The 72,089-nt window shown below is 36.8% G+C and overlaps 5 protein-coding genes, 1 long non-coding RNA gene, 3 other non-coding genes and 1 pseudogene across 13 annotated transcripts in view; 7 read left to right on the top strand and 3 right to left on the bottom strand.

The window, feature by feature from the left end:
• The window catches only part of LOC115994005, a 14,786-nt gene extending 2,466 nt beyond the window's left edge, over nt 1-12,320 (top strand). The window contains exons 2-3 of the mRNA XM_031118015.1: nt 3,997-4,304; nt 11,811-12,320. Coding sequence (XP_030973875.1) covers nt 3,997-4,304; nt 11,811-12,163 — 661 coding nt within the window. The 3' untranslated portion in view covers nt 12,164-12,320. The remainder of the gene's footprint in view (nt 1-3,996; nt 4,305-11,810) is intronic.
• Nucleotides 12,321-19,214: 6,894 nt separating this feature from the next.
• Nucleotides 19,215-23,740, top strand: LOC115994169 (FRIGIDA-like protein 4a). Its single transcript, XM_031118229.1, has 3 exons — nt 19,215-20,283; nt 21,971-22,146; nt 22,860-23,740. Exons 1-3 carry the CDS (start codon nt 19,383-19,385, stop codon nt 23,373-23,375), a joined length of 1,593 nt encoding a protein of 530 aa, XP_030974089.1. The 5' UTR covers nt 19,215-19,382; the 3' UTR covers nt 23,376-23,740.
• Nucleotides 23,741-28,289: 4,549 nt separating this feature from the next.
• On the bottom strand, nt 28,290-30,430 carry LOC115993545. Of its 2 annotated transcripts, XR_004093012.1 has the most exons (3): nt 30,340-30,430; nt 30,153-30,246; nt 28,290-28,711 (listed from the first exon to the last, which is right to left on the bottom strand). It is a non-coding gene; the product is annotated as an uncharacterized LOC115993545 (long non-coding RNA). The 2 variants fall into 2 exon arrangements; XR_004093011.1 differs by having other exon boundaries at nt 30,153-30,384.
• A 1,340-nt stretch (nt 30,431-31,770) lies between these two features.
• Nucleotides 31,771-33,859, top strand: LOC115993585. Its single transcript, XM_031117524.1, has one exon. It carries the CDS (start codon nt 32,119-32,121, stop codon nt 33,151-33,153), a length of 1,035 nt encoding a protein of 344 aa, XP_030973384.1. The 5' UTR covers nt 31,771-32,118; the 3' UTR covers nt 33,154-33,859.
• A 91-nt stretch (nt 33,860-33,950) lies between these two features.
• On the bottom strand, nt 33,951-34,610 carry LOC115993586 (ferredoxin C 1, chloroplastic). The gene has a single exon (XM_031117525.1). The coding sequence runs from the start codon at nt 34,535-34,537 to the stop codon at nt 34,097-34,099; it is 441 nt and encodes a 146-aa protein (XP_030973385.1). The 5' UTR covers nt 34,538-34,610; the 3' UTR covers nt 33,951-34,096.
• Nucleotides 34,611-44,898: 10,288 nt separating this feature from the next.
• On the top strand, nt 44,899-45,094 carry LOC115951076. The gene has a single exon (XR_004083212.1). It is a non-coding gene; the product is annotated as a U2 spliceosomal RNA (small nuclear RNA).
• Nucleotides 45,095-47,159: 2,065 nt separating this feature from the next.
• Nucleotides 47,160-47,355, top strand: LOC115951051. The gene has a single exon (XR_004083188.1). It is a non-coding gene; the product is annotated as a U2 spliceosomal RNA (small nuclear RNA).
• Nucleotides 47,356-48,992: 1,637 nt separating this feature from the next.
• Nucleotides 48,993-49,526, bottom strand: LOC115994276 (annotated as a pseudogene).
• Nucleotides 49,527-52,806: 3,280 nt separating this feature from the next.
• LOC115951040 lies at nt 52,807-53,002 on the top strand. Its single transcript, XR_004083178.1, has one exon. It is a non-coding gene; the product is annotated as a U2 spliceosomal RNA (small nuclear RNA).
• Nucleotides 53,003-71,860: 18,858 nt separating this feature from the next.
• LOC115994451 (cysteine synthase-like) overlaps nt 71,861-72,089 on the top strand; it is an 8,834-nt gene continuing 8,605 nt past the window's right edge. The window contains exon 1 of one of the 4 annotated variants that reach the window (XM_031118616.1): nt 71,861-71,988. The gene's annotated coding sequence lies outside the window, so the exon portion shown is untranslated. The other 3 variants (XM_031118615.1, XM_031118617.1, XM_031118618.1) reach the window with 3 other exon arrangements.

Below are 72,089 nucleotides of genomic sequence, written 5' to 3'. Positions count from 1 at the left end.
CTTTTCATGCAATTATTAAGGGCTGTATGTGTTTGTGCGCACTTATAATTCAATAGTTTATAGCACTTTTTTGCTTTTCATGTAGATTGGTCTTGTTTAGTTGCTTTTTTCATGAAGGAACAATCTCTCTCTAATTGCTGAGAGATGCATTTCATCCAATGCTTAAGATGTTTTTGTGTGTGTGGCTGTGTGCGTGTGTGTACTTGCCCACTTAGAATTCAATGGTGTATCTCACTCTTTTGCTTTGATATGAAGACTGGTGTTGCTTTGTCATGAAGGAATTATCTCTAATTACCGAGAGATGCTTTTCATCCAATGCTTAAAATGTGTGTGGGCACTTAGAATTCAATGGTTTATCTCACTTGTTGCCTTTTCATGAAGACTAGTCTCTCTTTCTCTTGGTTGTTTTGTCATAAAGGAAGGGATTTATTTGTATTTCTCAAAGATTAGCTTGTTAAGGTAGCCTTTATTTTCTTATCTCATATTTATCCAAGATCAACTTTGAGGAATTCTTTTATTTCTTATTGGTTGCATCCTGGATATAACTATTAGGTACATTTGAAACTATTGTTTGGTCAATATGAGAGTTGAATATTATTTATCAAAAAAAAAAAAGTGAGAGTTGAATATAGGTGTTACCTATCTTCAACAAGCAGAGCACCATACACCTATACGAGAGTTGAATATAGGTGTATGGTGCTCTGTTTGTTGCTTCAGTGTGTGGACAGCATTTTGTTTTTGTGTGTCAGCTAGTTATAGTGCTTCTGCAAGAAAGTTTCTCATCTCTTGTATCTTGACATGGCCTATGTATGCTATTGAAATATCTAGTTATAGTACCTATTTAATATGTATTATTTCTTTTTTGCGTTGAATTTTTATATTGCTAGTGGTCACCTTCAGTTGTTTGATTAAAAGTTAGGTATTTATTTTTAGGTTTTAATGTAGTTATAGACTAAGTTATCTGGGAGACTTGGGGAAATCTGCTTCAATTATGTTATCTTTACTTATTTTAGATACCTCACATTCTATGTCAAATAGTTCTGGATGTAATGCAAACAGAGAGGAAAACAATAAATTTTGGATTTTATCTAATTTTAAGAAAGTATTGTTGGATTGAAGGAGCAAGAAGCATTATCATATTTCTGTAATGCTAAGATTGATGTAAATATGTTATTGCTTCTTTCATGCGTTCCTATAGTTGTAGGCTGCAAAAGTTTGATATAACTTGTTCAATTTATGTTGTATGTGCTTTTTGCCAGTTGCTGCCCCTTGGAGCGCAGATCTTGCTATTCTAATCTACTTATAGATGGTTAAAATCGTGATGCAGCTGTAACTACTTACTTGTCCAGACATATAGCACTGGCTTAGAGAGTTATAGTCTAGTTTGGATGATGTATTGGCTAGTTACTTCATTGCATGTGCATTACAGTTTCCACGTGTATATGGTATGCACTTTTGTTTTCTTTAGTAATTATTAATTAAGTCATGTCTTTACTCTCTCTATGGGATTTGTTAGGCGTGGTTTTTCCATGCCTTGCCAGAATAGTTCTCTAATGACTATGACTTAATTTTTAGGGCCTAGATTTGATAGAATGTATGAATATGTATATATTAGTGAATGAGGTTTTGTGTTATATTTCAAGTTTGTAATCAGTATAGTGCTAGCCAACTTGTTTTTTTTTTCAACAAAAGTGATGGTCTCTGTTTTTATGCTGCTGTTGTCTTTGGCATCATTTCTTTCACTGCATTATACTTTTTGAAATGTAAGCTTGCCTTTCATCTTTTTGGGAACCTGTGATGTGGGTTAGCATTAAAAGAACCTTGAGTGCTAAAGTTTGGTGCTTTAGTAATGGCAGATTGGGAGAGCTAATATCTTGAAAGTCGCTCTAGTAGCTTAGTTTATTATATTTTATGCTTGGCAGTGCAGGATGAGTCTGTATGCAAATATTATAAATATACGGGTTTTAATCACTGATCGTATCCAATTATCTTCCTCAATTTTTTTTTTTTATTCTCTGATGCATTGTAGTCATGCTGTCTGGATGGCATTATCTTTTACTTCCATTTTAAGATTCTTTGCTGTACTGCATAACTTAGTACACGGGATGGAACTGTGGCTTATCAGTCTTTAATTGCATCCATTTATGTCCTTTCTGATTATTAATTAGTTCCCAAACTACATAGTTGCTACTTTTCTTCTTTGATTTGTAATTTTAACTTTGCATTTATTTTTGGTCTATCTTTTTTCTAACTTTAACAGATTAGATGCATATTTAGGGGCTACCAACTTTATATTCTATTACTAAACATCTCCAATTCATAGCCAGTTGTCTTATTGGTGGAGATTTGTGAAGCAATCCATTTGAATGGTTGGTCTTCATGCTTTTTTTGGTAGTAGCATTATGTGTGTGTTTGTGTGTATATAATTGTTATTATGATCTCTGTGTGAGTGGATGGCTGCCTTAAGCGGCCACTCTTTCCTCCTTGGAGTAATTTCTTAAGTACTTTTTGTTAAATTTGTGGACCCCTGGTACACCACCTGTGTACAAGGGGATCCTGTTTCATTTGATTACTCAATAAAACATTTTATTTACCGATCAATATGTGTGTGTGTGTGTGTGTGTGTGTGTGTGTGTGTGTCTTATATTATGCATTGCTGTTAATGCAGTGTAATTTGGGTGCATGCTGGACGGGCGTAATCAATAAGTTAACTCTTATTGCAATTAGCTTTGGCTCCGTATGTTATGCACTACTCAGTTTCATGTTTCTGGAGTTAAATCATAAATGTGCAAGGTTTCTGTTTCTGTGTGTGTGTTTCTGTGCTTGGATTTTTATTTCCTGGCATTGAAATTGCTTTATTTTAGTCATTTTATGGCATGCTTGTGCTTAAAAGATGAGTGTAATGAGGATGTTAAGATGAACAGGTGGCAACCAAAGTGTATAGAATGAGAAAGAAGCATTTAGGGGAAGTTAGAGGTTGTAATAGTAGATCATAAGATGTGGAATATCATATAAAGATGGTATCAATCCATTAAACGGTCAAATCTGTTTTAATTAAGAAAAAAAGACAGCTTTTAAGATTTTCTTCTTTTAAAGTTTGACTCGTGGGGCTTCTGATTGCTGTCTTGACTAACATAGTTTCAATCACCCTGATTGTCTTATTCTTCTTCTTTTAATTTGCCTGCCATTATGCACTGCTGTTTTAAAGCTGATTGCACTTCTTGTTTAAATTGACAGAAAGAAAGGCCTATATCAGATGAAAAACAGGCCTTATAGTGATTCAATTTTTGAAAAATTATCAACTGTTCCGAATCATTTTCAATTGATTCCTATGATCCGGAACATTTCCATAGAGAACCATCATGCTAATTTCATACATGGTGCTGAGGTACTGATACTCTGTTTTAGTATCAAGGCTAATGTTGCCATGCTTTTAGGTTGAGAGGTCAGTGAAACTTGATTGTTCGTTTTAATTGGAGTGCATTTGGAGGACTCTAGTTTGTAAAAAATTTCATCTTATTTATTTATTTTTATAATTGAAAAAAATTTCATCTTATATTATTATAATAATTTGGAGGTACAATCTCATCATATCAGGCGAGATTCATTCCAGAAAATTGTGTATTGATATCAAAATGATGCTGTTTAATGAAACTTTGGAAATGGATCTTTCCATGTGAGAGAACTAAACTCATTTGAAATGTTCTAGTGGTTAAATAATCTTGTACACGATGGAACCACTTCATTGTTTATATGGTGTTGTAACTTGTAACTGTTGTTCCTGTGATGCAACTGATATATTTCATGCTTGTTACTCAGCTCCATTATATGATATTGTTTAGTCTTAGTACCTTATTATAATGCCTTGAATTTACCCTTAAACTTGCGAATGCATTGCCTTCATTCCCCTTTTAGTTCAAACTTGTAGGCACATACTGATAACTGAAAGGAAAACCTGAATTATATTCTTCAATGCCCTTGATATCCAAATTTCAGGTCTACTAAAGAGTTTCCAGATGTGCATAGTCTCATAATGCACACTTACCACTCAGATCATGGTGACTTGCATGTGGATCACTTGGGCTTACACAAGGCTCTTTGCATTTTAATGGGATGGAACTACTCAAAGCCTCCTGATAACTCAAAGACGTATCAGTTTCTATCGGCTGATGAAGCGGCAATGAACCAGTACGATCTGATTATGTGGCCACCTATGGTGATCATTCATAATACAATTACAGGAAAGGGTAAAGAGGGGCGCATGGAGGGTTTGGGAAACAAAGCAATGGATAGTAAGATTAGAGGTATAATGCGCCTTTTCATTTATTTGTCTTCTTTGTGTTATTTGTATGGAAATTCCCTTAGAAAAGGTTGGCCACTGATCACCTAGATCAGATCATGCACAATGCATATGAGATTTTTGTTGATGAGTTTTATTAGATTATTAGGTATGTCAAATTCTATTACACCAAACCATCCCTTTTGGGTATGTTCTATCCTTTTTTTGAAGTATTCCTTGCTATATTGTCTCAATTAAGGAGCACCATGTTGAAAAATTCACTATAAACCCTTCAGACTGTGCCACCCTTCATAGCCCCTATCCTAATGGTCCCCATCCTACCCATCTCCTCTAAGAAAGGTTTCCATCCTTTCTAAGGATAATTGGAATGTAAAAGGGAGAGTTCTAGGGCACAGTTGCATGCATACCCCCTTCAGTTTAGTTTTTACACCACCCTTCTAATGATACATTGATTTGATTTGAGGGTTTCTTTCATTTTAGAATTGACCTTATATAGAGCTGAATGACAAAATAGAATGTGTGTATTTGACTGTAGGTAGTTAGGATCAAGGCCTTGCCAAATGCTGAGTGTATATATACTTATTTTCCCTTTCAAATTCACTTTTTATTTTCTTGTGCTACGACCACCTCCATCTTAACTTGTTTGTTAGTCTATGATACTTTTTTTTTGCCATCTAATCGATACTCAGTTCTTTCACGTTTATGGTCTATTTGTTTCTCTAAAAGTTTCTTGCCTTATAGTTGTTATTTCCTTTAGACTTATTCATTTACAATAGAGTCCATTTTCTGGCTAAATGGTTTGACTTCTATTTTTTTTTTGGCGGGGTGGGGGAGGGGTGGGGTAGCATTCTTCCATTTGTGATTCTGTTTGTGACATAAAAATGTTTCTTTTATTGGTACTTATTCCTCTTAGTCTTTGATTTTATAATAGGGTAATTATAAAAGCTCAGTTGAGTTGGTAAATTGCAACATTGTTTATTTTGAGCTAAGAGTAAACACCTAGCTTCATTGCAGATGTGCTTGTTTGTGGAACCATTAACCAGGTTTCCTCTCAGATATAATTGTGAATTTAAGTCTTCAGGCAATATTTACAAGGCAGGGTTGAAAAAGAGGGTGATTTGGGGCTTGAGGGGATATAGTATAGAGTACTTGAAACTTATGTTCAAATTTTCTGCTAAAGGACATTGTTAAGATGCAGAAACTCTGCACTAAATCATGGTTTGCTGTTGCAACACATTTTGGTTAAGTTCAATTTAACTCTTATAGGGTTTTTTTTTTTTTTTTTTTTTTTTTTAATTTTTTTTTTAATTTTTAATGGGTGTTTACATTCTTGTTCTATGGTTTTACAAATTAAATGACTCATTGTTTTAGTCATCTGCTTTTGTCTTTTAGTTTTTCTTCCGCTGCTCTAATTTGGACTGTCATCAAAGGTCTTGGCTGGTATTTAGGCTTGATTCTTTGTTAAAAATATGGTTCTCATGATGAATAGCCCTGTGGTGTCTTTTTTGGGCTAGGGGAAGTGAAGCTCGCTCCCATAGGGGGAGCCAGTATGTTGAACTGGAGCTTGTCATGATCCATTAACATCATTGTATTCTTTGTTTATCGAAATTTAACCTTCTCATCCAACCATCTCAATTTCTTTTCTTTTGTTATGCAACTTTTATTACTTTCACATCCTGGTTTACATGCTGGTTGTGGCCTCCTTTTGGCTTTGGCCTTGATAAGGATTTACATACCCTTTCAGAATCTGAATCTTTATTATGCTCACATTATGAACTATACTTGTTTCACACGACTAAGATATTTTTTAAGTGAGGGCTTCTACTTATTTAGGTTGGTTAGTTGGAGGCAATCTGAAGTTTAATTTTAGGGGTTTATTATTCCCACAGTACGAAGTATACTTGTTTTACATGACTATGATCTCTTTTAAGCGAGGGCTTCAACTTGGTCAGGTTGGTTGGTTGAAAGCAATCCTGTAACCCCTACCAACCATATTTTGGCTTTGAGTTATTACAAAAGTTGGTAATGCAATATTAAGCAATGTCTGACTCTCCATTTAAAGTTTCAGTGTTTGGGAACAAGAATCTCTCTCTATTTTTTTTTTTTCGTTAAGAATCTCATTTTTAAAATTAGCAAAGATGTCACAAGGATTCCTTTCTTTGGAAAAGCATCCTGAGGATCATACCCAATTTTTATTGGGTGCTTTGGAAACCATATTAATCTTTTGGAAGGTTCATAGGTTGAGATCCAAGCTAAAAGAAGAGCGATATCAGGATTTCATTCCAATAGATGAATTCACTTGGTGCCACAGTCCAAACACTTTCACTGGTGGAGGGTGGTGTTGGGTGTACAATTCTTTGTAGGAATGTCTAGCGGTGTGATTTAGAAGAAGTGGGTTGGGGCATCATGGTTGGTCACTGAACTAAACAGTTGTTAAGCTATGGTTGGAGGTGATTATGGGTTAGATTTATGCTAACTTCACGTTATGTGAGGCCCCATATTAAAATAGATGGCATAGGCGGACAAGAATTTACTGCTATACAAGAAAGGCTCATTCTTTATTAATGATTTAAGCCTAATAATTGTTGTCAGGGTTAAGATTGTTATTGATAATGTACTTGTGAGTGTTTCCTCTCGTATCATTTCTCTCTCTTATCTGTTCTTGAAGCACTTGGTTATCACCCTACCTATATTTGGACTATGATTTATTTCCGTATTTTCCTGACCTACTTATATCTAAATATGGACGAAAGAGTTAACTGAGTTTTGCATCTATCTTAGAAAGTTGCCAGTTTTAAGCTTGTTGGAATCTAGTGTTCTTAGTCTTTCCCACAGCCCATGTAACTGCTCCTATGCAATATTTTTGATTCATGAGTTTAAATGCACCCAGCGTGTTTTGAAACCATGATGCTATTTTCCACTCTTTCTTATGGGGTAGAGGAGGCGTTGGTTGAGTTAGAGCTCATCAGCTTCTCTTCCTTTGCAATTGAGAGTCTCAGACTAAAAACTGGGATCTAAGCGTCTAGATCATGATTCATGAGTTCATCTCATATAATAGAGGATATTAGAGCAAACAATTGCAGATCCTTTTATGGTTGCTAGTATATTGATTCCTAGTAAGATCAGATGATCTTCCTTACAGGTTCCCCTTGCACCCCTTTACCTCATTTTCTTTTTGTTCCTCAAATTGTATGTAGGAAAATTTAAGCCCAAAAGAAAAGAAAAAAAGAGAGGGGGGGGGGGGGGTGTTCTGTTAGTCCATTGTCTTTTATTTTTATATGTCATGTTTTATCTATTATTATGTCTTGAGTATTTTAACAGGCTGTGTGACTAACATGTGATTTTTGGATGGTTATAATTTAATTGCGAGGATTCTAGGTTTACTAAAGGCTATTATAGTTTGCCCCTTTTCAGTCTTTGTAGGTAGTCTTCAATTTTATGAAATATCATATTTGAGTTTTTCTTCAGATCTTTGTGCCTAGAAATTGATATTTGATTGTTCCAGCTTCAATCCTATTATCTTTTTCTTTACTTCAATCTTGTTTGTTACTATTTTTTTATATTTTATTTTTTGCTGAACTCTTCTTTGCTGCTATTTTTTTTTTTTTTTTTTTTAGGTAAGAAACATATATATTCAAAAAACTGCTAAATGCAAAGAAGCACTAGCATTTCAAATGTACAAGAAAAGAAAGAAAAGTACAAGTATAAAAGAAAAGAACACTAACAATGAAGAAGAAGAGAGCTAAGGAAGAAAAGAAGAGAATCACTAGATGTGAGTCCCCAAGCCCTAGCCCAATCAAAAAGGGAACCAGAAAAGAGAGCGAGCATTTGGTCATCGGATCTATCCAAATCCTCAAATATCCACCAATTGCGTTCCCTCCAAATATACCACATCAAGCACTATGGAACTAAATTCCAAATGTGAGATGAACGCTTCCCCAACCAATTCCACTAACTAAAAAGAAGATCTGACACCGTACTAGAGGGGACCCATGAAATCCCAAAGGTTCTAAAGACAAAGCACCACAGCCGATAAGCCTTTCCACAATATAATTACAAGTAATCCATTCTCCCCACAATAACAACACATAATACACCAATCAACGAAGTCAAAGCCCTTGAGTCTCAGATTATCACCTGTGAGAATCCTATCCCATGCCGCTGTCCAAACAAAGAAAGAGACACGCCGGGGTGCCTTAACCTTCCAAATACCTTTCCATGGGAAGACAATGGAAAAAGAACCATGTAACTTGTGATAATATGAGCGGATGGTAAAATCCTTTCTTTGTCAACTTCCATCTCATACGATCACCCTCAGTCCCAAGAGGTAAATTGGATGCCAAGAATCGGAAGAAAACATCCACCATACCTGCCTCCCAATCATTAGGATCCCAAGTTCTCCTATTCCCGCTCCTTGGCACAACAAAGATGATTCTATGGAAGCTTCTTTGTTCGCAGCAAAAGAGTACAAGATCAAAAAAGCCAAATGGAGAGGAAGATCTCCACACCACCTATCTGTCCAGAATTTCACTCTATCCCCCACCCCAAGCTTAAAGTGGACATTCTTGCGAAACATTTCCCATCCCATCCGAATACTTCTCCACAGACCACACCCATGAACACCCCTTCCCAACTTAGAAGTCCATCCCCCCATTCTTCCCCAAATTTTAAAGCTACCACCCTCCTCCACAACCTATTCTCCTCGATCCCAAAACGCCAAAGCCACTTTCCAAGTGAGGCTTTATTGAAAGTGGTTAACTTCCTAATACCCAAACCGCCATTAGCCATAGGCATGCACACCTTATCCCAACCCAACAAATGTGTCTTAGTGTCACCCCACAAGAAGTCTTTGCTGCTATAATTTCTTCTTAAATCCTTCTTATACATTAGACCTGAGTTCTCCTTACTGCATCATAACAATTGTTGCTTTAATTTCTTCTTAATCCTTCTTCTACGTTTACCTGAGTTCCCTTACTGCATCATAATGATTGTTTATGAATTTTTGTAAAATATTATAGATTATTAAGAGCAAACAATTACAGGCCTCTTTCGAACATGTTTTATATGAATGCGCCATCCAAACATATTCTTGTCCTGTTGTTCAGTAAATGTAGTGGATTCACTTTGCAAACCCCCTAACATGGGGACCAAAATCACTTGTCTTAAGTGGGTTTGGACCAGCATACCTCTATTTTTTTAGCATGTATATCCCACGTGATCTGTTGTCAGGGATGGAACACTTACCTAGACCAAGGCCCTGAATTATTTAGTTCTCTATATATATTTGAAAGTCTGTATCTAAAAATTTATATTTGACCTCCAAAATTCAAAACTAGTCCTCTTAAAATGAATTTTGGTCCAAATAAAATGTTCACATGACTCGTGTTTGGCATGACAATTTACGTGATTGATGCTATGGACACAAAATTACAAGTTTGAATCTTTCGGTTTTGAGTAATGTTGTGTTGTCTGGCTCCACGTGAAGGATTGTTTGAGTGCTTTTTATTTATTTATCTATTTTTTGTTTTTTTGTTTTTTTTGTTTTTTTTTTTTAATTTAATTTTTTACTTGGCTAACACTAATTGGTTTTTTTAGTAAGAATAAATTGCAAATATAATGATATTAAGTATGACTTTCCAGTTTTGCGGTTCACACTATTTCCTTTGTAGAATGGTAGTGCTTGTGCAGTTGTGCTTACTCTTCCAATTTTTCTGCAATTAGAAAGCAAACATTTTTAGTCATGAATTTCATAGCAAAATCACACTATTTCCTTTGTAGAATGGCAGTGCTTGTACTTACTCTTTCAATTTTTACTGCAATTAGAAAGCAAATATATTTAGTCATGAATTTCATAGCAAAATTAAAGATGATTTTCTAATGAATTCTTGGTTCTATACATTTTAAGGGAAATTGTTTCTTAATGTAGTACATAATCAATTACAGATAATTTTTCTGATTTAAAAGACACCAATTTCCATTTTGATTGATAAAAATTGTTTGAGTAGAATTGTATTAAGAAACAATCTTTATATATATATATATATATATATAATTTTAGTTTTAAACTTATAGTATATTTTTTATTCTTTGATGGTCAAAAAAATATTTATTCTTCAAAGGCCCCTCAACTAAAAAATCTCGGTTCCGTTTCAGTCCATCAGTTGTACTTCTATTCTTTAATAGGAATGGTATTAAAATCAGGCTTTGAAGAAGCCATTTGTCTGCCAAGTTGCATGGTTGCTGGATATGGTGAGTCCACCAACTCCACTCTCTCCAGATGTTGCTTAGCATCTACTTGAGTTCATGCTTGGTTTTGATCATTAAATTTTTAGAATGATGCACATTTTACAATTAGCATTTTGCGGCAGATAAGTTGGTTTCACATATACCTTCTTTTTTATTTTTTGGGTGTGGAGATTTAACCCCCAAATGAAAGGGATTAGTATGATTTCACTTGAATTAAAAAAATCCATCACTTGTTCCGATGTTTAGAATTAGTATTCATTTTCTAAATATTTAATTTCTTTCTGAGTAAAAAAAAAGTTGAAAATGCGTTTCTTTCACTGTGTATTTCAAATTTTCAAATTCTTTTTTTTAGAATGAATTTCCTCTGTATCAGTTTAATCGCATTTTTAAAAGAGTACAGCTTAAGCTGTATTTAGTATTGAAAGAAATTTAAATTTGGTATATAGGTTATTGGGTGTAAGTTTTAGGTGGTGAATAAAGGGTGTTAAGGGAATGATGCATTCTATTAGGGCAGGACATTCATATTGGAAGAGTTATTGTGCTAGGCCACATATCTAGAGGAGTTACATGGGATTTTAGGTATCTACATTTGCATGTGTTTGTATTTGTGATTGTGATTGCATGAGGACGTGTGCGCATATAGACCACTGTAGAGTCGTTGGGGTTTTATATGTAATTAATGTCATTCTGTAAGTGCTGCTTATGCTTTTTGACAACTGTGATTCCATGTGTTGATGTAGGCAGGGATGTATCGGATTACGTACTGGTTCTTATATATTGTTGATATTTATGTGAAATATGACTTTTTTTTTCCTTCTCCTTGAAATATGATTTGGATAGAATAGAATGATGCAAAAAAATACTCGTTGCCAACATTAACTACTCTGGTGGGGGATTCATAGACGACCCCCAAAAATGTTGGGACCAAGGTTTAGTGGTGGTTGTTGGAGATAGGATCCGAAGAAGACAGGTGCTTTTAGGTTTTTCACTTGTAAATGTTGTGTTTTTGTTACTCACCTTGAAATATCGTCTGGTGGTTTGAACCTGTTTTTTTGTTTTTTTCTTATAATTTTTTTATTTGCCAGCTACCATCAATTATGGATTTTAGTTATTTTGGACCCATTATCATTAAATTTAAAGTTGGAAAATTGAAGTTAATTTAACTCTTTCTGCAAATTATCCGTGAGGCATTGTTGCACACTCAACTTATAGACTGTAAAGTCCTTATTTTATTTATCTTTTCTCCTTGATGTTCATGTTTCAGAACTTGGATTTGGAGGTGGTAAGTCACGGTCTTTGTATGGGAGAGAGGGTCATTTGGGTACGACACTGGTTAAGTTTTCTGGTGATCAATCAGGCCTTAAGGAGGCCCTGCAGATGGCCGAATTCTTTGAGAAAGAAAATCATGGACGCAAGGCTTGGGCGCGAGTACAGCCCTCACATTTTGGCAGGGATGATGAGAAGAACCCAAACCTTGTAAAGGTGGATGAGAATACAGGAGAGAAAAAGAGGATCTTTTATGGTTATCTTGGGACTGCTTCTGATATGGAGAAATTTGATTTTGACACAAAGAAGAAGGTTACCATTGAGAGCCTGAGAGAATACTTTTCCAAGTAGATTCTTGGTGTCCATGCATGGTATTGTTGTGTATTCTTATTTATACTCGGTTATTACTGTAAGAATATCTGAGCCTTAGGTCTCATTTGATGACCTAGGTCTCATTTGATGATGAAAGATTTAATGTGATATGCCAACAATTTCTGATGTTATATTTCGTGCAGCCTCTTTGAATACAGGTGCTTATTCTAGTTGATGATATATTTATTGGGTATTAGAGCACTCTTATGGATGCTTGTATAATAGAAAAAGGGTCATGCTAAGGGCACTCATTAACAATCTATTTAAAAAAAATTTTGATATCACTTTTATAGGAAATAAAAAATGCTGTCAAAACATTAATTGTTTTTTTTTTTTTTTTTTTCTCATAAAAACTTTCTTTAACTGGATTCTTAACCAGTGCCCTAAGGGTACTCGTTAGCACTTTCCATAGAAAAATGACCATATTTTAGTCAACTAAACCCAGAATTCACCCACATCAAGCCACGTAAAGCTGTTTAAAAATACATAGTTGCTACAGAAAGTAAGATAATATTATTGCTGGTTATGAGTGTTTAGAATTCAGCTAGTAACTTGCTTTAAGCATTTCCACACGTGAGGACCATTTTGTACCGAAAATGAGAAGTTAGCTCGAAAAGGTAAGGACAGATATTGATTAGTATGAAGTATTAGTTCAGAAAAGGTTTCAAACTCGTTAATGGCAATATGTTGGCTGAGAGGTTCTCAACCATGAGGATTTTGTTAGTTTGGGAATAGTTTATTTAGCTTTTTCCTGAAATATTTTTACTAAAAATATGCTAAAGTACAGTATACTTGCACTTTTAAGAATTTGAAAAAAAAAAAGTTTTAAAAAACTGTACATGAAAATTAAAAGCTAAAAGCTGAAACTCCCCGTTTGGAATGTGATGCAAGATTCAACTTATTTGAGTTTTTAGTTTCTTTTTGGTATTATTCATAGTTCTCATTATACTGTTTAGCTAACTTTTAGTTTTTTTTTTTTTTTTTAAAGTACTTTCAGTAACAAGTTTTCAATTTCAGCTAATTAAGCTGTGGTAGTGTTTGTTTGGTATCAGTTTATAGGCTCAGCTTTTAGTTTTAAATTTTTTTGTGCAGCTTGTTAAAACTTCACTTTTTCCCATTTTTTCTTACTTTTTTCAAGGTACAAAAATATTTTAGTATACTTTTAATAAAAATTTTTAATTTAAAAGCTAGATAAGTTGTTCCAAAATAGATATTTATGGTGTCCGTTTGGTAAAGATTATTTTTGCTAACTTATTTTACTATTCAACTTATTTTTGCTACTATTTATAGGTTTCACTACAATTTTTGGTACTATTCATGGGTCTCACTGTACTATTTCAACTAACTTTTACCTTTATGTACAGTACTTTCAGCAAAAAAATTTCAATTTTAACAAAATAAGTGGATTCCAAATAGACCCTTAATCTTAATAATTAAAATTAAAGAAAGGACTAGGAATTCATGTAGGCCTTTGAAATATTATGGAATTGAATCCATACTGCTCATGTTTCCACCATTTGTATTGGGGGATGTATGTTAGTATAACCCACAAAGCCGAAAGAGCCTGTTTCTACTAATTTCTTTTGTAGTGCTTATTGATGAATCGATTATATTACTTCAAACTTCAAAAAAGTGGTGCCTATTATTTTTAGATGACTTGACTTGATAGTAAGAACTCAAATCTCATGGTTCGAAAAAACTAATAGTAAGATCAATGTCAATCCTTTTTTTCCGCCCCAATTTGATGCATATAGTACTTTGCCTTTTGTCAGATATTTATTACATTCACTTCCCAATTAAATATAGCCAGAGACGTGGACCAAATTATCACCTATAGTTGGAGTTAGTACTAATTAATAAACAAATCTTGGACTTTGCTCATTTTTCCTTCATATTAAAATATTAATCTAGTATTTTTTTTAAAAAGCAGACATTGAAACATGCATGAAATCATTGTCATTATAACTCTTTAATTGGGGTCCGAGCTTCGGAGGTCTTATGTTTTAAATTTCAAGTGGGGCAAGTTTAAAATTTAGCCTCCCCATGTTTCACGGATTATTTTGTTTAGTAGGCCGGCTTTCTTTAACTAATAAACATCTTTTTCTTTTCTTTTCTTTTTTTTTCTTCTTTTTTTTAGAGAATTTCAACCTATAGCGTCTGTTCCTAATGATAACTCTTTATCATCAGACCAAGACACCAATTAGTTTTTGGTGTAAGCGGGATTGAATCCAAGATCTCTTATACAACCATAAGAGATTTTACCAGTTGAGTTAAGTAATAAACATCTTGATTCAAAGGAAAATTATCTACCAAGAGCATGTAGCTATCTCCTTTCACTTACTATAGTAATTGATTTATTAAGAAGAGAGTATGCTATATCATATATATTTTACTCATTAAAATAAGATATTGTTTTATTTAATATGTGTTGTGGTGTCTTCCCAATGACCTTGGGCTCGTTGGGCCTGACCCCAATTAATTTTATTTTGTTTTGGGTTTAGCCCACAATGAAAGTTCCCAAAAGAAGTTTAGCTTAAGATTGATGGTTTAAAACAATTGTGCGATGGTTATTTACTAGAAATGTAATTGTCCGAGGAGAATATTAGACATTGAGGTGCTCATTGGGTGTCTCGAACTGGATCACCTTTCCTGAGTATTAGTTTCTTACTTTTCTCTTGTGTTTCTCTCCCCAAAATAATGTTCCATCTCCCTAGACTGACCCCTTCTACCCTTTTTATACCTTTTCAATAGTGGATTTGCTAAGATGGGAGAAGATTTTGCATGTGTGTGAGTTCCTCCACCAGTGGTGCCTGGATGGCCTTCTGGGTCTAGATCACTATTCTAGCATGTTCAATCACGTATCAAAATTAAGGGCCACAGTTGTGCTGTTGAAATGATTTTATGATAACTTGTGTCTAACGTCGAATCTCGTGCTTGGCCAGCAGGTTTCCCCAGGGCACTACCTTTCCTCCTCGGGGATAATAGAGTTTGTTCAAATATAGTCGTCAATGGTACATAGGTTTGTGTATTCAATTCGGTGTTTATTACGTTTGGGTTGGACCTTAAGCTAACAATTTTCGGCTTGGGCCTAGAATGGGCATAACTTTCACCCTCTTACAATATATATTTATATTTTCATCATATCGAATAAAAAAAAAAAAAATTGTCAAACAATTACAAACATACCAAGAGTCTTGTATGTCAATTGATTGACATTTCTTAGTTTTTAACAAAAACATTTATAGTTTTATTCTCTCTCTTTGAATTATAAAAAATATAAATAAAATATGGGTCTTGCTAACAAGTGCCCTTAGGACACTCATTAACAATCTATTTTAGAAAAATTTTGACATCATTTTTATGGGAAATGAAAAAAACTGTCAAAATATTAGTATTTCCCATAAAATATTACAAACAATCAACACATACACGCAGATCTCTACCCTAACGTGGCATGGACCCGACATTCCATGGGCCACGTGAGGCAAGCAAGATAGATAACACAAATAACTGGTCTGGTATAAGTATAACTGTATAGTGTGTATAATTGGGAATGTTCCTTTCTACCAAATATATATATATATGTATAAAATATAATACATACGTGGGAATGTAAGCAGTAAAAGATTCTTTTGGGGTAGACAACAAAGACAAAAAAACTGGAAGAGGTAAAGATGATTGAGAATTGTACAAATTATATCCCAAACGTTGTGTCATGGATTAGTGATGCTGATGCGCATGCCTCATCGTTCTTCTTCTAACACACATACTCCTCTTATTAACACAACACAGCAGGAGGAGCAGTGTCTACTGTCTACTCTTCACTTTATCTGACTACACCCATGTGGTGGCCAGTGCGTCTGGCCCACCTCACTACCACCCTCCCCCAACTTTCCCAGCTTTTCCTCTCTCACACTATTTGCTTCTTTTTTTTTTTCTCCCTTGATCTGACTTCGGTTTCCGCAAAAGTACTCTTCCCTCCCCCTTCTCTTTCACACCACCCAAACACCCCCTTATCCTACCTCATTTTTCTCACTCTACCAATCTTGTCCTCCTTGCACAGTTGCACCCACACACCTCAAAAGCCAAACTGCTCGGACTCGGTTTAATTGACTTGAAGAATGAAGATACAATCATACAAATACAATATTTTATTTATGAGAAAGGTTAACGGACACCTAGAATGATTTATTGTGGGGTTTACTTAATAAAAAATTTGTATAAATTGTTAAGACAACTGAAAATAGTACTAAACTCACAATTGAAACTCAAAAAATCAATTTTATTAGTTCTACATCCTATAAAGTTGGTCAAAAATATGATACAAGGCAAAATAAACTAACATAAAAGTCTTTCTTAACTGCCACCTTATTGTGCCTATTAACACTACCCTTTATTTATTCAGCAAACCATCCCTTCAACTCCAAGTTTTTAGGCTAATGTGTTTCTTGAAGAGTATGAACTCGATTTGATTAAGTATAATATATATATATATATATATATAGATAGAAAGAGAGAGAAGTGTTACGTCACAATATTTTCATGACACTTTCACAAAAAATCCTAGGTGACACATTATTACTGGTTTTAAATATTTACCTACTGGTAACAACAAGTAACAATCTACCAAATATAATTTAATGTGAAAATGTTATGGACGTAACATTTCTCATAAAAATATATGTGTGTATGGTTGTGTGCACATGCATGTATTTATATATTTATATAGATATTGAATTTTCTATATATAAAGATATCAAATTGGGCAAATTTATATATAAAATTTTTTTGTAAGCTATAAATTACTATTTATAATTTATCAATAATATAAATAGTATAAAAACCTTGCAAGATTGGCCATTCAAAATTTCTTAGCATAAATTTGTGAAAGTTATAATTTTTATTTTTTTATATTAATAGTTGTAGGGACGCAATTTGAGTCCTAAACACAAAAGTTAAAAGGATCTAGGTCTAAAGAGCCCAATACAATAATTTGTAGAGAGTGTGTTGGAAAACTAGACTCTAATGAGTTGGGTAGCAATTATAGTGGATCCAAATGACAATAAGGTAAAAATATACTGGTTTTATCTAAAAAAAAATCGTCTCCGGCACAGTCTGAAGAGATCAGTTCTTGTATATATCTCTTGAAGTTGATTACAAGTACAGTTCTTATTACTACAATATTTCTCTCTCAATTCTTTGGTCCCCTTCTCTCAGGATCTCCCTTCTATTTTATACTCTCTTCCTCCTTTTCATCTTTGCCATTCACGTGTAGATTAGATTGTTAGTGTTGATTCTTGTCACATCAGCACCCTCCTAAAGTCTTTGAGGAGTAGCTGTAAAGCTGAAAACTACTATTCAAGTATCACTTCCTCATTAATGCGGTCAGAGAGTTAGTTGCAGAGCATTCAATGCGGTGGTAGCAGCTTTCCCTTAGATATTTCATAGTCTTCCTCTGTCTTGTTCCTTCTTGATACTTATCCTCAACAGTGGAATTGTTCGAAATGTTGCTCTTGATGGTAGACCGTACCTTCTAACCTCGGCTTTGCTCAGCCGAGGAAGCATTCCTCCTCGAACCGCCCTCTTGGACAATTATGATCAAACCTCATCTCCCCACTCACTAATATGGATTCTTATGACAGTGTTTACCTATTCTCAGACTACTTAATGTCCTCGGATTGAGCCTCCCAGCCCAATATATACATAGATACATATCACTGGGTGATACAATAGTGTGTTTACTATATATATATGAAAAGAATAAGTTAATTAAGTATTTGTGAACAAGCTCAAGTTCATTCAATAGGAAAATTAATTAAATTTATTTATAAACTCAAGTGTTGTAATTTAAAATAAAAATGAAGGTTCTTGAAATCATTCCACTTAGCTTTGGTTTTAAATTTTAATAACTCTAGGAACACAAAACTTTTCACAAGTTATTTCACAATTGTTGAATTATCAAGTTGTTAATAGTTGATAATAAAGTGATCTTATCAGTGAGAATAATCATTAATAAAAACTTGTGAACTCAATTATTGTGAAAGGAAAAAATTAAGTGGATTCCATTTAGGTCAACTGGTAAGGTCTATTGTGGGAGGAACGAATTTTTCCCCAATTAGGTATTGTTTGCTTTGGGAATAGGTCGAGGAGCCGATGCCACCCTCACGAATTTGTTCAATCCCACATCGGGGAGAGACGCCTCCCACTCTTGCCTTATAAACACTTGGCCTAAGGAAGGGTGTACCATAGTGTGTGCCCATTCCCAAAGCGAACAATACCTGATTGGAAAAAAAATTGTTCCTCCCACATCTCTGATAATTGAATAAAAGATCTGTCTATTGGTTCTGATAGAGCTATCATCAGGAGCGAACGTCATAGGTTGAAACATTCTTTAAAAAAAAAAAAAAAAAAAAAGTTAACAAGTGCCCTAAAAGTATTTGTCAATGGACTATTTATGGGAAATGAAAAAAATAACTAAAATAGTTTATTTATTTATTATAAAAATAATATTAAAACTTTTTTAAAATGGTAATAAGTATCTTAAGGCACTTGTCAATTGGATCTATTGTGAAAAATGTTTAAAAAGTTTTTTATTTTTATTTTTATAATCATGTTTAAAAAGTTATTCAGTTGGTAGTGTGGCATTACTTTTATGAGTTGGTAGAGTAAGAATAATCAACTTTTGGCATTTGATGAGTTTGAAGAAAAAAAAAAAAAAAAAAATAGTGGATTGGCATCTTCACCCTTCACAACTTGCGCATAGTTGAGGCAAAAATGGCATAAAACGTTTTACTTGGTGTAACTGTAACTTTACTCATCCTACGTCATAATCCTCACTTTACCAATCCATATCCTGCGCACCCCAACACTTACCCCGCTCACTTTAGCACCTTTCTCGCGCCACCATGTGCGTGTTCCCCTAAAATCCTACGCACCCAAGCGCATTCTAGCACCGCCCCCCGGCCCAACTTTTTCAGACGCCAAAACGCGTGTCTCTCCATAAACCGTCCACGTCAGCTCACCGTTTGCTCACTCTACACTTAACTTTATCTTCTGCCTTGTCCCTTGCTCTCTCTCTCTCTCTCTCTGATTCTTCGTTTTTTCATTTTCTAGGGTTTCGATTTTCTTCTTCTTCTTCTTCTTCTAGTGAATTCTGAATTGTATTACTGAGTTGAAGTGAAAGAGAACAAAGCAAACCATGGGGTCGATCCCCGATCCAGGCGAGTTGACCGAGTTGACTCCGCCGAGTTTCGACGAGTTCCAGAGGCAAACCTCACTGATGACGAGCTGCACACTTCTCTGGAAGGAGCTCTCCGACCACTTCACTTCCTTGGAGCAGAACCTCCTGAAGAAATCTGAAGCTCTCAGGAACAAAATCCAGAGCCTGGACCAAGAAACCAAGGTTTCACTCAGCGAGCTTGAGCAGCGCGAGGTCACTATCGAAGGCAGCGTCAAGATCGCCCTCGGAAAGCTCGGGGAGAACAAGGACGCCGCTCTCATCGCTCTCCGGAAAGTCTCCGGCGAGGACGAGAACGGCGAGGTCGACGACGGCGAGGGGCTGTTGCTCGTGCTGAAGTCGTTTTGCGTGAAAATGGACGCGCTAGGGTTTTGGAGGTTTGTGACTGGGAAGAAGAAGGAGTTGGAGTCGTTGAGAGCTCAGATGCCTTTGGCTTTAGCTGAGTGCCTCGATCCGGCGAGGTTCGTGCTCGAATCGATATCGGAGGTGTTTCCGGTGGACAAGAGGGTGGAGAAGAGTGAGAGAGGGAACGATTTGGGCTGGGCCTGTGTTCTGGTTCTGGAGTCGCTGATACCGGTGGTGGTGGACCCCGTGATCGGAAAGTCGAGGCTGCTGGTGACGCCGACCGTGAAGGCGCGCGCGAAGAGGATCGCGGAGACGTGGAAGGCGAGCTTGGAGGAGCGCGGTGGAATCGAGAACGTGAAGACTCCGGACGTGCACACCTTCTTGCAACACTTGGTGACCTTCGGGATTGTGAAGAAGGAGGATGTCAATTTGTATCGGAAGCTCGTCGTCGGTTCGGCCTGGAGGAAGCAGATGCCTAAGCTCGCCGTTTCGCTCGGCCTCGGCGATAAAATGCCCGGTAAATATGATTCTTTTGTTATGTGTGTTTTGAATTTTCTATTTTTAGAATGAATTAATGAATTTTTTTTCTCTGTATCAGTTTAATTACATTTTTGGAAGCGTGTAGGTTAAGCTTTATTTAGTATATTGAAAGAAATTTCGGGAATGATGCATTGATGCATGAATTTCACTTTGGAAGAGTTATGGGGTTAGGCACATATCTAGATTCTAGAGGAGTTACATGGGCTTTTTGGGTATCTAGATCTGTGTGTGTTTGTACTTGTGATTGCATTAGTATGAGGATGTAGAGTCATTGAGTCATTGCATAAGTGTTGCTTATGCTTCCTGGCATCTGTGGTTCCATGTGTTGATATAAGCATGGACGTTTTGTTCTTATATTTGGTTGGTATTTACATGAATTATGATTTTTTATTTTTATTTTTATTATTTTTATTTTTTGGGCTTGAAGAAATATGATTTGGATAGAATAGAAAGATGGAAAAGAATGCATGTGGCTGACTCTGACTAGTTTTTTGTTCAGGATTTGTAGCTGACCCCAAAATGTTAGGACTAAGGGCTGGTTGTTGTATATATGGTTCATTGTAAGACATCATTTCCAATGAATGTATTCTTAGAGTTCTAAGTCCGTTATGGAATCAGTCAATTTGATTACTTGGCTTTGGAATCACCACCAAACACAAGCACAATTTTCACCAATGAAATATTATTAATCAAAATAGTTTGAATACAAATAAACTATCTAGAGCTTTTATAAAGCCTCCATGAAATAAGGAGATGAAGATCAACTAATTCTAGTTGAATTCAAAATACTAATCCCTATCTAAATAAATAATAACTTAAAATATGAAATAATCCATTGAAAATCCAGATAATTTCTTGTTGTGCTCCCACATCAATGTTCCTTGTCCTCTGTTAGCTTTTGTCTATAGGTTTTTTGTTTGTTTTCCTTGCATCCAAAGGTCTCCTGGCATATGATATGCACATTCGCATATGGCCTGTATCTGTTAAATTATATGTTACTACATGAATGTAACATTGCTTTTAAACACGTGGTAAAGATACTTAGTTTAATTTCATTAGGTTGACTGAGTTATATATTGTTGGTGTCATGGTGCTTTATTGTTTAGAATAAGTATTTGGAGGAGTTCATGGCTGGTCTTTATTTTAATCTCGGCAGTATCGCCATTGATATGTTCAGATTTTTATAAATATTTAAATGTTTGAAACATTAACAAGTATTTGTGAGCGACAAAAAAATTTTGTAAGATACATTTTGCAATCCTGCTAGCTGTCTCAAGTTGTGGCTCTTTCTACCAAGGAGATTCAGTTATCATTTTTTCCCCAATTAAACAGTTATCAGTAATTGTAACTTTTGTGGAATTGAAATATTTCAAATTAGTGGAGATTAGCAACGATGTAAGCTACTTGTTACTTATATACTACTAGTCTATAAAAGTCTAGAACATTTTCTGTATGTAATTCGAATTATAATATGTGTGTGGTTGAACCTGGTTGAGGTATGCTTCATGCATGTAGAACATGGAATATTTAGAGGTTCAACACAAGTTTACTTTAGTCCCATTGTTTTATGATATTTTGTCAACATCCCATGCTTGTTCTAGTGCCTGTCATGAATGTCTCGACTAGTTGAGTTGTTAATACTTTTACTGTATTGTTATGCGCAGATATGATTGAGGAATTAATCAGTAGGGGACAGCAGCTTGATGCTGTGCATTTTACTTATGAAGTTGGTCTTGTGGACAAATTCCCTCCTGTTCCTCTTCTGAAAGCTTATTTGAAGGATGCAAGGAAGGCTGCAGCTTCTATTATGGATGATCCCAATAATCCCGGCCGAGCTGCGGTATTTCTTTTGTTATTACATCCTGAATCTTATATCCTAATAATTCGTATGGGCTGTTGTAGTCTAGAAAAATCAAATTATCTCTCTTCTTGGTGATTAATCTGATGTCTTTTTACAGTCCTGGGTTTTCTCATTCCTAGCACTCTTTTCTGGCCTTTGACATTGTTCTATGTTTGGAAGCAAGCTTTTGTGCCAAAAAAGGTTCTGGTCACTAAAGCCTCTTGTTGTTGGGGGAAATACAATTTCTACTATGCATATGCATCTAGGTAGGATTTCAGGGAATAAAATGTGAAATAGGTTCAGGATATTAAAGGCCATCTATGTTGGGTGAAGCACGATTTCACTCTATGCAAGCATAACCTTTTTGAGTTTTTCTTTCCTTTTTTTTTTTAAATGTTTGGTTGTCGGGTGGGGGGAAGTTGTTATGTTTTCTACAAACGCAGTAGATAATGCAGAAAAGTATAGGCATCCAAGCTTTTTGAATTACACGTGTAGGTGTGTGTGTTTATCTTGAAACAGTACAATATCTACAAATATGTTACGATGAGATTAACATGATTGCAGTCCCCTACTTTAATGGCTCTCTTTGGTAATTGGAAGATGATGGCTGTAGAAAGTGGGTAATGTATATTTTCCCAATATGAGAGGCAACTTAGGGCGGGAGATCTACACCTCACTTCTATTTAACGAGTAATTCTTTGTTGCCTTTGCAGCAACTAGCTGGACGTAAGGAGCAGTCAGCACTTCGGGCTGTCATCAAGTGTATCGAAGAGTACAAACTAGAGGATCAGTTCCCTCCAGAACATCTTAAGAAGCGCCTTGAACAGCTAGAGAAGGCCAAGACAGAGAAGAGAAAACCAGCAGCAGTCCCTGCCAACAAAAGAACAGCAGCAGTCCTCCCTGCCAACAAAAGAACACGAGCTAACAGCGGTGGCCCCATGCCTCCGGCCAAGGCTGGACGTTTGACAAATGCTTATGTGTCTTCCTTCCCTGCGCCACCTACAATTGTTAGGTCTCCCTCTCATGCTCAGTACCCTGCTGGCATCCCCGCATACCATTCCCCACCCCCCATGTATGGCAGCAGAAGCCCACCAACAAATCCTTATGCTTACTCACCAGAAGCAGCCCCACCTCTTGGATCATACCCAGTAGCTCCCATGAACTATCCTGCATATGGAGGCTATGGCAATGGAATTGCACCAGCTTATCAGCAGGCTTACTACCGATAGACATGACTACTCTTTGAAGATGGTAACCACTGATATGATGACCCCAAAATCTCATTTGCTTTCTAAATGGTTTGTCTGTAATCACTAACCGTTTAATGGTAGCGATGTATGTGTGTTAATCGTAACATTTGTCCTACTTCTTGCTCTGCCATGGTGAGAAGTTGTATTTCTAATGTTGATCAAACTTTAGATCTAGGTGACTGTGGAAAGTAATTAGGATGGCAAGAAACAGCATCAAGGACTCGAGGAACTACCAATGCCGTTTGTTTAGTTATAGAAACTGCTCTTACTATTTTGTCTTGGTCTTCTTCCCATTCTTGAAAATGTGGCTTCAAATTGAAACAAATGCCATCTGTGTTTTTAAATTGTTAAGTTGATTTTTCTTTTAAAAAATGGATGGTATTTGATTCCATCTGAGCCTCTACTATTTTCTTCCTTGATTTGGTGTATGATGGGTGCCAGAAAATTTGCTTGATCACAGAGCATGTGCTTCACCACCTGTTTCTGTGGTGGTGATGATGCCCCATACCTTATGTTAGATGGGACAATGATAGCAAGTTAGGTGGTTCAGATGCGACAAAGTAAAAAAGTAAAACAAATCATCTTTTTATCCCAACAGGAGCTATATCGTAACTTTAATTAGACAAGAGGAATCACTCAACCAGTGAGTTGATCTGGAGCTTTTGTCCTGGAAGTTGCCGAGTAATTACCCCCTTTTTTCCATAATGGATCAATGTATATTTATTAACTGTGTACTGAATGCCCATTATGAATTTGTGCCCTCTGTAAACGTTTATGGTGTGTAAATCTCAATAGGCGCCCATTTTGGCAAGGAATTAGGAAAAGCTTGAGGAAATTTGCTATTTAACATTATTTTTCTAACAATTTTGTTAGTTGTCAAGTTTCCAATTCGAAGCTTAACAATGGTGTTTCCAATTAAAAGCTAAACAATGGTGTTCTTCGTCTTTGACCTGGCCCGTGGGTGTGGTGGCTTCTTCTTCTTCTTCAGATCTGCCATGTGGGTTTCTTTGTGTGGGTTCTTCTTCTTCTGATCTGGTGGGTTTTCTTTTTCTGATCTGCTGGGTTCTTCTTCTTCTTCTTGCCGAACTTGAGTTTATAAGACTTGAGTTCTTTCATTGAACTCAATCTTCTCGGGCTCAAGATGTTTGTTAATATGTTTCAAAAACATGTCAACTAACAGAATAGTTGCTAAAACCATGTTAAATGCAAATTTCTTTGGAAAAACTTATAAGTTTCCCAACTGTTGAGTTGAAATATTTGGATTTGTTTCTCAAAAAAAAGAAGAAGAAATATTTGGATTAGTGAATGATAAAATTTATGTCAATGGAATTGTGTGAAATTGATATTAAAGTAATCACAAATTTTTATTTTAATAAGTTGTGAAAAAGAGTTTTGAGGATTTTTTTTTTCTTTTTAAAAGGAAAAAAAGTTGTGAACGTTTTTGTCTCCAACCTTGGCTGCCTCATTAGATAATGGTACAAAGAAGAAAACACTTTTTGCTGAATAAATCTCTAAACAATGGGATGTAATGCTTCCCTTCCGTAACTCCTGTCATCATTTTGCAACAAAGTTGGTTGAGTTATGAGTGTTAGACTCTCTTTTTTTACTCTTTCTCAAAGTAATTCATGTTCTCCTAACTATTGTTGTTATGTATTATATTTTCTTGATTTCTTTTAGTATAACTAAAGTTTTTAATTTTCAAATTTTTTATTCTCTTAAAGGGATTATCATGAAAATAAAAGGTTATCAAATAATTATTGTGGGGCCAGAGAATTTGTGACCCCGGCCCACTTTCCATTAGGGCCTAAGGCCTGCGCCGAAGAGAGGTGTTGCCGAGGACATGCACCGAAAGTCCAAATGGCTTAGAGATATAGCCGAGAACGATCCTGTCCTCGGCATCCCAAAATCTAGAAGAAAGGAATGGCACGCCATTAAAGGTAGCCCCCAGAGCGCCCCCAGAAGAAAGGGCGAGTACAGTGTAGAAGCAGCTCAACAATAAGCTGTCATCTCCGCATTAAACGCGCCAACAAACGTCCTGGCCGCATTAATGGGGAAAGGACCCCAGAACAGTGTAGCGACAAAGAACAAAGGAAAGACTGTCATTACTGCAATTAAGTACTTTGCGCTTGACAGAGCCATGCTCCTCATCTTTTACAACCACCCCCAACCACTTTGGGTATGGGCTGATAAGACCAGTATCAGCCCTATAAAGCTGAACCTACATGTGGACGTTCGAGAGGGGAAAAAGGCTAGTATAAAAGGAGGAGGAAGCAAGCCAAAGAAAAGGAAGGCAGATCGTCTCCAGGGCCATTGAACCTTATTGTAAAAAGAATAATAAGAACATTAAGCCCCTCGGACGAGGTCCAAGGACCGGAGCCACTCAGATCGTGCCGAGGAGAAAGTCTTCTTGGACTTGCTCAGTTCATCTCTGTGCGATTATCATGAACACCATGACTAACTACTATCCGATGACCAAGGCCTAACCTTTTAGCCCACTCTCTACAAATTTATTGTTTGGGCCTTTAACATTCGAACCCATACACCAATTTGGGGTCGTTACAAATTGAGTTCTTACAATTATAATTGATACTAGCATTTGATCACATGTTCATGATGCGCATACTTAAAAGGTTCTTTATTTCTTTTTTTCAACCAGTAAAGCAATCACATATATACAAAGTAAGTACACAAATGATTGCGTGGGAAGTTGTGAGTTATTGTATCTATTGAAGTAAGTGAATAGGATATATATCTCTCTCTTCTTTTTTTTTTTTTTAAATTGGTGAGATATATCTAATTTAGAGATAATTTCGAGATAATGTATGTTAATTTTTAAGAAAGAGAAAACCTGTTATCGTGTAAAGAAAAATGTTCTCATTAAAAAAATTTGATAAGTAAGAAAAATTGGATGCCAAGGTGATGAAATAGATAACCATTTAAAAAAAGAAAAAAGAGAAAAAAAAAAACTTGCTGCCAATTAAAAAAAAAAAAATTGTAAAAATTTCTTAATACTTTCTTGTTTAAAAAAACACTTTTTTTAATACTCACTTATTTAGTTTGAAAACCAACAAACAATGTTTTAGAAATTTATTTTTACTATGTTATTCTTAAGTTTTATTTCTACTTAAACTTACGGTGTAGGGATATATTTGAACCACATAAAAGATCAGTTCAAATAAGAGAATTTTGTTATAAATACTATAAATTGCTCAAATAATTGATAAATACGTTCAAATATATAATTGTTGATGATGCCGAAAATAATACCACCAGTGAGTCACACGTTCCTCGTACGTCGCAAATGGCACCTATACAACAAAAGGAAGAACCTAGCAGAGAGTACCAGTGTGGTACCGGCCAAACACCCTCCGAAGGTTAAATCAGAACTATTCTCATTGCTCTAGAGTGCTAGAGAGGGTAAAATTATGCGTATCTTGGTTTGTGAGGGTGCTTGGGTTTTTATAGTAGCGAGGGTTGCCCCTCTTTTTCTTGGAGTAGAAGTCTTTTCCTTATAGGAGTCTTCTTGGGCGTATTTTACGGGATTCTTTCCATATAGGAGTCCTTAGGTTTCATGAAGCGTGGGGAGCAAGTTATTTACTTGCACACGCAAACATGGAGATCAAGCATTCCATAGACTGACGCCGTCAGTCTATGCTGTTCCGTCAGATTCAGTACCGTCAGCTCCAGGATGTCCAACTTTATGGTACTCTACGTGGAGTTCCTCCACACCATATTGCCGTCAGCTATTTACACATGCTGACGGCAAACTGGAGTTCCTTCACACATGATCCCGTCAGCTATTTTAGGGATGCTGACGGCAAAATGCGTCCCGTCACCCTTGTCCACTTATTTTATCCTCATCACTTGTGTTTTGACATGAGCTCAAATTCTCACTTCCAAATTAGGGATTAACTCAAATAAAAACCAAAGGTTAGAAGAGGCAAAGAAAGAGAACTTGTGATGAGATGGGGAACTTTAAAAACATAACACCAAACACAACCCAAAGTAAAGATATTAAAAAATATAAAAAATTATCAACCTAAAGTGGAGAGAGAGAGAGAGAATCATGGACCGAATAGACCGAAGTGAACTGAAATAGACCAAAGTGGACCGAATAGACCAAGGTGGACCAAAATTGACTAAAACGGACCGAAATGCTACATTGATATGGCTCAATAGGATTGTAACAATAATAAATAATATACTTCATCTTTTAGATTTTATATAGAGTATAGATGGTTTATATATATGAAACTTTGCTTTCAAGATTTTTATAAATGCAATAGATAAGCTTAATTCACTAATGTAATAGATAAGTATATAACCTTGCCAGATATGCTAAAGGTATCTATATGATTAGTGTGGATGGAAAGTGTTCCATAACAATTCTAAGATGTACTACTACAAACTGATTTGGCCTTTTCATCCTAATAAAATTTATTGAGTTTTCTTTTGAATATAAAATAAAATAAAAAAATCAAAGTTGAAAATAGATATCTCCGTCACAGTCCGAATTGGAGTTATCATTTATAATTATACAAATGCTTGGAGAAAAATGTTATTTCGATATACTGAAGAGACTCACCCTTAAAAATAAAATAAAAAGATAAAAAAGAATAAAATGTGATATTAAAATTATGGGGTATTACATATTCCATATGTGTAACAGTATAAGTGTGTAGAAATTACCATAAAATGTGATAGGCGTGTATTTCAGACAGTCTTTTTCTTTAAGTTACACATTTTGGACTTAATATGGTATCTCAGGTTTCAAATAAGATGATAGCATGTTCTTTCTCAAAAAAAGAAAAAAAGAAAAAAAAAGAAAAGATGATAGCATGTTTAAAATCACATGTATGTATCAACCACAAAATTCTAACAATAAGACATCCATTACCATATAAAAAGAAATACTCTGATATGAGATATCATCGCATACATATAACAGACACCAAAACACAAGTCCCATGGTGCCCAACAAATTCTCATCTTGATTAGTAAATTTAATAATTTCAAGTATTATTCACAAAAACCATCAAAATATCACCTACCGTAGAAGTTTCATCCTAAACTCCTGTTTATGGAAGGGAAGACTGTCTTCAGGCGAGTCCAGGTAGCAGCTACTCTTCTTTGGCTCCAGGTTTTGCCAATAGTGCCTCCAAGTTCTTGGTGCGTGTATTGACTGCCTCAATGTATTTTTCAATCAGTTGCTCTTGCTCAAGGAGGAGATCCAATTTCTCAATCAACATCCGATTCTGGAAGTAGTTGATTGCCAGAGCCATCCCCGCAAAGAGTCTAAATGCACTTAGAGCCAGCTGAAACAAAGAGTAACCTAACCTTAAACCCACGGAATTCAAATCAACCCTCATGGTACCAGATTAACATTGGATGTACACAGAAAGGAAGATGCATATACCATTCTAAGATTTCCTGATATTTATACATTTAAGATGCACAAAACTGAGACATCCACCAAACGATAAGATAATAGCGTATTTAAAACCGCAGACTCAACCATATAACATCCATTACCATATGACAAGATATACTTGAGATCATCATTATTGCATACATATAACAGACACCAATACACAATTCCCACAAAATCCAAAAAAATCTCATCTTGATTGTTAATTTACTAATTTAAAGTAGGATTTGAAAAAATCATCAAGATCCCACATTACACAACCTCATATTAAGCCAAAAGCAGATAAGACCCACTTACAAAAACCCTGAGATATCACCAAAACAACTCCAACCCATTTGCCAAAACTCCCTCATTAAGTCAATTCTAATAATAATAATAATAAAAACAAGCACATATATACATATAAAACAAATTGACACAAGCATTACACTATAAGAAGAATACTTTAGATCATCATCATTGCAGCATATAGTAGACAAGAAAATATCATAAGCACCTACTGTTGGAGTTTGTAAGCAACTTTTTCATAAGCAAAGCTTAGGTTATTAAGAGATAACTTGGATATTATCCCTCAATGACTTGACAATTTGATTCCTTTTTGAATTAGTTGTAACCGCTTGATAATTTGACAACTTGGTATTGGTGTTTTTGTTTTCAGAACAAAGTGAAAACAGTTTTCAAAAAAGATTGCTGAAAAATTGTTTTTAGAGTACTCATAATGCAAAAAAAGTGTGTTTGGACCAAGTTTCTTTAATGTTTTTTCAATACCCAAAACATATAATTGGGTGTTTGGTATGAGGTTGAGTTTTTAAGAAAAAGTTCCACACTTTTTAGTTTTTTCTAACACAACAGTGAATTTTTATCAAAGAGAGAGAGACTCCCAGTATATCCCTACAGCCCGAGTCCCTCTCTTCCTCAAAAAGATCTGGAGCAAGAACAAGCAAGCTGTGTAATTGTTTCAAGGTTATATTTTTATTAACCTTCAAAACTGTCAACGAATTGCACCTACTAACCAGTCTCTCAAGAGCTTCAAAATCGACATATCATTGGCAAAGTTACTTTTTATCATCAATATCATTCTTAAGTATGTCTAGCTCAGTCACACTCCAAACTTTACTATTTAACTTGTAACTAACCATGCACAGCTTCCCAAAATCCAAAAATACAACCCACCCACAGATAAAATGTATACGTAAACTTACAAAAATGGCATTTCATCAGTAACTCTAAAATATAAAAATCAATACTTTACAGCCCAAAAGATCATAAAGGAGGGTTTTTTTTTTTTTTTCTTCACATATATAGGCGCAGATGAAAATGAGGGTTACCGTGAGAGAGAGGCAGAGAGTGAAACCCAAGTGAAGTAGGTTGCCTAGCTAGAAAGAGTTTGGAGTCACAAATGTACACAGGCCACTTGATTTCCTGTATAGAAGAAATCACGGCAAAACAAATAGGAAGAGTGTGAGAGAGAGCCACAGACAGAGAGAGAGAGAGAAACGGCGGTGAAATACTCACCTTCCTTGCCGTACAAGAATGTTGCTCGTGAAAGAGAGAGACAGTGAGGACTGAGGACTGTGACGAGAGTAAGTATAAATATAGTTGTGCTACAACCACAAAAAATTGCATAATTTTGTACTCTAACTCGGCACATGACAAGTTATGACTAGTATAAAAATATCTGTAGGTCATGTAAGAACACACCTGTACCAATCACAACTCGTCACGTAATGAATTGTGACACAAGATTGTACCATTTTTTATAACCCCAACATTTTCCATATAAATAACGTGGTAGCTAGCTCACAATAATATTATGTCCGCTTGGGTGGGACTACTAATTTCAAAGAATCAAAAGATTTACAACAATATAAGAAGAGCATTCAAAATTTTCTTAAAAAAAAAAATTTGGTAATTAGCATTCAAAACTTTTTTATTTTGTGGGTTCCAGTTAGCTCAACTGGTAAAGTTGCTGATGATTGTATAAGAGATTTGGGGTTCAATCCCCGTTTACACCAAAAACTGATTAGTGTCATGGTCTGATGATAATGAGCTATCATTAAGAGCGGACGCCATAGGTTGAAACTCTCTTAAAAAAAAAAAAATTTTTTTTTATTTATTTTAGATGCTCATTTTTCAAATTAGCAGACCATCTATTTTACATAATGTTTATTAATTTTTTTTAATTGTTTTTCTTTTTTAGACACAATAACAACTATTTACTTTCAAGATTAGCAAAGAAAGAAAAGTGTTAGTTACACTTTTAGCAACAATAAATATTTACACAATTTTAACTTTGTGTAATGTGGGTAATTTTTTTAATAAAAATATGAAAATGTGACACATTTTTTCTATTGTACACCTTGATACTATATATATATATATATATATACTATATTATTGGGATAAAGTTTGGCTACAAACTTAATTGTAACGTATTCTCTAAAAAAAAAAACTTATTTAGGCTATCATTTTTACTAAAAAAATTAACATGATTATAAATATCTTTTTTTAAAATCTAAGCATTGAATTGCATATTCTTTATATTTCTTAACACACATATTAAATTTCATATCAATTAAATGTAATTTATTATTCTATTTATAAAATAACTTTTTGTGTATAATTTTAAATTACAAAAATTTGAAATTTAAATATTTGATTGATGATATAACTATTAATTTTTGTTTTTCTAAAAATTTTGTAAAGATGAGAAATAAAAGAAGAAAATTTAGTCAAATGATTGATGTGTCAAAAATCACATTTAATAAAAAGGCATTGAGTGGAGTTGTAGCCTTACACTACAACAAAGTTTGTTCCTAAACATTTTCATTATTATTATTATTATTATCCTAGAAAACTATTTTTACAGTTCTTTATTGATACCTAAATACACGTTTTAAACCCTGTAAATTAAAAAAAAAAAAAAATCGTCCTTTTTTAAGTCCATCCAAATATCCAATTAATAAAGGCGCCGCCACTTCCCTTCTATTCATTTTCACTCTTAGCACTAAAAAATAAAATTATTTAATTATTTCATCATCATCATCACTACCATGCTCATTGCTGTTATTGTCCAGAAATGAACCTTTTTTTTTTTATCATGGGGTTTATTATTTAATGCGCTCCCTCTAGTTCGACGCTTTCAATTTTCACAAGGGGCAACAAGAATGGTAAAATCAGTTGTCGCCCACCACCTGTTTGATGATTTGCTTCTTTGAACTCACACACACATTTTTGTTTTTGTTTTTGTAAACTTGGTACGCATCCTTAGTCCACTGTATCATAGCTGTAATCATGACATTTAACTTTTTGAGGAGAAGTATCACCTTCTCATTAGTTGTGAATTCTCATTTTTCTTTGAGCGTGTGTCGTTTTTGCTCCAAGGCCTCCACAACAATTCTTGATAAAGAGACAGAGATAACAACACGTTCAGCACCTTCTTTTAGTTATTCTAGTAGTCTTCATCTCTCTCCATTGTTTACTGATGATAAAGCTCATTCGGGTAGTTATGATATTGAGCTTGTGGATCATGATACGTGGAGAGTTTCATCGGGTTTAGCACAAGCTTGGCAAGGAGTAGATGGTAGTTCTTCATTGGGAACAAATTCTCTTATGGTTGATGAACCAGTTGATTCTTGTTCTCAAGTTGTTGAGTGTGATCAGGACTTCGATGACATTGATAATATGAGAATTCGTGGTAATCTGTTCTATAAACTTGACCGGGATTCCAAGGAATTTGAAGAGTACAATCTTGATTTCCACCGGAGGAAGTCTTCAAATCGAGAGAATGATCGAAAGGAAAGCAAAAAGGCAGAGAAAAAGGATATCCCAAGTGGTAACGTGGCCCCAAGAGTTGAAAAACTTCCTAAGGTAGTAAGCAACAAAATTGTTAAGTCTCCACTTGATGAAATGGATAATGCTTGTGTTGGTAAGAAGAAGCTAAGGACTCCGACTTATAATCAACTTACTGGTCCTTACCACGAACCTTTTTGCTTGGACATTTACATATCCAAGGCTTCTGTTCGTGCCTGTGTTGTTCACAGGGTGACAAGTAAGGTTGTTGCTGTGGCACATTCCATTTCTAAAGATATGAAGTTCGACCTGGCTTCGACTAGGAATGTGACTGCTTGTGGTGCTGTGGGGGCGGTTCTGGCTCAGAGGGCATTGGCTGATGATATTCATGATGTGGTTTACACTCCAAGGAAGGGGGACAGATTGGAAGGGAAGCTTCAGATTGTGCTTCAATCTATCATTGATAATGGTGTTAATGTGAAGGTGAAGCTTAAGCAAAAGAGACCCATTGGAGGTGGTCTGTCATCTACACCTTAAAACTCAGAAGCATGGTTGTTCAATTTGTTCTTTATAGCTAGTCTAGTCAGTTGTCAACTGAGTCTCTACTCTTTAATTTTACTTCTTTATTTGAAACTGGCTCTGATTGCTTTCTGATGTGAACTGTTATAGTTTGATCTGACCATCATGAGACAGTTCACAGGAGTGTAGTTTTGTTAACCTCTCTCTGCTCTAAAACTAAACACAAGACGAGAGGAATTTAGCGGACCGTGGTTGCATGATTCTGTTGTAGGCTCAGTTATTTTAATTATTAGGGTGTTCTGTATTGTTTTGCATCACATCTTCTACAATAATTTGGTGTTCTTGGATTTGTTCTTTGTAAAGTATGAATAACAATCAAATCTTTCTTAATTGCGGCCCATACATCGTTACATGGTTTTGAACTTTGATTTCTAATATAATTGCTTTATATATTTTTGTTATCCTATCTGGACAGATCACTAACCATACCATTATCCACATTTCCACCACAATATCAAATACCATAACTTAGTGATATAAGACACTTGTTTTAGCCCATAACATAGAGTAACAGCCGGCCTGATTGATCCAGCTGCATTTTGGCCATGGCCAATTTAACAAGAGCAATGCTTCTTCTTTTTTTTCAGAACTTTTTAAAGTGGTAAGTTGTAATTGGAGTAACTACACTTTCACATAGTCTCATATTATTGACACAACTTTATTATAAGCCAATCAAAATAGATGATATCATCAGTGTAGAAAAAAAATTATGTCCCTAGATTTATTGTTTGAATCAATGCCATATTCGAACAGGATTGAAAACCAAGATGATTGCACATATATTAACTGAAATGCGGCACATAAAATGATTATTATTAGCAAGAAGCACAAACTAACTCAATTCAACAATAAAGAACCAACATCCTCAAACTATATTAAAAACTAACAAAAATCAAAATCATTAGTCATTAGCTGTTGCTAATTGCAAAGAAAGCAGCTCATCCTCAGGAATAGTTCTAATGTGACAATCCGAGCGTGGATAAGCTGCACATAAAAGTGCATAACCTCGCTCCACCACATCATCACTAAGCATACCATCACTCTGATCAACTGAGCCACTCAAAAGCCGAGCTGGGCAAGTCATGCATACCCCAAGCTTGCAGTCATGTGGGACAGACAGGCCAGAGTCAAGTGCCTTGGCTAGAATGGTCTCGTCTGGTTCCACTTCTAGCTGGGTAGTTTGACCCTCGTGCTCAATGACCACTTTGTATGATCGAACAATATGTGAAGAGAGCCGGGATGGTTTGATTTTGTGATGAAATGCAGTAGCAGAAAGCTTGGTGGGGTGGTTGTGTCTTGGTAGAAAGAGTGTAGGAGATGGAGTGAAGTGAAGGGTTGCCATGTTTTTGTTTGAGGAGGAAGCGGAGGGGGTTTGTGTGCTTTTGGAGTGCTAAGGAGGCGTGTGGTGTCTGAGAGGATAAGGTTTTGTCATTTTTTGTTTTTTGTTTTTTTTTTGGTTTTGTTTCTTAAGCTTGCAAATAAGTTTTTTACTTTTGCTTCATTTTTCTAAAGTAACAATAAAAAAGGGGCCTTTCAAAACAAAAAAAAAAAAATAAATAATGAAAAGGCTTTGTGTGGGGCCCAACAATTCGTGGACTAGGCCCATTTATCCTTAGAGCGTCTGAAGGCCCAATCCGAGGAGAGCTGTGGCCCAAGCTCTACAACGCAGAGCACAAAACAATTTTTGGGAAGCAGCCGAGGACAGTTTAGTCCTCGGCAGATCCATAATCCCACCAGAATAAAGGGGCAAAACTGGAATATGGACGAATTAGTAAGGAAATCCAGAATATCTTGGGGAAGTTATCCATACTACCCTTCTAGATAAGGCCCGACGCCTGACAGAGCCGTACTCTGCAGCTTTATCAAACCATCCCCAACAATTCCGGGATTGGACTGATGGGACAAATGTCAATGTTCGTAAAGATTGACCCTACACGTGGACGAAGGGCAATGAATGCAAGCTAGTATAAAATAAGGAAGTAAGTAGATCTGAGAGGAGGCCCTTTTTTCCACCTTCGAAAAAAGAGAGACTACATGGGAAAACATCTCAGGAACACCGGACTTCATGGAAGAAAGTCCGTCGTTGGGCAACCGAGAGAAGACCTCAACAGGTCCTCGGATCAACTCCGAGGAGCTCCATCCCACGGGGTACGACGCTTTAGGGCTTAAATGTTCATACCCAATTCCCTTTTTCTACGTAGATTCCTCTAAAGCCATGACCGGACAACGCCACTTGACCAACGGCTAGCTTTTCAAGCCCACTCTCTACAAATCATATTGTGAGGGATCTTTCGTACGCGAGCCCAACATCCTTATTGGGCCGCCAGAGAATTGTGTCCTTACAATTGGCGCCGTCTGTGGGAAAGCTTGCGTGTTGGCGCAGGTGGCGGTGGAGTCAGCTCTCTAGCAAGCAGAAATTTCCGGGATTTCCCCCGTCTCCGGCGGCATATAGTTGTTGCTCCGACGTAAGCCTCTGCTAGGGGCTACGCCTCGCAGTGCTAAGGACGCGGGCGTCTCTAGGGGCTTCCGGCCTCAGGCCAACTATTCCCGCCTTGGTGAAGGGGCTGGTGGTTGAAAAATAAAACAAATAAGAGAAATCTTACAAGTTTTGGACAGAACCAAGGCCTTGCATGGTCCTCGGACTCAAGCCTATGGGGAAACCAAGTACATAAAAGAAATCTTACAAGTTTTGGACAGAACCAAGGCCTTGCATGGTCCTCGGACTCAAGCCTATGGGGAAACCAAGTACATAAAAGATCATAAGTTTTGGACAGAACCAAGGCCTTGCATGGTCCTCGGACTCAAGCCTATGGGGAAACCAAGTACATAAAGAGATCATAAGTTTTGGACAGAACCAAGGCCTTGCATGGTCCACGGACTCAAGCCTATGGGGAAACCAAGTACATAAAAATCATAAGTTTTGGACAGAACCAAGGCCTTGCATGGTCCACGGACTCAAGCCTATGGGGAAACCAAGCATAAAAAATCTTATAAGTTTTGGACAGAACCAAGGCCTTGCATGGTCCTCGGACCCAAGCCATGGGGAAACCAAGTACATAAAAAGAAATCTTCAAGTTTTGGACAGAACCAAGGCCTTGCATGGTCCTCGGACTCAAGCCTATGGGGAAACCAAGTACATAAAAGAAATCTTATAAGTTTTGGACAGAACCAAGGCCTTGGACGGCCTATGTGGTCTTGCATGGTCCACGGACTCAAGCCTATGGGGAAACCAAGTACATAAAAAAATCTTACAAGTTTTGGACAGAACCAAGGCCTTGCATGGTCCTCGGACTCAAGCCTATGGGGAAACCAAGTACATAAAAGAAATCTTATAAGTTTTGGACAGAACCAAGGCCTTGCATGGTCCTCGGACTCAAGCCTATGGGGAAACCAAGTACATAAAAGAAATCTTACAAGTTTTGGACAGAACCAAGGCCTTGCATGGTCCTCGGACTCAAGCCTATGGGGAAACCAAGTACACAAAATAAAAACTGTTACTAGAGTATTAAAATCCATCCGAAGAGGACTTCTCGTTAACAGTTGGGTCAGTCTTTAATTGCACGGGTTCCCCGGTCTACCCGCAGATCCCCAGTGCCAAAGGGGCTAATACGATACGGCACAGTATGTTGTCCCAAGGGCACGATCCAAGGGCACGATCCAAGTCCATCGCTGCTCGGCTGCTCTCTCGGATATTCGTCTAGCGTGCATCACGCAGCGCTCAGCAGCTATCTCGGTCAGTTCCATAAATTCAATCTATTAAGGATTACCATTGTTATACTTGATAATATTTGCGAGTTTAAACTAATAAGGGTTTGTATTAAAGTGTTCTTCCGTCCAGAATATTGTTAAAGGCATGTTTAGACTTAATATTCAGACCCAAAGTGGTTGTTGCAAAAAAAATAACATATGCATAAAGAAATAAACACATCTTTTATTAAGACAAAAGAACAGTACAGTGTACAATAAAAGCTGAAACCAGCTTACATTAGAGTTAACTGCGTAAGCAAAAGAAAAGCACAAAAGAGTAAAGATGATGCCGAGGAGATATCTCAGAGGAAAGGTTGGCTACTGTTCCAAGATGTCGTCTAAGGAAACTATTCCTCGACGCTTCTACATGCCCATAACTCAGGCAGCCAAAGAACCTGACCTCAGGCTAACACCATCTACAGCAAAGATGCAGGGAGCTGGCAGTTGGGAAGCCCCCGCAGAAGTTTGCCTGCTACAAGGCAGACGGCGCTGATGGCGGAAATTCCTTCTTCGGGCATGCCAAAAATCTGGCATGACCAGAACCTGCTTCGGATTTTGACTAAAAGAAGGAGAAACATCCTTTCCCCTCTCTCGAATTGAGATATTCTCTTGAGTTTACGCCTCCTTGGCCTGTACCTCACTATCTGGAGTCTCAGGAAGACACAACGCTTTTGTGGCGGAGAGAGCTCCTTTACCCCAATCCTCGCCTCAAACATGATGTACTAAGGGAGGAGACTGAAGAATTCGTGTGAAAGTAAAGCAACCTCCTCTCCTATTTATTTAAAAGAAGAGGTGATGGCATTTAATTCACGCAGCGTCCCAAGGAACGCTACAGACAAAATGTCTCCGGCTCGATCTCCAATGCCGTCTGCAACCCTGAGATTAAAGGAGTCTCGTAAAGGCGCACCTCGAATACTGGGACGCCAAAAAGTACCGCGTGACCAAAGACTACGGAAATACCTCTAAACCTGTGGGCCTAATAAATTCGCGGCTCAGGCCCGTTCTGCATGGAAGCCCACGGACTATGGCCCACACCAAGGAATAACCATTACCGAGGACAACTTCCTGCTCGGCAACTTATGAGACACCTGAGGAAAGACAGGTGCAAAAAGAAAAGGGGAGGGAATAAAGTTTTGGACAGAACCAAGGCCTTGTATGGTCCTCGGACTCAAGCCTATGGGGAAACCAAATACAAAACATTATTATTATTAAAGTTTTGGACAGAACCAAGGCCTTGTATGGTCCTCGGACTCAAGCCTATGGGGAAACCAAGTACAAAAAATTATTATTATTAAAGTTTTGGACAGAACCAAGGCCTTGTATGGTCCTCGGACTCAAGCCTATGGGGAAACCAAGTACAAAACATTATTATTATTAAAGTTTTGGACAGAACCAAGGCCTTGTATGGTCCTCGGACTCAAGCCTATGGGGAAACCAAGTACAAAACATTATTATTGTTAAAGTTTTGGACAGAACCAAGGCCTTGCATGGTCCTCGGACCCAAGCCAGGGGGGTAAGTATTACTTTTTATTGGTCTGCCTTATCATGCCAGGCACTTCCATTAAAGTTATGACAACATCTTTTTATTATTAAGTATTTTGGTCTTAGTCGTCATTGATTTAGATGCTATATGATTGTGCCGAGCGGCGCTTACAAATTTATAAAAAATAAAGAGACAGAACATGCAAAGTGAAATAGAAACAAGTTTTATTAATATGAAAAATTATTACAATATACAAAGAGAGGCTTCAACCAGCCTATACAAAGAGAGGCTTCAACCAGCCTATACAAAAGAGGGGCTGCCGAAGCAGTACTAATATCCACAGTACAGATAAGCAAACGGTCAAGCGCCTTTTTAAACTCGTCTTCAAGGTCCCTCCGATCTCTGCCTCATAGCTGCTCATACTAAGAGAAGAACTCACTTTAAAAAAAAAAAAACGAAGAAGAAGGAAATAGTAAGGAAGAAATCAATGAAGAAGATGGAGGACATGAGTAAGGAAGGAGGAGAAGAAGAGAGAAGAGATAAAAAGAAAGAAAAGGAGCAAAAGAGGGAAAAGAGAAAGCACCAGAACGGAACTGGTGCTGGGAAGACTATAAGAAGAGGGCGGGGGAGGGCACCAGGGAGCAAAAGAGGGAGAAGCAGAAGTACTTAGCCCCTGCCTCAGCCCTGACTCCTAACACGCTGGTGCCATATTAGGTACGCTCGTGAGGAGCCGGGTGGTGCTGGTCTTGGTTGTTCTCGACTCAGTCACGCCGAGAATTCGACATGACGAGCTCCTGCTTCGGATTTTGGCTAAAAGAGAGGCGGAACAGATCTTAAGTCTGCGCCACCCTTGCCCTGACCGAGCCATTTCAAGTTTTGTCAGGATATGGTGTTTTGAGGAGGAGTGTGTCTCCTTCATCATTCGTTATGGAGGACGTGTACGGATATGATGTATAACAAACAGGCTAAGCAGACGCTAAAAGAGGCTACGGGTCTCAGATCTCAGAAGGAAGGGGAGGAGTCTGTACGAAAGTGATTGCCTCCTGCTTGCCTTCTTATAGGAAGAACCAAACAGAGGGAATTAAACGCATTCAAAGTTTCCAAAAGAATCTGAAGAAAAAGAGGCGTCCATTCTGCTTCCCCACCTTATCAGATGAGCCGCCGGACATAAATGAGCCTCGTAAAGGGGATTTACTAAAGGCGTGTCTGGGATAGTCAATCGGCAGGAGCAGATCACGAGCAGATTAAACGGACTCCCTTGAAAAACGGCTAACTTCGTGGACAGGCGGAAAACCGCTCACATAAATGCGGGGTCAAATTAAATGGGCCATATTGAGGGCCCGGGTTTGCCAAAACCCTCCTTTCCAACCCGGAAGTCGGACAGAAAGGTTTTGAGGGGCTATTGTGGGGCCCAACAATTCGTGGACCAGGCCCATTTATCCTTAGAGCGTCCGAAGGCCCAATCCGAGGAGAGCTGTGGCCCAAGCTCTACAACGCAGAGCACAAAACAATTTTTGGGAAGCAGCCGAGGACAGTTTAGTCCTCGGCAGATCCATAATCCCACCAGAATAAAGGGGCAAAACTGGAATAGGGACGAATTAGTAAGGAAATCCAGAATATCTTGGGGAAGTTATCCATACTACCCTTCTAGATAAGGCCCGACGCCTGACAGAGCCGTACTCTGCAGCTTTATCAAACCATCCCCAACAATTCCGGGATTGGACTGATGGGACAAATGTCAATGTTCGTAAAGATTGACCCTACACGTGGACGAAGGGCAATGAATGCAAGCTAGTATAAAATAAGGAAGTAAGTAGATCTGAGAGGAGGCCCTTTTTTCCACCTTCGAAAAAAGAGAGACTACATGGGAAAACATCTCAGGAACACCGGACTTCATGGAAGAAAGTCCGTCGTTGGGCAACCGAGAGAAGACCTCAACAAGTCCTCGGATCAACTCCGAGGAGCTCCATCCCACGGGGTACGACGCCTTAGGGCTTAAATGTTCATACCAATTCCCTTTTTCTACGTAGATTCCTCTAAAGCCATGACCGGACAACGCCACTTGACCAACGGCTAGCTTTTCAAGCCCACTCTCTACAAATCATATTGTGAGGGATCTTTCGTACGCGAGCCCAACATCCTTATTGGGCCGCCAGAGAATTGTGTCCTTACACTTTGCTTCTAAATATTTTTAACACATACGAGGAGAATATGAGTGTGAGTTAAAAAAATTTAAAACTTGTGTTGTGTATCTAAAAGTTAGGCTATTTTGGATATACACCACTGTAAATTTCTTTAAAAAATATTTTTTTTCCTTTCCCCGTGTGTGTGTTAAAAATACTTAGTATTCTCAAAAGAAAAGTCTTTGCTTCATATTTCCATCTACATTAGTATAATCTGGCTATTAACTTATTACATTTTCGTCTGCACTAAAAATTAATTGGTGTCTTATCCAGTGATAAAGAATAATTATTATGAAGTTAACATCATATATATATATATATATATAACTATATCCTTTGTCACCTTCTTTGGTAGGGATTGGACTGAAAATCAAATTTTATTATACCAAATAAAATTTGGAGAAACTATAGTATTGCCTGTATTGGTGTCTAAAATTTAAGTCACGTTTTATTTTAATTCTTCAAAATTTAAGAAATTTAAAATATATTATCTGTAGGGATAAGAGCCCAATATCATATATTAGGCTTTGAACTTTGTCCGAAAATATTGATAGATTTGAGAAGGAATAAACAGCTATTAGGAGTTCCTAGTTAAAGTCTCATAAGTAGGGGACAAGAGGAGGACAATCCGAGGAGTAACTCCTCCTCGGATATGATGAATGCAGCTCAAATATGTATTTCGACAATTAAAGTGACCTTCCAAAAAGCTTCCATGATAAGAATGTGCCTTACGGGCATATTAGAAAGAAGAAAACTCAAAAATATCTAAGGGAAAGCTGCTACCACTGCATTAAATGCACTACAGCTACTTTTCTGGCTGCATTTATGTGGAGAAGACCTTCGAACAGTGTTACCTTGACCACCACAACTCATAGAAAGTTAGAGAGGGTGTCTGATGGGATGAGTACTCAAGTAGGGACTCAAATTATCAACAAGTGTAAGACCAAGATAACCTAAAGAGGGCTATATAATGTGAGAGATCCTCCATGAGAAAAATATCAGAAAAATAGAGAAAAACACTGTAGTAATTTAAATTATCTTTATATCCATCTGTGATTAATCTATATAAAGGGGGACCTCCTCGGACTGAAAGTATATTAAAATCAACTCTCTTATTTGTGTTTGAATGTCATTCAAATCAAACCTATCCATTGTTCAATTCATTAGGGCCTAGTTCTTCGACTCACTCTCTACAAATTTATTGTATTGGGCTCATTGAGCCAATATCCCGTACGTTTTGGGCTTGGACTGTAAATCGAGACCCTACATTATCAAATTAGTTTAATGTAGCATTATTGCTATAAAACATCATCATCATGTGGGTTTATTGAATTTTTCCACATATTATAATGTTAAGATTATCAAATGATTAATTTGGTAAGTTAACAACTTTTTGAAGACTAAATAAGAGTTTTTCAAATTTCAGAAACTAAAATATAATCTTACCTAATTTTTAGGAATGAAATGTATATTTTTGCCATAAAATATTATTGAATGAACAAAGAAGTTGGCAATGGAAGACAAGTTGTGTAGTAAATCAGATGAGCTTCAAAAGATGGAGGACATCCTTAATCAAGAATCATAGTCAGCAAATAAATAAAAACAAAAATCAAAGATCATGTATTTGATAAATTCGAATTCAAATAATAGTTTTTCTTTTTCATGTTACAACTATCATTAGTGGGAGTAATGCTATACTTCTTTCTGAAAAACGAGAAAGGGTGGCTCACAAATATTAGAGGTGAAATTGGTTTAAAAATTGTTTGCCTCCACATACTTTTTAATTCCCCCAAGGCTTAAATGGATTAATACCAAATTGTGCTTTAGTTGAGGATAATGAATTGCTGAGGAGACGAAGAAAAAATATTCATCAATGGTTTATCCTCATTATTCTTTGAGCATTATGAGGATATAATTGAAGGATTCATGCCGAAACAATTTAGTTATACCTTGATTACTTTGATTCCTAAGGAAGACAAAGCTACAAAGATGAACCAGTTTAGACAAATTAGTCTTTGCAATATACTCCACTCTACAAGGCTATATCCAAATTCTGGGCAATCGATTATAGTCCCTTCTATAGTTCTACCCAAGTTGTTATCTCAATGGTAAGCAATGTTCATTCCTAGAAGAAAAATATAGGAATAGCATAATTGGCCAAGAGATTAGCCATTCCATGGAAAGGAAAGAATGAAGAAAAAATAGTGGTAAATAGGTTTGAAGCTTGAGGTGAAAAAAAGCTTATGATAGGCTTGAGTAGTCTTTTTCCCTTCTAAGAGATCAAATAATTTGGATTTTCAAAGTAATGAAGTATATGGGTGGACTATAGCGTATATAACAATGCCATATTTTTCCATCCTACTAAATGAGAGATGAAAGTCTTTTTTATATCTTAAAATGAAAGTCTTTTTTTATTTCTTAAAACCTATTGTAAGGACACGTTTCGTGGCGGACCGTAACAGTGTCGGGTTCGCACGTGAAAAGGCCCCTAACAATATCATTTGTAGAGCGTGGGTTTGGAAGGCTAGGCCTTGGTTGATAGGCGGTGGGTTTTTCACGGTGTTCGTACCAGTTTAAGTTTTCCTACACCCCTGGAGCCTTTCTCCTGGAGGTGGGCTGGGAGGCTCAGGTTTCTGGCCATTTTTCCCAACCTCCCCTCTTTAGGTTGCTTATTTTTCCTTTTATATTTTCCTGCGTTCATTGTCCTTCGTCCACGTATTGGATCAACCTTTCCTAGATTGATACTTGTCCCATCAGCCCATATTCAAAGTCGTTGGGGGTGGTTGTAAAAGCCAAAGAATGCGGCTTTGTCAGGTTCAGAACATTAAATGATAATAACAGCAGCTTTCCCCGGATATTTTAGATCTTTTTTCCGAGTTTCAGTTTTATACCATTTTTACCCTTCTTGATGAGGGGGAACTTTGGGTCTGCCGAGGACTGAACTACCCTCGGCGGTACCCAAAGGCTATTTTGTTGAACTTGGGCCATAATCCTCCTCGGCTTGGCCCATAAATCATTTACGCCCTACACCTATTATAATAAGGAGATCTATATTTCCATTTTTGCTTATTTTATACTCTTAATGTTTATTTGGTACAGTTTATTTGTTTATATTTTTGAAAATATGGTTTTAAAAGCTATATATTGAAAAGGTTGATTTTTTTTTTTATTTAAAAAGTTGTATTTTCCTCAAAGGTTGGAATTTTTAGTTAATACAAAGTAGAAATTGTAAGGGCTGTTTTTGGATCCTGGGGCTTTTGAGAATCTATAGAAAGAAAAAGACTGTAGCATTAAGAACTGTAATTATAATCAAATTAAGAGAAATATATTAAAGAACTACTCTCTTCGGACTTTGTCGAGGAAGGATTTCTTCACATAAAACTTATTTTTCTTTGTTTTATTTCCATCTTTAATCTACTGTGAGCGTTGTCTAATTCATTGAAACCTAGTTTTCAACCCACTCTCTACATATTCTTTGTATTGAGCTTTTTGAGCCTTAATCCTTTTACCTTTTGAGCCTACATCCAAAAACAGCCCTTACAGAGATCATCAAAAATATCACACACATTCTCACATAAATATTCCACTCACTTCACACAGCCCCATCATGTAAGATATTCCTTAGTGTATGATTTTTTGGGTTTTTTATTTTTAAGTGTCCAGATACTTTTCCTTATAATTAAAGGCATCAAAGTTCATAGCAAAACTACACATTTTAAATAACATAACACACATTTTCATTCACACATATATCAAAAACACTCAAACTAACTCACCAAACGGCCCTTATTGATTTTTGTTGACCAAATTAGGATGAGGCTGAAGTAATGAACTTGTTATCCATGTCATTTATATGAGCTTTGTCAAGTCAAGCCATCAAATTCAAGTGTACTTCAAGGCAAGCCATTCAGAGGTATATGACTAAGCTACAAGAAGTTACAGTAAAGAGTCCTGGGTGTAGGATGGGGCAAGAGTCTAGAGCAATTAATGTGCTATAGGCTAGGTCTTGACTCTCGAGGTCTCTAGTTGTCTTTCCTTTTACTTCAAGCTACACTGAGAATGGCCTTTGCTGTTGACATGAAAAAAGTGCCAGTTGGTAGATTTATTTAGAATAAAACAAAGAATCTAGTTGCCGATTGAAGAAGGCAATCAACTGCAATATTTGCATTTAACAAGTGTAAAAGTGCCACGCGTGGTTGGTCAAATGTCAGAAGTCCCACATCGTATACACATAGAAAAGAGAGACACCCGGATGGTATATAAAAAGCCAAGCCAGACCCTTGTCAAATCATACCTTTCTCGGCCTTTTGGCTAAGATCAAGTGTAGTATCTGTTCTTATCAGTTTAATATCTGATATGTGGGTCATCGGTCCACACGATATTAAATTTATTTCTTGAGGGGGAGAGCCCACCACAGTAGCTTGCTACTGGGGCTCTTACGCGTCGCCCAAGTGTTGCACTATTGCTCGGGCCTGGCGCACCCCACCCAATTCTAGTTCAAAAATTAGACGTCCTCTTTTAATAGAGTGATTTGGGTTCTGTAACCGTTTCTTATTCATACTAAGATAACGGTTTACATTAATTCTAACCATTAGGCGGACTGTATCTCTAGCCCTTTTTTTTTTCTTTTTTTGTCAAGTGTCTCCAGCCTTTTGAATCTACAATGTTTAGCTTAATTGACAAGGGGTGAGGAAGCAGTTTGATTTAGAGCCCTGTAGTTTAGCGCCATGCTTTAATTTGCTCTCCTTGGTTTGGAGAATTATAGTTTATATTCTCTTATCATGTGTGATAACTATCAATTTAAAAAAAAGGAAAAATGGGTACTTGCTGAAAGAACAAAACAAAGAATCTGGATGCCAAGGGACTAAGCTATTATTTTATTTTTTTGGAGAGAAAGGGACTAAGAAGATATTATATTTATTGCAATAGCATTAAACGAATGTACATGTCAATCTCATCCCACACTGACATTGTGAAAGAAGATGGGAGCAAATGAAGTTTAGGTATTCATGAAAAATTAGATAGAAATTAAAATTATTTTTTGAGGGGTAGAGTCCTCCGCAGTAGCTGATTGCGGGGGCTCCTAAGTGTTGTCCTAAGGGCCTGGCGCTCCCCACCAAATCAAGTCTAATTGTCTAAGTTTATCTAATGATGTAGTTGAAGACTTTAATAAGCTCATAGTCTAATTATAATTATGAAATAATTTAAATATTTTGCCTTTTGAGCAATAGTAAGTTGAAGTGGTTGTATGGAATCATTTAACTAATCTACATTGTTAACTGGAAGAGATCCTTAATCAAGAGTTATAGTCAGCAAATTAATAAAAACAAAAAACAAAGATCATGTATTTGATAAATTCGAATTCAAATATTAATTTTTCTTTTTCATGTAACAACTATCATTAGTGGGAGTAAAGCTATAGACTTCTTTTTGAAAAATGAGAAAGGGTGGCTCACAAATAGAGATGAAATTGGTTTAAAAATTGTTTAACTAGTATTTTTAATTCCCCCAAGGCCTAAATGGGTCAATTCCCTGTGTTTTTAGTTGAGGATAATGAATTGCTGAAATTGCAATTAACTGTTGAGGAGACTAAGAAAAAAAATATTCAGCAATGGTTTATCCCCATTATTCTTTTAAGCATTATTAGGATGTAATTTGGAGGATTCTTTCCCAGGCATGAAACAAACATTTCATGAAACATGTAAAAGGCCATTAAGCTATTACAATTTAAGCTAAACCTCTACACAACTTAGCCTAATACAATTGATTACCGTTAGTTAAACCCAACTAACACACTGACTGAAATATACAATTTACTTTTAACAATTTCTCACTTAAACAGCCTTAGAATTCAAACAGAAAATAATATCCTACCATTCACAGAAAGCAAAACTAATATAATGCTATGCAAATTCAATCTTAAGAGTACAAAAGCAAGTTTGAATATCAAACTAAGCCCCAAAAAAATTTCAATATCAAACTAACAGTTGTGCCTTCATATGTTACGTCTTTCAATTAATGCCTAAGCAAATCACCTCAAAACTCGATTCATTTTTTGGATTTTTATGAGGCTGGAGAAATTTCATCATATTATTCTTACTCCCCAGGGTTTATTTTGTTTTCATGAAATTTGAGCTTTACTAGTTAATATTCAATTGTACTTCAGGGCCAGCCATTCAGAGATATTACTAAGCTAAAAGAAGTTGCAGTGAAGAGTCCTGGGTGTGTAGGGTCATAACTAGTTGTAGTCTCTTGAGAGTTCTAGTTGTCTTCCCTTTTAGTACAAGCCACACTGTGAATGGCCTTTGCTGCTGATATGAAAAAGTACCAGTTGGAAGAAATAGGATAAAACAAACAATCTAGTTGGCGATTGAAGAAGGCAATCACTTGCAATAGCATTAAACAAGTGTGACTGCCACGCATAGAGATATATATAGGATATACCGCGTTCGCTGTGTTGGTCTTAAAGTCAGAAGTCCCGCATCGTATAGGACAGAAAAGAGAGACACAAAGCTGAGATACAAAGAGCGAAGCCAGACTCAACCCAAAGCATACCTTTCTCGGCCTTTTGGCTAAGATCAAGTGTAGTATCTGTTCTTATCAGTTTAATATCTGATATGTGAGCCATCGGCTCACACGATATTAAATTTATTTCTTGAGGGGGAGAGCCCACCACAATAGCTTGCTATTGGGGCTCTTAAGCGTCGCCCAAGCGTTGCACTATAGCTCGGGCCCGGCGCACCCCACCCAATTCTATACCAAGTTTTGCCTAGAAATTCCTTTTCCTATTAAGATGTTGATTGTATTCATATGCATTGAACCAGGGTCAGGCAATTAGAAGTGTAGGGGCAAATCAGCTATGCTTTAGGATCAAAGTATTGGGGCAAAACCGTAAAGGTATAAAACCACATTGGCAGTGAAAAATGGTTTCTAGTATGTTTGAAGAGATCCAGATATGAAGAGATTGAAAGGCATTGTTAATGTGGACATTAAGGCCTCACAAAGGGTTATAGAAAAGGCTGCGCTTCAAAAGGAAGGTTTCTATATGTAATATGAGGGAGGACTATTGATGTTACAATGTACAACTCGTTAAAAACTTACAAAATAATCATTTAAATGTTCTGTTTTGTTGAATGGTTGATCTATCAGTTTCTGTTAATGTAAAAATTTTTGGGCTTCACATACTCTAAGAGAGGGGATGTATATATCCAATGTATGTGATTATTATTGTACACTAGTTGTAGCCTGTGATGCATGAAAATATGCGATTATTTTGTAATAAAATATAATATAATTTACTTTTTAAAATTTTCATAAAATCATATATTAGGATTAGTCATCTATAACAAATTATTTTTCTCATAAGATAATTTAATTTTAGATGTATTAAAATATTATATATATATATATATATATATTTATATATAAAGCTCTTAACCAAACCAACGAGAGATGGAGCTAGAACTTAGAGTTAGGTGGCTGAAGTATAAAAAAAAAAATTGTAAAACTCGAAATAAGCATTAATTTAGTATTGACAAACCGTCAATAAAGACAAAGATATAAAATTATTGTTTTCTAATACATTACAATGTAATCATTTATGAAAGGAGAACTCGACATTTTTTTTAACAAAATCATTGAAATCATTTATGATTGAATTTGTACTAATTATTGCAACGTGGTTCCTTTCTCTCCATAGATTCTCACTTTCTCTTCTCTCGATTAGGCTACTTAGCCATTTAGGATTTTATTTTATTTTATTTTTGTTTTGTGTCTTTGATGTGTGCATTTGCTGTTGGGTAAGGGAAAAATTATTTTGTTTAAATATTTTTTAAAGAGTTGGGTTGTTTGTTTTGGGAAAAATTGGTTGATTGGTTTTTTTTTTTTAATTACCTTTGCTAAAATATATGTATTTATCAAGTTCTTGATATTGTGTTAATTTATAGTGGAGATCTAGATCCTTTGCAGTTGCTTGCATATGATATGTGTATTAATATGGTCTATTGCAAGGGAATTACATTTTCTATATAGAATTGTTGTGGATATAAAATTTGTAATCCCAAGATTATTCTACATTACAAGAAGAAACAACATTCAAATTTCACACAATGCATTTAATGAAAAATTTTAACAATGTCTTCTGGCCGTGGGTGCATTATGATTCATAAATCACATAACAAATTAAAACAACAGTAACTGTGAACGAATACTCAATAAAGTCTAGGAGTACAAAATTTTTCATAACTTCTTGTCACAACTATGATGTGGCAGAGTGTAAGTGGCGAAGAAAAAAATTGTGGCTTTATGTGAAAGTGACAAACAGCTGATTATAATTGTGATAAAAATTATGACTTTTTATTTGGTACTAAAATTACTCCATGTACTTAGTTTCGGGGATCAGTAGAAAGAAGACTATACATCACCGGGTCTCTAGTTTTCCCCTTCGAAACCATGTATTTCCTTAGAATACCTTCCCTTTGGAACCCAGCCTTTTCTAACACCCTCTGGGACCCCACATTTTCAACAGCAGCTAGAGCTTCAAGTCTCTCCAAGTGTGGCCACTAACTAAATATAATATTAGCCACCAGCTTGACTGCTTTAGTTGCAATTTCTTTGCCCCAGTACTTCTGGGCCAAAGCTTAGCCAAGTTCACCTATGCACTCATCATAGCCTGAAAATCTAGTCACTGAAATGGCACCAATGGGTTTGCCATTAAGGCAAATTGCCCTGAACCACGGGTGAGGAATAATCTTATTCTCGATAAAGTTTAGTGCATCTTCTTTGCTAGTGCAAGCGTCCCATTTGCAAAAAAGAGCCACTTCATCATCTGTAGCCCACACCATGAAATCATCTATGTCAGAAAGATACAATGGCCGAAGAGTGATCTCACCAGTGAATTCATTTCCACCTCCTTCCATTGTTACTTCTTGATATTGATTGTGTTTGTAGCAATGGTTTGTAAGAATTTGAGCCTTGCTGAAAGAAAGGAGGTACGTGTGGGGCTTTTATGCACTTGAGAATGAGTGAATGACCACAAGAAAGTTGCTTGGAAATATATGTGTTATGTCGCAAGACGACGTGGAACAATGCGTGGAACAATGCGATAGAGTAGGAACAAGAAGTGGCTAGAAGATAAGGATACAGTTGCAGCCAGGAATGGCTAGAAGATAAGGAATGACGGATACAGTTGCAGCAAGAAATGGCCATTTGTTGTCATTTGTATTTGAATTATGGATTAGGATTGGGAACCCATCTCGTGATAGCTAGCTAGGACTCTATTTGATAGGATTCGTTATCTAGTTGATCACAAGAAGCAAGAAAAGAAGTTTATGAGCTGAGATAGTGAAGTATGATGCTTATTATTCAAAACTGTAATTCCTCCGTGAAAACAAAGGTTTTTCCAGTTTATCACCATGTTCAATTTGATGGCTGCCATCGTTTCTCCCACATAAGCTGCCTGGCAATCAGTTTTTTAACCTCGGCAATGAATTGACTGAGCCATACGTGTTAGTGCACATGGTCGACATCATAATCTCTGATGAAAGGACCATATTTTCACTAACCAACTCTAAAAATTTTATGCATTTGTCGTGAAAAAATATTCATTGATATTTTTTTAAACAGTATAAAGTTTGAAATAGATAATTTGACGTGATTGTTTTGAAAAATGGTTAAATAAAATTAAAAAAAAAAAGTAAATTTTTATGCTAAGAAAATAAGCACAAATAGATTAAAAAAAAAAAATGTATACAATGTTGTTTCAACAAAACACAAGCCATTGGAGTCCCAATAAGGTGATGCCTGTTTCACACAGGAAATTGAGCAAAATTTTGCAGACTTGTACAATCTATAACGGATCAAGCTTTAATCGTTAATCTTTTCTTTCTCACACACTGGTAATCTCTCTCACACTTTCACTTTTAATTTTTAGTTTTTTTTCTTTCTTTCTTTCTTGCCACCCATTGCCAATTTTAGTCCAACAAGAAGTCCTTTTTTTAATGTGTCCCGTTGTTAACAATAAACACTTAAATGCAAATGTAATGTAATTAATAGTTTTAGTTATATGGGCATCAATGTACTTTTTGCAATCTATTAGTACTATTTTATATTAATTTCATTTATGTTTCGAAGATTTTGTTGGGTGTTAGTTCTAAAACCTAAAATAAACGGCTACGAAAAGTCGAAAGCATTATAATTTTATTATCTACAGTAATAGCTGGTAACCATACCAACATTTTTTGTGAGAATAAGATCTTTGAGTCATTGAGCATTATAATTCTAGAATGCCACAGTGGTCCATGAGTCCACGATGCAAATTTCAACATCAATGTAATCCCACATGCTAGAAATTAAGGAAACAAGACAATCAACCATGTTTTTTTTTTTTTGAACTTAATGTTTGATTTTCCTTTTCTTTTTTCTTTTAAAAAAAAAAAAAAAAGTTGCCCCACATCCACATGGTTGATTGTCTTGTTTCCTTTCTAGAATGTGAAATATCAAGCATGAGTCTATGGGGTTTTTTTTTTTTTTTTTTTTTTCCTTAAGTTACAAAAACATTAAGTTGATTGTCTCTTTTAGGGTTGGTGTGAAAGTGAATAAGCTAATTAATTTTTTCCTTGTTTTTAAGTATGGTTGACTAACGTGTTAAAGAATCAAACACAATAAATTAATAAATAATCCCAACTCCTATTAATCACTGATCTCTTTTGGAAGTCCCAAAATGTCTAACAATTGAATATATTTTTTTAAGACAATAATTGTTTTTAGCCCAACAAAATTAGAGTCACACTATATTTTAAGAACTCTTTCTTTACCCTTTTTTTTATTATTTAATTTCTTCCAAACCACTTCCATTGGCATGGCACATGGTTAATTTAACCATTGTTATTCATACAAAGATGATGGCATGCTACTACCATTGGCAACATCCAATTTAGGTTTAGAGTGTTACAGTTCATTAGCAAAAGAAATTAATGTCATAAAAAATTTAAGCCAACTGAATAAAAAATTCAGCCCCATCTACTTCTCTCTCATAGTGAATAAAAAAATTCACTAACCACTTACTCCTCAGTCCAAATCCAATCAAAACACTAAACACACAATCAAACTTATGATTGATTCTCAAAAAAAAAAAAAAACTTATGATAATAATAAACACACAATCAAGATGCAAAATAGAATTTCCTACTAATTACTTAAAATTGATAAGAACAAAAGGGGGAAAAATATATTTGAGATGTCAATCTATAGGCCTCGGGATCAATGAGTCGATGGTGGAGGGGATGAAAAAAGTCATAGCTTATTCACCTCCTACATCATGTTTTGAGAACTATTTCTTTTTTATTTTCTTCCAAATCCCTTCCATTGACAAAGCAAATGGTTAACCATTTTGGTTTTCTATTTTCTCTAACATGTGGGGCTATTTTGTGTTGAAATTTACGTTTTGGACTTATGGTTAGTTCCATTACCATTCTTATTCATTCAATGGTGATGTATGGTATGGTTACTACCATTGCCATCACCCACTTTAGAATCCAGATGGGTGAAGATTGACCTGTGATTCTAACCTTGTAGATGACAATAATTCAGACTTTGTGAATCTAACCTTTTGTGCAAATGGAATGTAGATGCCAATGGACTCTGACCTAGAGAAGATTGTGCTCATGGAAGAGGGAGATGAAAGAGTAGACAAAGTGTTCAATGTGTCCCATTCTAGTTCATTGTTTGCTCACGTTAAAACGATCTTTGATCTAGAGTCTTGTAGTTTAGTACCATATTTTGCTATCCTTTATTAGGAGAATTAAATTTTGTATCCTCTCTCATTTAGTGTGATAAAAATCGAATTAAGAAAAGGAAAAAGGAAAAATAATGTCACCATGATGAAAATGTTAACAAAAAAGTAGCTGGAATCGATAGAAAGAGGAAACGATCGAAGAGAAAAGTTGCAGTTGCTATATGTTTCATCTAACTTATGTAACCGTAAGCAAGCAAGCCATTAATATGTTACAGGATCCTGCCCTTGCCACCAAAATGCAATGCTTCTTTTGTTTGCAAATAATAGCATCCGCTAACGTCTTCCTGGTTCAATGCGTTAGAGAACTCTTGCTGGTTTCAAATGCCGATTCCCACATCGTGTAAGAGAGGGGAGGGATAAACAAAGCTGAGGTATAAAATGGGAAATCAGCAGCTGGAAAAAGCATACCTTTCTCGGCCTTTTGGCTAAGATCAAGTGTAGTATCTGTTCTTATCAGTTTAATATCTGATATGTGGGTCATCGGCCCACACGATATTAAATTTATTTCTTGAGGGGGAGAGCCCACCACAGTAGCTTGCTACTGGGGCTCTCAAGCGTCGCCCATGCGTTGCACTACTGCACGGGCCTGGCGCACCCCACCCAATTCTAATTCAAAAATTTCAGAATGGGCTTCGAACCATTATAAAGAGTACGTATTAAGTGGATTTTTGAATTCTAAGTTTCTAGTTATTAAGTACATGTACACATTTTTACTCGCATTATTTTTTTACCTATAGAAAATTATTGTTTAAAAATACACATACAGCCAAACTGCCCCTTAGACTTATAAGTGCGACATGTCATGTGTATAATAGTCATTGTATTATGTTGAATGGAATATTCTTAACAATTGTAATTATTAAAGTAATTATTTCAGTAGCCACTAACAAATCAATAATAACACTAATATTCTCTTAACAGAATGGAGGACAGCTTTTGTTCCACTTAAATATAATAGGCTAGGCCTATGCCTATATGTTCCACTTTATGCTTTCGCCACTTAGGTTTTGGCAGCTTTCAATTCATGATTGCTTTATTGTAATCAGTTTATTTAGGAAAACGTCAAGGGCTTGATGCATGTGGGCGTGAAAATTATTTATCTTATTTTAGATGCAAAATTACTATTAATTAATATGAATTATGTAGAATTTTTTTTTTTTAGAAACTTTATAAACAAAAAATTTGACAATTTTTCATACTTGTTGTTATCGTAGATTGATAGTGGTAAATAAAAGAGTAGTGTTAAGTAAAAGAGTAGTGTTAGTGGTAAACTTAGATGAGAACTAGTAAAAATTTGCTAACTAAACCTTATTATTATTCTTATTTTTTTATAGAAGTGCAACATTTACAATATTTTTTAATAACAAATCCTCGATTTTAAGTTGCTTTTTACTTTCTATTTGAAAATATCACTATAATTATTCTTTTGCCATCAATAACAGGTTGTAACAACTTGCTACTTAATATTAGTTGTAAAAGTATTATGAAAATATTGTGAATGTTGCATTTTTCTCTATTTTTTATTTATTTTTCATCTGGTAAAAAAAACATTATTTTTTTTATTTATTATAAATAACCCTATTGGTTAAAATTTGGGGGTCTTTTTTTTACTTGGGGCCTTAAGCGACTGCATCTCTTGCTCCATCATTTAGCCGGCCCTTGAAAATGTTAGGGACAAAAAGAAAAATCATATTTTGCAACATAACGAGTTGTGAGTGGTGCTCACTATGTGAGGAATTGTGACAAAAATTATAAATTTTGGTGTCTCTAGCCTTCCTTATTAGTTTGTCACTAATATTCATCACTCATTAGATATATTCAATCAGATATAGCCTATTAAATCTATTAGGCGCATGAAGTTAAATGGATTGACATGAGTGATGAGTCACACGACTTTAGTCGATAATTTTAAACGGAAAATGGATTCATTGACATGACTTACCACTTTATCAATGATCGCCTTTACTCCTTTTATCCTTTATTTAGATAAAAAAAAAAATTCATTTTTATGTCAATATTTAACTGTACGTTTATTATCACCGTATTCCCTTAATGCGATGGTCACTCTATAAGTATAAGTGTTTGTAGAGTGTGGAGGGTAAGGGCCAGGATTCAAGTTTCTAGGAGGGAGTTTCACACACATATACACTTAGATTAGGCTAGAATAGAATTCTATTTTGTATTTAAAAAAAAAAAACTGTACGTTTATTATGTTACCTGAATAACACGGCGACTGAACTTTTAAATTCAAGAACACGCGTTTTTGAAAGCAAACATTAAACGTGAGTCATTTTCATTGATACGAATGTACACGATTATTTCGTGTATGTTACGTGTATAAACTAACTAGGCTCACAAGGCTAAGGTTATTGGCAACTATCGATTCAAACTATGTTGTCAATTTTGTATGCACAATGATATTCTTCATTTTAGATTATAAGATGGTTTCTTATTATCCTCTCATCTGAAAAAAAGAGAGATTTATATAATAAAAACCAATACTTTTGAAAATCATCCATTAATTAACATGCACATTAATCGACTGATAAGTAAGTCCTAATCACCAAAGCACTCTACTTATAGTTTAGTTTTGTAACCAAGAGTTTGTTGACATGAAAGGATTTGAAACTTTTCAAAAATACATTGTCAATGATGGCAAATGAGGCCCCGCTTTCTTCCTCGGAATTACTGAGCTATGAATTCTAATGTTTTTAGCCTTGTCTTTCCCGGGTCTTTTTCTCGTCACTAATGTTCGGTAAAAGGAAGGACTCTTGTCTTGCCTTGTAGTCTTTCTTTCCAACGAACAAAAACAAATCATAATCCAAATTACACCCAATTAAATTTGGGTAAATTGCCATTTTCATCTTTTATATATATATAAAATTTATTTATCATTTTACTTAAACTTTAGGTTTGACAAAAATTATTTATCCTAGGTCCACCCTATCCAAGTGGGTTTTCTCAATCCCAAATAGGTGATAGGACGAGAACAAGTGCTCAACCTACTCAATACAGCATTCTCAAAAAAAAAAAAAAAAACCTACTCAATACAAATGTGTATACATATATAATATTATATTGGTAAAAATCCAAAACCGACTCTTTAACTTTCAACATTTTTCATTTCAGTTCTCTAACTTTCAGTTTTGTCATTTCATTCTAATTTTCAATTTTTGTCAATGTGGTATTTCGTTAGAGTCTAGCTAGCTACTGTCGTTAAGGGTGTTGAAACGACGCCGTTTTGGCTTCTTTTTTTTTTTTAATTTTATTTATATATATAAATTTTGGAATTAAAGAAAATAAACAAACTATGTATATAAAAACATTTAAGGGTAACGACTAACTCAATGACAAACTGGGAATCAGCGATTTCAACACCTCCGCAGTGGCACTCTCGCAACTCGCACTAATCTCGAAGCTTGACTCGGTCGGGTACCACCAAGGAGACATTATTCAAGGCCCAACTTAGCACCCTTGCTGTCCCTTACCTCACCAAACGCCTCCCTTTATGCATTGTGTCCGATTGGAAATACTTGCTTCCGCCATCCTGTTACAGCGTTTCGGTGGCTGTGATTTCGAGCTCGGCCCCACTCAGTGGGGCCAAGTGTAGGCCATGCACGCCGGCATGTCAAGACACGTGCGTGGCCAACGTGATGTTATTGCTTTACAAATGGTGGAGTTGGACCAATTGGAGGGACGAGACGCTTCAGATTTGCGACGCTTATGGGGATTGGGAAAAAGGGTGTGAGAAAATTTTTGACCGAGTTGTTAGGAAAAGAACTCGTTGAGTCGAGGAAGAGAGTTAAGAAGATGAAGTTGAAGCAGTGTGTGGATGATTTTGAGGAGATGAAGAAAAAGAGGAATAGGACTTGGGAGAGTCTAGAGGTGGAGGTGATGAAGTTAAATTGTTTTTTTTTTTTTAATTTTATTTTTTTATACAAATTTTTATTTTTATTTTCTTTTAATTCCAAAAAAGAAGCTAAAACGGCGTCGTTTCATCACCCTTAACAGCAGCAGCTAACTGAGCTCTAATGAAATACCACATTGACAAAAATTGAAAGTTAGAGGACTGAAATGACAAAACTGAAAGTTAGGGGACTGAAATGAAAAAATGCTGAAAGTTAGAAGGTCAGTTTTGGATTTTTGCCTATTATATTTTTGTGTACCCAACTTCTACTTAATGGACCGGGCTTAGAATTGGGCTCACAATTTACTTGTATAGTGGGTTTAGTGTTTCCTACTAAGGGTAGTTCCTTGCCAAGCGACCCAATGACACCCCTTGGCTCTCACGAACTCCCTTTCTTTCCTCTTTTAGTTGCTCTCCCTCCTGGTGGTACTAGCTCTCTCTCTCTTTTACTCTATTTTCTCCTCAGAATTACCAACCCCCACTCTTCACTCAATTCTGCTATTTATAGCTTGAGGTTGGTGGAGGTTTCATGATTACATTCTGGTCTCGCTCGTGTGTGTGGGGTCCAATTTTGATTATCCCTGGCAAGGAATATGCTCTATTGGAAACAGTGGTAATGGTATTGGAACTGGTTTCTGCCGCCAAAAGATTGCTTGGCAGCGATACTCCCCAAGGCAATACCCAGTTACCGGGGATATGGGCTATTCCGAGCAAACTCATTGATCGGACATGGGCTCGTCTATCATGCATCCAAAATGAAATGGACTTACTATGAGGTCTGGGCTCAGTTTTGGTCCTTGAGAATGTTCGGGCTAAGGCCTATGGCCCACTGGGCCTGGGATCATACCTCATACAATAGTCCCCCCTTGATTCGTGCCCGGCTACTGAGAGCGAATCAAGGACAATCCAACAGGTGCTAGAGACTCTTCGGGAAGTCCAACCGTCAGCCATTAAATGAACAAGACGGTTATTAATGCCCTCTCAAAAGAAGTGTTATGTCAAGCTGTCAAGTCTAACTGTAATCATGATTTGACGGTTCATGAACTGAGGCTACGCGTGTTGGAGTTACGAAAAAGAATTTAAAAAGATTTTCCCACTTCCTTTTTCATTAAATGCTTTTACCCTATAAATAGTTCCCTTCATACTACTTTTCACTTCCTTACTCCTTCAACTTTCTCTCTGCCGAGCATACTCCTCCCATGCATAGATTCTCCAACCAAGATCACCAATTCCTAGAGCCCACAATAGGTTTCTTTACTCTTTCCTTCTTTTTTTCAATTTTTTCCCTCAATCTAGAGTTAAGAATGGGCTATTCACATCTTCTTTCTACTGAAGCGTCATTGGCTAATTTTAGAAGAGTCTATGATATTCCTGGAGATGTAGATATTGCTTATTGTCACGAGGGTGACATCGCTTTCCAGTGACGCTCCGGCTCTAACGTAGTGTTTTTTACTTTGATGGCCATTTTAGAGGGAGGAGTTAGATTTCTTGTGGACCCTCTCATACTTAGTACCCATAGGTTTTATGGTTTATGCCCTGACCAACTTCCCCTTAATTTTTACCAAGTCGTAAGTTACGTCAGTAGATTAAACCGGATATACGGGCTACAACTAAACCACCATGACATAAACTTTATGTATAGTTTATGTGGCAACATTAGATCTGACTACTACTTAAAGGTTAGGGATGTACGGGTACAGCTCATATCATGCCTTCCCGATTCTAATAGAAATTCAGTGGGAGAATATGTTCGAGTGAGCGACAATTGGCTTGCCGACAAGCTCACCTACCGAACCTCGTCACATGACGTTAGTCGGTATCGAGCACTTTTAACTATTTTCATTTTAGTGTTTTACCCGTGCTTATTTTGTTTGAACAAGTACTAACTAGTTTTCATATTATTTTCGTGTAGAAAGCAAAAGGTTTAAACCAGACATTAGAGTAGTGCACGTGAGAGATCTAAATTTCGTGCTCCGGTTAGAGATATTTATGCATTCTAACAGGCAACTCCGGGCATCCCATCTCATACTTGGTTGCAATCTGGTTTACTCCACTCGGCAGCGTTTCGGACAAGCCTTATTAGTGGACAGCCTTTGTTGTCATACATTGACGTGCGACATCTTTTTCTTCTTCCCCCGAATTTGACTGTTGGTGAAGCTCGAGACTTCGGCCCCCAGATAGCTAGGGTGGAGTCATTAATACCTGTAAGGGATGCTTCAGTAGATATTGTCTCCCAAAGTCACGCCGACCACATACCCATTAAGGGCCCCAAGCCCAAGTGCAGTCAGCCGAGCAAGCAGCAGCTGAGTCAGTAAACTCCTCGGAAGCAGAAGCTGAACAAGGTGTAGGCAAAATGGTGGTCAAACGAACAATGACCTTTGATCTTTTTTGCCTGGCACTCGTCCAGTGGCACAACAGTAACAGCCCCAAGGTAGAAGTCAGACTCCCCCTCCTCCTCTTCCTGCCCACTCCCGGAAAAGGTGGCGCACAACTGAACAACCACCTAGGGGCTTGAGGACGCACCTTTGAAAACTCCACCTCCCTGGGTGTCAAGTGGAATAGTAATTCAAGAGCTTGCTGGTGACGCCCAGCCAACTGCATAAGTTAGGTCTAATGTGGCATCATTTTCCCGGCCAGAAGTGGGTTGGCAGACCTTCTTTAGGCTCGAGAATGAGCCTCTTCCTGTGACGGCTAGTGTTAGGACCTAGGCACAAGGTGAGGGTGGCCGGATCACCCGGAGTTTGGTGCAGGGCCTTCTACTGCCTGAGGATGTGCACTTCTTCTTGATTGGCATTGTTGGGTCCTTAGCTGCTCGGTTGCAGTGGCATACTATAGCGGTAATACACTTTACTTTTTCTTCCTTGCATAAATCTGCTTGCATTTTTCTTCTTTTCATGTTTATCATTATTATGTTGTCAGGTCGCACAATTGGCTTATGTTATAGATGATTGGCTGAAGAAGGCTGCTGAAGATGCTGACCAGGAGAAGGCCCTAAAGGATGTTGTTGTGGCCACTGTGAAAGACAAAGGCAAGGCTGTCGAGAAAAGGGCTCAGGCGTCTGAGAAGGCTTGGATACTGGTAGAGCAGAGGTTGATAGAAATGGATGTGAAGCTAGGCGGAACATAGCTTAAATTGGCAAAAACGGAAAGCTTGAACCTGGCATAGGTTGATAAAATAGCAAATTTGAAGGTGGCCCTTGAAGCTTGCAAAGACAAATGGTACAACGCGGGCTTCGTGGATGTAGAGAATTCTATGGAACCAATTGTCTATTAAACATAGAGGTTCTGGTTTGAGGAAGGGTGGATGGCTGCCCTTTAAGCTATGGGGATGCCGATTGATTCTCCTCTGAGGAATCCTGAGCAGATACCCTTCCCAGAGCCTCCTGCTCCCGTTCAAAATCTTTCCAATGCCAATGATGAGGAGGACACTCCCAGCACGAAGGAGCTGGTGCAAGAAATTGACTCCCATGTGGAGTCAACTGATCTTGAAGTTACCAATAACTTTGATGTTGCTCTGCACATAGCCCCACTACCACCCCCAGATTTTGGTGCTCAACATGCAAGGGACACCTAAAATCTGCCATACTTAGCTGCTCAGCCCATCGGGGATTTGTCAAATCAGCCTGTCGTGGAAACCGACCCTACCGCTTAAGCATGAAAAAAAACTTTTAACCTACCTTAGTCCTTTACTTTATCTCGTCTTAGTTTTTACTTTATCGGATTTGCCCATTGTCACCGGGATGTGGTGACAAAACACTGGTTTCTAATTTGTGTTTATTTTGGTTTATTTAGTCACTATGATGTGGTGACAGGACATCTATTTTGGTTGTTTTTATGAATAATTTTTGTATTGTTATTAAATTATTTCTGTTATATTTTATTCTTTCATTTATAATGATCATGAAATCGAACTAAGATTTAATCTTGATCAGTGATTTGCCTTAACCGAGCGTAGTTACCTTGAGTATAGTAGGGATAAGGACTTCACCTCTTTGGATGACCTGTTTTGTTCTTAGAAAAATAGGGATCAGGTTACCATCTGTTCGATGAAAATAAACATTAGGTTTCTACCTATTCGGGGATTAGGATTGAACCGAGCACAGACTTCTGTCCTTAAAGAAAATAGATTTAAGGTTTTTACCTGTTCGGTGATTAGGCTCGAACTGAGCACAAGCTTCTGTCCTTAGAGAAAATAGGTATAAGGTTTCCACTTGTTTGGTGATTAAGTTCGAACTGAGCACAGGCTTCTATCCTTTGAGAAAATAGATATAAGATTTCCACCTGTTTGGTGATTAGGTTTGAACCAAGCAAAGGCTTCTGTCTTTAGAGAAAATAGATATAAGGTTTCCACCCATTTGGTGATTAGGCTTGAACTGAGTACAGGCTTCTGTCTATAGAGAAAATAGATATAAGGTTTTCACCTATTCGATGATTAGGTTCGAACTGTGCATAGGGTTTTGTCCATAGAGAAAATAGATATAAGGTTTCCACCTGTTCAGTGATTAGGTTCGAACCATGCACATACTTCTGTGTTTAGATAGAATAGATGTTATAAAGACAAGAAAGGTAATGTAACTTCTACATATTACATGGGTAGGCATTGTTCTTTACACAATAGTTGTATATGACTAATAGTTGTATATAACTTGTAACTCCCCCCTAAAAAGTTAGTGATAGAACCTTCGTAAATTTTGAACATTCCATGGCCGGGGGAGTGGTCTCTCCCCCATCCTTCAAGTAATATACTCCGGCTCCAACAATAGCAGTAATTCTATACGGACCTTCCAAATTCGGCGCTAACTTTCCTACATTGGTATCCCGAGCACTACCTACTACTTTTCTCAACACTAAGTCGCCAGCGTTGAACTCTCTACTCTTGACATCATGGTTGTACCGGCAAGCTAGCTTCTGTTGATACTCGACCAGCTTTATAGTTGCTGATTCCCGATGCTCTTCTAACTAGTCCAATTGCTTTATCATAAGTTCTTCATTTTCAGCAAGGACAAATCTTGAGACTCGTTCATTACATAAGCTTACTTCAGTTGGTATCACTACTTCTCCTTCGTATGTCAGTGAAAATGGGGTTTCTCCTGTGGATCTTCGGGGGGTTGTCTGATATGCCCACAGGACATTTGGTAACTCCTCGGTCCACATTCCCTTCGTGCCTTCCAATCTCTGCCTTAATCTGTTCACAATTGCCTTGTTGGTAGTCTCGGCCTGGCCATTACTCTGCAGATACATAGGGGTGGAATACTTGTTTTTAATACCAAGATCAAAACAGAACTTTTGGAAAGCCTTGCTGTCAAATTGCAATCCTATGTTAGACACTAGGGATTTTGGCACTCCAAATCTTGTTACTATATTCCTCCAAACGAACTTTTTAATGTTTACATCCCGTATATTGGCTAGCGCCTCGGCCTCGGCCCACTTTGTGAAGTAATCCATAGCTACCAAAACAAATCTTTGATTTCCTGTAGTCCAATAATATCTAGGCCCCACTGTGCGAAGGGCCAAGGGCTACTGATGGGGTTCAAACTCCTTGCCGGCTGATGGATCAAAGGGGCACGTTTCTAACATTGCTCACATTTTCAGATGTACTCAGTGGCATCCTTGTGCATTTGTGGCCACCAGAATCCCTGGGCCATTACTCAGTGGGCTAACGTATGTCCTCCAACATGACTACCACATACTCCCTCACGGAGCTCGGTCAAGAGCTCCTCAACCTTGCTCAGGTGCAGATATGGCCCCCAAAAAGACATTCAGTACAACTTATGGTCTGCCGATAACCAATACTGTGCAACCATCTGGCGCACTCTGTCTGCTTCTTTCCCATCTACTGGTAATCGATTTTCGGCCATAAAGCCTATGATCGGATTCATCCAATATGGCTTAGACACCCACCATCGAAGCATTTATCTTCGCATCAATACTTAGCTCTGCCACCACCTTCACTTTGATTAGCCAGGTACCTCCTCGGTTAGCGATAATGCCAATGTAGCCAGAGAGTTAGCATGCTGATTCTGTCCCCTTGTTATTTGAACCACCTTTACTTTTTGAAACTGGTTGGTAATCTGCTTTACTAACCATGAGTACTCTATCATCCGAGAATCCTTGGCTTCAAATTTGCCCTGCACTTGATTAACTACCAACCGAGAGTTTGAGTAAACCTCCACTTCTCGGGCACCCAGATTTAAAACAGCTCTCAGTCTGGCAAGTAGGGCTTCATACTTAGCCTCATTATTACAAGCCTTAAAACCCAACCTAAAAGAATGTTCCACCCTGATCCCTTTTGGTGTGATAATAAAAATTCTAGCCCCAGCCCTCGGTGCAATAGATGCATCGTCCAAAAATACCTTCCATGGGTGAACCTCCACATGACAAACTATTTCTATCTCCCTTCTCAGGGAAAACTCTACAACAAAATCAGTGAGAACTTGACCCTTCACTGAACTCCTAGGTCTGTACCTAATGTCAAAAGAGCCCAACTGAGTCCCCCACTTGTCTATCCTGCCCGTGAAATCAAATCTCTTCAACAATGACTGCAAGGGATACTCGGTTAATACATAGACGGTATGAGATTGAAAATAATGGGACAAATTCCTTGTAGCATGTATTAGTGCTAACACCAACTTCTCTAGGGGCAGATATCTTGTCTTGGCATCGACCAAAGTCTTGCTGACATAATATTGGTTGTTGTACACCTTGATCCCTTAGCAACACAGCACTTACAGCATGCTCGGACAATAAAAGATACATGAATAAATCCTCACCAGGCTCTGGAGCTGACAACATAGGTGCTCGCACCAAATATTCCTTTAAATCTTGAAAAGCCTTTTCACATTCTTCATTCCATTGGAATTCTGAAAAAATGGACAGCACTGATCTGCAAACTTAGAAATGAACCGGTTTAGGGCAACTAGCATGCCAGTCAGCACTTGGACTTCCTTTGGATTACTCGGCGACTTAAGGCACTCTACAGCTTTAGTCTGATCGGGATTAAATTCTATTCCTCGGTGAGTGATCATATATTCGAGGAACTTACCAGCCCCCACTCCAAATGCACACTTGTCAGCATTGAGATATAGCTTATGTCGCCGGAGTACTTCAAACACGTCCCTTAGATCATCAATATGCTCTTGCTCCTCTTTACTTTTGACCATCATATCGTCAATATATACCTCCACCGTATGCCCAATCTTATCCCTAAACATCCTTGTCATCATTCGTTGATAGGTGGCTCCTGCATTCTTTAGACTAAATGGCATCACAATATAGTGGTAATTAGCATCAAAAGAAATGAACACGGTTTTTTCCTGATCCTTGGCAACTAGGGCAATTTGATGGTAACCTTGAAAAACATTTAGGAAACTCATCCTTAGGTGCCCTATACGTTGCATCTACCAGTTGATCAATTTTCGGCACGGGAAAAGGGTCCTTTGGACATGCTCGGTTCAGATTAGTAAAATCTACACAAACCTTCCATTTCCCATTCTTCTTTTTCACCACCTCGATATTCGCTAGCCATTCTAGGAAGAAAAACTCCTTTATCGCCTCTTCTTCTTAGGAGGAAATAATGCATCCACATTAAACCTATGAACCACAAATTCGGGGTCTACTCTGGGCATTACTATAACAGGACCTCCTTGGCTAGTTCCTTCTACTTAATCTCCCGGTTAACAGCGGCCACCAAGCATTGTCTGGCCACTTGCTAGTTTCCCCTTACTATAGCAATACCGTGCTCGGTACAGAATTTGACCTTAACATGCAATGTAGATGGAATTGCTCCCATCGCATGAATACATGGCTTTCCAAGAATCTTTGTATACGGAGAAAACGAATTGACCACTATAAAGGTCACCATTACTTCCTTGCCTTCTATGTTCATGAGGAGCGAAATCTGCCATTCCGAGATCACCATCCAACCATCAAACCCAACTAGGGTGTATCATATTTAGACAAATCTTCATTCTTAAAACCAAGCCCCCTAAACAGGTTGGGATAAATCACTTTGACACCACTTCCTTAGTCTACCAACACCCTCTTCACTATAAAACCATTTATTCGGGCTGTAACCACCAAAGCGTTGCCGTGTGGCTGGATCGTTCCTTCCATATCGTCATCATTAAAGGCAATGGGCTCTCGAGTAAACTTCAACTTCTTCTCGGAGGATTGCTCATCCCGACAACTCCCTATCAGAACCACTGCCAGTACCCTTTTTTTCTGGGTCACTAAGGTATCCCCTTGAAGCAGCATTGATGACCTCTATCACTCCTAAAGGGGGTGGAAGAGGATTTCCCCGAGGTCAGGTACCTTGTCCGGTCTCTTGATTTCTTGGGCTCACAATAAACTCTTTTAAGTAACCCGCCTTTACTAACTACTCCAAATGGTCTTTCAACACCTTGCATTGTTTGATGGTATGCCTATTATCCTTATGATAAATGCAGTACAAATTCTGATTTCTTCTTAATAGGTCACCCCTCATCTTGTTTGGCCACCGAAACTATGGTTCGTTCTTAATTCGTTCCACAATTCTGTACACTGGCTCCTAGAACGTCATGTTTACTTCCCTCGCTTAAGCACCCGATTCCTAGATTCTCAAATCCTTCCAGGGCATTGATTGAAAACCCCCTTGTCGAGGTTGACTCGTGATCAAAGCCTTGCCTTTGTTCTACTACCAATTATCCTTTAACCTTTTATACTCTTCAATATGCCTTATCAACTGCCTCATATCCTCGGGAGGCCTCCTTGTCAACGAATCTCATAATTCAGAATCCTCGTGCAATCCCAACTGGAAAGTGCTTGCTGCAATTTTTTCATTACCCCCATTGATCTCATTGTACAATTCCCAATATCGACTAGTGTAAGTGCGAAGGGTTTCCCTGGCTCCCATCTTCATAGACAGCAACACGTCCATTGGTTGCGATACCCGGCTACAGGTCATAAACTGGACCCTGAACTCTTGAATTAGCTTAGCAAAACTATGAATTGAGTCCTTCCGCAACCCATTGAACCACCTCAAAGTAGTGGGCCCGAGACTTAAAGGAAACACCTTACACATCAGTGTGTCGTTATGACTGTGCAATGACATCGTCTGGATATAATGGTTTACATGCTTTATCAGATCTGTCTTCTAGTCATAAGAGTTAAATGGAGGTCCAGCAAATCCGCTCGACATCGGTGCTCGTTCAATATCTCCCAAGAACGGTGATCGAGCAACTCTCTTGTAACGCCCCAAAATCATAAATAATAAATGTCTATTCAATCTAAATAATCCATAAAAATATTAAATAAATGTAACCAACAACCTAAAATCTCATCACAATTGTCAGAGCTCTAATTCCATCGAAGATAAAATATCCTCAAAATAATTCTCGAGTACAATATTCAATACCATAAAAATACTAATGAAATCCTCAGTTTCACAATATAATTTGTAATTATTGTCCTCTAAGAATCTCTACTTCAATGATCTCTCTAATGTATCTATAAAGGGGAATAAAAGGGGGGGGGGGGGTGAGATAACTCAATGAGTGGAATTCACTAACATTGGGGTGTGGGAACAAACCTTTTTAAATAAATAATTCATACAGCAAAGTTTTAACTTGTAACCCATCAATATCTTAACATCAAATATTTCATATAAAAATATCATTATATTACCAATACCATCATATAAGCAATTTTCTAAGCTTTTCTTGTGGTCAATGTTTAAGCCCCATTAACAGGGTTGTGCAATCCCCTTTTAGGACTAGAACCCCCTTTTCTTCCTTTCTCTTAAGGGTAGTTCCTTTGGAACCTGAAGGTGCACTCCCTTACTAAGGAGCTCCCTTTTTGGATCCTTAATGATATATTCCCTTGTTAAGGAGCTACCAATTGTGCACTGTCCCACTTTTCTGGGACCGTCTCTTGCTAAGGACTATCTACAGTATGATTGTCCCTTACTAAGGACTAATACAACATTGTACTTTTAATCATGACTTGCCATAGGATTCAAAATAAATTCAAGATGCCCAAAACAAATAATCACATCATAATACTCAAAATACAAAGATTTCTCCACACATACAAATTTAAATAAGTTTAGGTTGTCCCACAAGTTTTTCATATAACAAATAGTCAACGTTTCCATACAATGTGCACATCAAACATTTATAGGATATTAATATATTTATATATGATATCAACATATTTCTTTGATATAAGGATAGTTTGATAATCAAAACTATTTTGGGAAAATCCCCCAAAATTAGTAAACACCACTTACCTCTTAGTTGCAAAAATGAAATCAACCATCCTTGAGTCACAATAAATCTGTAGAATTAGAACCTAGCAACACCAAACATAGGTCCATCAATACACAAATTTCCCACTTATAATTATGTTCTCACACTTCAATAGTTTTATCTATCTATATTAAAGCCTACGGAAATGTTAGATTCTTTGAGATACACCCAGCTTTGTCAAATTTTTGGGCTTACAAATATTGCTGTATAATCAAAATTTTCCCATTAATTTAATCATAAATATTCATGAAACTCCAATATAGCTGAATGATAGATATTTGGTCAATCTAATATATAGTTGAAGCTAATATTATATCTTAATTTATCAATCCCATAGCTAGCCCTTTATTCCCGTGTTGCCGCAAAGTTTAAAGATATTGCTTGTCAAATTTCTGAACAATGGCAGTGTGTGGATGACAAATTGGTTAATTTAGATTATATATAATTCTCATAAATGCACTTTTAGTCCTTATATTTTGACTTTTTTCCATTTTAGTCCCTACATTTTAATTTTACCACTTTTAGTCCCTAAACCAATTAACGCGTGTTATTTTCATCCTTTCCGTTAGTCAACCGATGGAAATAGCTGAGGTGGCAGTCAGATGAATTAAAATATTATAAAAAAATGCCACATCATCCATGACACATCAACATATAAATTTAAAAAATTTAATTAATTAATTTTAACTAAAAAATAAAAATAAAAACAGAATTAAAAAACAAAATTCACATGAATTGAGATCTAAAAGTTTCTTGAACAAGAAGACTAACCCAAAAATTTTAAAACCCAAAAAATTAACATAAGATCCAAACCTGAACACTATTCTCAAACCAGCCACACACTTTCATCTCAAACTCAAACTCAAACTAAATGGCCACACACTATTCTCTCATCTCAAACTCTCTCTTCCATCTCAAAATCTCTCTTCTCTAATGGCTCATACCCGAGCTCTCTCTCCTCTCATGGCTGATCCATCTCATAGCTGAAGACCCATGGCCGAAGACCCACGGAGAAAAGCTTTAACACGGAAGTTGAAAAAGGAAGAAAGCGAGGGATCTAAAAGAATCGGACCTGCATATTGCACTTGATGAGATCGAGAGGAGTGACGGCCATGTGAGTGAGACCATAGCTGAGAATACCGTCGGCGGTACAGGTGGCGTAAAATGCCGGCGAGTACATCTCGATCTTGTCGGGCTCGCTCGTCACCGGAACCAACGGCGAGCAGATCTGCTTACCGAAAAAATCAAACCTAGAACAAATACCCAAACCTAGAAAATCAAACCCGAAAATCAAATACCCAAACCCAAAATATGAAACTAGAAAAACAAAAAAAAATCAAATCCGGATTACGGGGGCTTGTTGTTTGTCTTCTTCTTCGTCATTGTCTTCAACCTCCTCGTCTTTGTTGAAGTCAGATTGTTCAGTGGTTCCAGATTCGGACAAGCCAAGCATTAAAGATAATAGCACCTCTCTCTCTCTCTTTGTCTCACAATGTTGAATCTGTTGGGGTTATGGGATCTATGATAGTTGATTTGAGTTTAGATCTGTTATGGATTGGTTGGGCTTGCTATTGTTGTGAGTCGAATTGGCTGGATTTTTCTGGGTTTGTGTGTTTGTTTGATTCAATGAGCCAAGTTGGCCAAGTTGGTTGATTTTGTTGTTGAATGTTTGAAATAAACTGGGTTTTGTTTGAGTTTTTGAGTTTTTGGGTTTTCTTTGATTTTATGATTTTGGCTATGAATCTTTGGGGAAGAACAAGAAAAACTGATGGGTTTTCAGCATTGGTCTTTGTTCTCTTCTCAAATTTTATTGCATTATTGATTTGATTTTAAGTGGGAAATGAAGTTGATTCAATGGGTTTAATTTTGAATTTGTGTTCTTGGGTTTGATTTTCTGGGTTTGTGTTCATAGGCATTTGATTTTATTGTTTTTAATTCTGTTTTTTCTTTTTTTATTTAATTAAAATTGACAAATTATTTAAAAAAAAATTAGATGCTAATATGGCATTTTTAATAATATTTTAATTCCTCCGACTGCCACCTCAACTATTTCCGTCGATTGACTGACGAAATGGACGAAAATAACACGCGTTAATTGGTTTAGGGACTAAAAGTGGTAAAATTAAAACGTAGGGACCAAAATGGAAAAAAGTCAAAATATAGGGACTAAAAGTGCATTTACACCTATATAATTTCTTATTCCTACGTTATAGGGACTAAAAAGATATTCTAGGCTTGAAAAGCATTGCTGCCTTCTACAATAAGTTAGAGATGAATACACGTCACTAGAAGGATGATAAAGAAAATAAATATCAACCATAAAGCAATCTTTTCCCTTTCACCAAACTTAAATTGATAAAGTCCAAGCCTATTACTCTATCAGATACAACTTTCAAAGCCTATGGAGTACCCCTTTCCTGACATACAGCTGTTGCATCATTCCTAATCTAATATAATAACAATTATAGTAGCCTTTTTCCATTAATATAATGATAGATTAGGTTCATGTGCAAACCCAAGTCTTTCTTGTAAGTGTGGGACAATTGCTAGTTATTGAATATTCAAACTTCCTAAATTTAGAGTAAGGGAAACCTTACCTGCAATTTCCACGCACAACCACAGAGAAGAAAAGAAAAGTTCAATAGTGTGTTGTGGCTGAAACAAAAGGAAACCTCATATGTATACATGTGTAGCTTAAGAGGTAAAAGGCTAGGGTTTTTTGTTTTTTGTTTTTTTTTTTTTTTTTTAAACTTATCAAGGCCCATATATATATATATATATATATACCTATGCCATCTCACTTGAGCCTCTTATACCATACTAATTATCAGATTTAAATATTTTAGGCTGAAACCAATTAAATCCATTTAATTGTGGGTCTCCTTTTTAATTTATGTATAAGAATTAAATTAGTATCAAAATTATGGAGTGTTACATCTATGCAATGCTCAACTTATAGCATCTATGGCAGCATTCCGTGGTCGTCGCCCCTCTGGGGAAATCGAGTCTCTATCTGCATACTCTCGAGACTGATCCCGGTGTTGATGGATGCCTCTCCATAGCTACCCCTCACACTTGCTGACCCCTTTGCATGCTTTTCACGGTCTCTTCTCCGATGCCTACCTCTTGCCTCCAACTCCAAATCCCTTACCAATCTACGTAAGCGTTCAAGTTCTTCATTCCTCCTGTCAAAACGTTCATGCCTGGAGGCGTTTGACATTGATCAGTATGTATGAAGCGACCCCTCCCCTGGGCCAGAATGATCTTCTTCTTGCTCATATCTGTGGTCTTCATCTCTCTTGTGCCTCCTTTCTTGCCAACTAAAGCCCCGCAAAGATCCTCCAGAGCCACTTTTGGTGTAACTTTCCGAGTGCCTCCCAGACATCTTTCTCACGCAAACCCCGGTAAAACTATAGCTACGTAGGAAATTCCCACAGACGGTGCCAATTGTGCGTACCTAACTTCTACTTAATGGACTGGGTTTAGAATTGGACTCACAATTTACTTGTATAGTGGGCTTAATGTTTCCTACTAAAGGTAGTTCCTTGCCAAGCAACCCAATGACAACTCTTAACTCTCACGAACTCCCTTTCTTTCCTCTCTGGTTGCTTTCCCTCTTGGTGGTACTAGTTCTCTCTCTTTTTTACCCTCTATTTTCTCCTCAGAATTGCCAACCCCCACTCTTCACTAAATTCTGCTATTATAGTTTAAAGTTGGTGGAGGTTTCATGATTACATTTTGGTCTCGCTCGTGTGTGTGGGGTCCAATTTTGATTATTCCTAGCAAGGAATATGCTCTATTGGAAATAGTGGTAATGGCATTGGAACTGGTTCCTATTTTCAAAAGATTGCTCGGCAGCGATACTCCCCAAGGCAATATTGAGCTGTCGGGGACATAGGCTGTTCCGAGCAAACACATTGACCAGACATGGGCTCATCTATCATGCATCCAAAACGAAATGGACTTACTATGAGGTTTGGGCTTAGTTTTGGTCCTTGAGAATGTTCGAGCCAAGGCCCATGGCCTAATGGGCCTGGGATCATGCCCCATACAATATTTTTTAACGGACAACAATGGGTAGGAGAGAGTGACCAAATGATATGCTTTTCTTACATGAGCATGACCATAGTAGCATTCTATTGTTGAATCAAGCCTGCGAAAAATTGGTTGAGCCATAGTTTGACTCAACCCTACCAAAGACACTAGTGTACATTGGACAAATGACATGGAATTAATCCCAAGGGCTTCCCATCTCGGGTTTGGCCTCAAGACTTACCAGCCACCAAAACCTCATCATAGTGTAATAAACAGTAATAGATGGAGGGAAAAACTTGTTAAAATTTGTTAGGGATGGCAATTGGATGGGGAAAAGTTGAATTAAGGGCTCTTCATTCATTTTTCCAAGCTGGAAAAACCTCCGTGGGCAAGTTGAAGGCATGGTAAATTAGAGGTTTTTTGTCATTCATAATAAGATGGTTCAATATTAATGACTTAAAGATGGATGTGAGAGAGAGAGAGAGAATGTCACCAACATAAAAATGTAAATATGATAGGTATAAAAATATTTAATATATATATTTATAATTAGATTTATATTAAATAAATACTCACACATACCTCACCTGGGTGGTGGCCTAGTGTTATTGGGCTGACCCCCGCAGTGGCCTAGAGTAAATTTCATAATAAAATATTAACATTTGTGAAATACTTGAACATTACAAATATTTGAACGACACTTATCCTTTTATGTCTACATAAATTATGAATCTTCCATATTTTTATGAATTTTTTTATTTTATTTTTACTTTCTTTAAATATCTTCTATAAATTTTATGGAAATTAGTAAGTTACCTTAAAACTCTGGATAATCAAGACCTATTAGGCTAAACCAGCTTTGTTGTCATTTTTTTTTCTTTCTCATTTGCCCTGGAAATAGGCTAGGTTCTTTTTTTCTTTTTTTTCTTTTTTTTTTTTTTTACCATTCATAATAAATATAAATTTTATGATGAAATTATGCTAAAAACTCTAGATAATTAAGACTAAACCAAATTTGCTATCATTTTGGTTATTTCTCATTTACCCTAAAAACAGGCCACGTTCAACCCACCCAAATCCCAATCACAGCCAACAACCTATTTTTTTTTGTGCTTTATTTATTTATTTATTTTTAGCCACACAGTTCCCCAAAAATCAATAAAGAAACAGGAAAAAATAAATAAAGAATAAAAGAATAAAGAAAAAGAACAAATCAACAATTTCTAAGTATGACATCATACATAGTAAAAGACTTCCATATAAATAGTCCATGCTTGACTTCTTGTTCATTGACGTAGTCATCCTCACTGCTCAGTAACCTATCGGTTAGTACTATACTACTATTGTTATTGTCTTGTCAAGGTGATTTTGTCTTTTATTCATTTACAAATTACAGTACCTATATTTTCTTTTCATTTCTCTCTTCAAATCATAATTAGATTAGAATAAAAGTAAGATCATAA

This window comes from Quercus lobata, chromosome 6 (assembly GCF_001633185.2).
Source record: "Quercus lobata isolate SW786 chromosome 6, ValleyOak3.0 Primary Assembly, whole genome shotgun sequence".
NCBI lineage: Eukaryota > Viridiplantae > Streptophyta > Magnoliopsida > Fagales > Fagaceae > Quercus > Quercus lobata.
Note: the sequence above shows the minus strand (reverse complement) of the source record. Positions and strands in the feature narration are given on the sequence as shown.

What these genes read in the sequence shown, in the direction of transcription:
- LOC115994169 (XM_031118229.1), top strand. Translation starts at nt 19,383, where the DNA reads ATGGGGTCGATCCCCGATCCAGGCGAGTTGACCGAGTTGACTCCGCCG. An exon ending in CCTCGGCGATAAAATGCCCG is followed by an intron (nt 20,284 to 21,970) that starts GTAAATATGATT and finishes TGTTATGCGCAG; the next exon opens with ATATGATTGAGGAATTAATC. An exon ending in ATAATCCCGGCCGAGCTGCG is followed by an intron (nt 22,147 to 22,859) that starts GTATTTCTTTTG and finishes TTGCCTTTGCAG; the next exon opens with CAACTAGCTGGACGTAAGGA.
- LOC115993585 (XM_031117524.1), top strand. Translation starts at nt 32,119, where the DNA reads ATGACATTTAACTTTTTGAGGAGAAGTATCACCTTCTCATTAGTTGTG.
- LOC115993586 (XM_031117525.1), bottom strand. Translation starts at nt 34,537, where the DNA reads ATGGCAACCCTTCACTTCACTCCATCTCCTACACTCTTTCTACCAAGA.